The 72,089-nt window shown below is 41.6% G+C and overlaps 1 protein-coding gene across 9 annotated transcripts; it reads right to left on the bottom strand.

Moving 5' to 3' along the window:
• Positions 1-13,084: 13,084 nt before the first annotated feature.
• Positions 13,085-65,223, bottom strand: BOD1L1 (biorientation of chromosomes in cell division 1 like 1). Of its 9 annotated transcripts, XM_080933864.1 has the most exons (28): positions 64,890-65,223; positions 59,708-59,832; positions 55,501-55,691; positions 54,414-55,025; positions 53,648-53,803; positions 51,013-51,179; positions 49,302-49,413; positions 48,702-48,840; positions 46,272-46,344; positions 39,744-44,880; positions 38,955-39,263; positions 37,123-37,187; positions 36,303-36,387; positions 33,225-33,268; positions 31,874-31,934; positions 30,296-30,366; positions 29,711-29,780; positions 28,265-28,344; positions 24,717-24,795; positions 24,334-24,410; positions 23,439-23,514; positions 23,320-23,354; positions 22,046-22,091; positions 19,828-19,877; positions 19,640-19,721; positions 18,975-19,128; positions 16,554-16,694; positions 13,085-13,718 (listed from the first exon to the last, which is right to left on the bottom strand). In XM_080933864.1, the coding sequence occupies exons 1-28, from the start codon at positions 65,124-65,126 to the stop codon at positions 13,601-13,603; spliced, it is 8,592 nt and encodes a 2,863-aa protein (XP_080789990.1). In that variant the 5' UTR covers positions 65,127-65,223; the 3' UTR covers positions 13,085-13,600. The 9 variants fall into 9 exon arrangements, with proteins under 9 accessions (XP_080789990.1, XP_080789986.1, XP_080789991.1 ...); XM_080933860.1 differs by having other exon boundaries at positions 38,955-44,880; XM_080933865.1 differs by lacking the exon at positions 38,955-39,263 and having other exon boundaries at positions 37,123-37,196.
• Between the last annotated feature and the right edge of the window lie 6,866 nt (positions 65,224-72,089).

Below are 72,089 nucleotides of genomic sequence, written 5' to 3'. Positions count from 1 at the left end.
AAGGAAAGTCATGGCTTCAGAATGGTTCTCCCCTCTGTACAGCACAAACACTATGTTTTCAGTTAAATTGACCCATTCAGGAAAGGATTACCTTCATGGTAATAAGCAAACGTGCTTATATCAAAAGGGTGGTTTTTAAAGAGTAGTATACCCTTAATTTTAGTCTTTATATATCCCTTGTATCCTATTATCACAATTGATTTAATAACTTTATTTAAATGATTTATTCTTAACTTGAAAAGCTTTACTCCAAACCTTTGCATAAGTGATATAAAAGGAATATTAATAACTGTATAAATATTTAAGTCAAACATTATTTTGCCTTTTACACACATACACACTCACACGCTACAGATAAACTGATGTGACCTTTGGCTTACAACACACCGGGATAAGGGTGCCTCCTGTTCTGAGTACACCTTAACAAAGCTACAGAGTGGTTGCATCCTACCAGAACTAACCTAAGAGTTTCTGGCATAGTTTGAAACACTAAAAGGAACAGAAATGCCTATGAGCCCACCAAGACACGTGTCAGAATGTCTGCAGCCTTTTTTTGTTTTGTTTTTGTTGTTGCTTGGTTGGTTTAGTTTGGTAACGGTCAAAACTCTTAGAAACTAACTGTGATGGTTAATCTTAATTGTCAACTCGACTGGATTGAAAATCACATAAGGAAATAGTGAACAACCCCCAGAGAGGTTTAAGTTAGGAGGGACCACCTAACTTAAATATCGCTGTTATCATCCCACCAGCAAGGGTCCTTGGACTGCCTGAAAAAGAGAAAGATCATCCTTCCTTGTTTCAGCCTGTGGTTGCAATGTGATATCTCACACTCCTCATCCTTGTTACTATGTGATATCTCACACTCCTCATCCTGGTTACAATGTGATATCTCATACTCCTCAATCTGGTTACAATGTGATATCTCACACTCCTTAACCTGGTTATAATGTGATATCTCACACTCCTCAACCTGGTTACAATGTGATATCTCACACTTTTCAATCTGGTTACAATGTGATATCTCACACTCCTCAACCTGGTTACAATGTGATATCTCACACTCCTCATCCTGGTTTACAATGTGATATCTCACACTCCTCATCATGGTTACAATGTGGTATCTCACACTCCTCATCCTGGTTACAATGTGCTATCTCACACTCCTCATCCTGGATACAATGTGGTATCTCACACTCCTCATCCTGGTTACAGTGTGGTATCTCATACTCCTCAACCTGGCTTATTGACTGTGCCTTTAAACTGTGACACACACACACACACACACACACACACACACACACACCCTTCTTTCCTTCCTTCCTTCCTTCCTTTCTTCCTTGCTTCCTCCCTCCCTTCCTTCTTGTTACTTAGTAGCTAATGCACTACTCTAATGCTCAGTGGTGGAATGCATAAATTGAGTGTGATATGCAATGCACTCACAGATTAAGAGATGAAGTGTCTATAATTTCATGCAAACATACAGAAAGATCTCACACACTCAATGCTTTATATGAGTCACTCCCACATTCCCAGTGCTGAGTGGCCTGGCACATGGTAGGCTCTTAGCAAAGGTTTATTGCACGAATGGTCTCACTTTACCCTGATCCCTTTGAGGTCACTCAAGCAGGCATCAGGTTTCTTTTTACAGATGAAGAGCTTGAGACACAGAGAAGCCACACGATTTGTTTCAGGTCACCTGGAACATGGGTGCTCATCAGGATGCCTGTCACAGAGTCTGTCTAGCAAAATGTGTGCTCGCTCAACATCACTTCAAGTCCACCATCTCTTCCCTCAGCTCTTTCCGCACAAATAACATATTTCAGCTTCTTCTGTTGTTGTTAAATCATCTTCTGAGATCGAACTTGCAGATGTTTATTTCCGTGATGGGTCCTTTTGGACCGGGTTCTGAAAGGGAAACTGCGAGAGGGCTGCACCTTAAGGGAATGAGACTTAAGATACCGAGACAGCTCATCCAAGAGATTTATGGCAAGGAATTACAGAGAGCGCTGTCAGTTGGTCTGAGTAAGTGTGGCTAGAAACAGGAAGGGGAAAACAGGATCCCGTGGTGGAGCAAGGCTTAATGGAGTGTCAGAGGAACAGATGGGATGGAGCTGTCCTGGGAACTGTCAAAGGAACCAGTTGGAAGAGGCTTTGGAAGAATCTCGGTGACACGCAGGTGAACCAGGATAGTGACACACACTTCCTGTAAATGCAAAATGGGTTGTTAGGGAGCTATGCAAACGGCAAGTTTAAGCTTATTCCCTGAGCTGTCTCTGGAAAAAGTCTGCACCGGGTCAGAAAAGATAGGGGCCCAGGTACGGAGGGTGGGCAAATCTTCTTAGACGGGGCTTTCACTGAAGGGATATAGAGGTGCTTTTAAAAAGCACTCTGAAATCCTACGTTATATCCTTTTTAAACTCCAACAGTGCATGGTGGGGAAAGAAGTTTCTGAAAGGTCAGAGAACAGCTTTTGGGAATTGGTTCTCTTCTTCCATTGTGGGCTCTAAGAACTGAACCCAGGTCCTCAGGCTGCACACACAGTGAGTGCTTTTATCTGTAGAACCATCTCCATGTCCCTGAAGCCTGAATATCTAGGCAGTGCCACTACTGATTTGCTTTTGGGAATTGGTTCTCTCCTTCCATTGTGGGCTCTAAGAACTGAACCCAGGTCCTCAGGCTGCACACACAGTGAGTGCTTTTATCTGTAGAACCATCTCCATGTCCCTGAAGCCTGAATATCTAGGCAGTGCCACTACTGATTTGCTTTTGGGAATTGGTTCTCTCCTTCCATTGTGGGCTCTAAGAACTGAACCCAGGTCCTCAGGCTGCACACACAGTGAGTGCTTTTATCTGTAGAACCATCTCCATGTCCCTGAAGCCTGAATATCTAGGCAGTGCCACTACTGATTTGCATTCACTATCCTGACTCTATGGAACTGGACTGCTGGTGTATCATAAAGTGTTTAGGAGAGATGGAGCTGCCTCTGTTGACCTGTGAACTATCCTGGCAATTTTCTGACAACACAGATGGGAGTTGATCCAAAGGACCATTTCTAAACAGGACCACTTCTCCCGTATCCTTTTTTTTCCATTACCTTTGGTGGGTTCTGGGCTAGATGGGAAGTTAAAGCATTTAAGGACCATCATGAAAAGTGGGTTTTTTAAAAAAAATTAAGATTATGCCAAGCACCTGTTCTCTGTAAAGGGAGTCTGCCAAAGACCCCAGGTAGTATTCTTATCTACCAAGATGCTTCTAAAACTATAGAATCTACTGGATTATCATATTGAGTGTATAGTAGCCTGTACAGCCACAGGGAGCTATTTTGGGAGCCTTCTTTCTGTGCCCCACTCAGAACCAGCAGCTTAGATCACTCCAGGTGGGACAGATAAAAATGTCACCGCATTCCAAAATCCAAACAGGCCTGCCCAGCATTGTGTCTCTTTCTTGGTTTTCTTGTAAGATGCAACAGTTTATCCCCTACCTTACAAGAATTGTCTCCACCCACCTACATCACAGGATATCATTGAATGAGAAAACCCTCCTCATTCCCTAGCTTTTGACATAACAAAATCTTATCAAAAAATCCAGAACAGTCATCATGTCTCGTTGTTAGGCTCCAGTGCCATGGTGTAACTGATATAACAGGTCAGTGCACTAGTGTGTGGAAGGGAAAGGTGACCGAGTTTGATCAAGCCAAATAGTGCATAGGGATGGGAAATTGGAACATTATTCATTAGTGAGGCTCTGTATTCCTGGCTGCAACAGCTGGAAACAAGTTGCTGTGGGTAGGTCTTGTGGACAGGGATGACAAAAAGGTTACTGTTGAGGTCAAAGGCATAACAGTTGCCAGATGTGTTAGTGGACAGAGGCAGTGAAAGTATATCTGGTGATGTAGCAAATCCCCAGACCTTAGTAGACCCCTAGATGCCATGATTTCCATTCACCATTCTGACCTGAGAACCCAATACATAATCTCCAACACCTGTCAAGATGGGAACAAAGACCTAATCTATTAGACAGTCCATACTTCAAGGAGCCAGGAATATCCTTAAATACACTAAGCTTGCTTTTGGGCTTCTGTTGTTTTACTTCTTGCTAAGTGTTGTTGCTAACCACAGTGTATCAATCAGGATGTGGGGTTTGTGCATAAAGGACAAAGAATAGGGAGGCTTGGGGCTACATGATTTAAGCACGTTTGTACTGTAGCCACTGGCTGGCAGTACAGACTTTTCTATTCAGCTTTACGAGTGTCTGTGGGTGTTCTCTGATGGACTTACCTTGCCATAGTATAGCACCTGTGTAGAAGGAAGTTTGTTAACCACTTAGTGCTCCTGATGGGTCACATCTGCATACCCAACCAAGCACTAACTGGATTTGAGAATGAAACACACACACACACACACACACACACACACACACACACACACTGTTAATTTTGATATGCCTTGGCTATCTCAAAGGCTTGGCACTTCTAATACTTCCCTCAGCTAGCAAACACTCCTTTCCAGTATTCCAGAGTTAACATACTTTAAAATCTATATGTCATCTCTGCTACCCCAGACCCAGATGGGGAAGTGGCCACTAGAGCCACTTACTGGAATTCTTACATGGTTGATTTGTCCTACACCCCTTTTGGCTGGATTTTCTATCCTCTCTCCCAAACCCTGGGGATCATAAAAGTCCTGCCTCTGTTTGTTATGCCCAGCCATTGGCTGCTGGCATCTTTAATTACCGATGGGAGTCAATAGGGGCAGGGCGCCTCAGTGTCTTATGTGTAGACATCCATATAAGTAGTTTTGGGGACCAAAATTAAGATTATAAACAAGCAACATTAGGCTAACCCCACTACACACCTGTATTAAAGTGACCTCTTGATTAAGCTTAGGATAATCAATCCATTGTTGTTCTCCCGTTCCCATCTGCCATTTTTATATGGCAAGTAGGAGAGCAGAAGAAAGATGCTCTGTTCCCTGCTGCGTCAAGCTTTTGCCTCCATGCCTTCTGCCCAGCGATGGACAGGACCCTCAGCCTGTGAGCCAGAATCAACCCTTGTCTCCTTAATTGGATTTTGTTATTCTGTGCGACCATGAGAAAAGTAAATTATCCAGGTCAGGAAACCAGTGTTGGGTTCTGTTGTCTGCTAAATATGTATATTTTAATTATGCATTCTGAAACTAGGGAAACAGCTCCAAATTGAGTTGGGGCCCCTGTGACCACACTGTGAGACTTGAGCTGATACCTCAGTTATTACCTGGTTCCTGATTGGTGAAACACACTGGCCTGTAGGTCTTCTGCAACCAGTGCCAGCCCAGAGATTTGGCCCAGGAATCTCCTAAAGGTCTAACTATTCCTTTCTATGATGAACAATTATTCTGACAAAAGGCTGTAGGTCTCTTTTAGGGAAAAATTGGGAGAAATATTAATAGTGTATTTTTTTCATCGATGCTCTGGAGTTCTTGGTATAGACCCAAATTCCTCTTCAGTTAAGGGGTTATAGCTCTATAAAGTGTTCAAGCTTGGAAGCTCTAATGGTTTACATTTGGCCCTTCCCAGTAAATAGATCTCTCTGTAGCTCAGGGAAGCAATATAGAGGTATTGCTATCTTGTCTATCTGGACAAAGTTTGTCTATTTCTTTTCCACCCAAATGCCCTCATCACCAAGCCCAAGACTTTACTTCCCATTCAAAAGGGCAACAGAAAACAAGGTAATGGTATAAATCTACATGGGTCAGGCCATTTTGATTGCTGCTTTGCCTCTGCTATCCATCACAGTAATCACTTCCCTCTTGCCTTGGAGGGTTGAGTACTGCCACTTGTCATCTAGGCATCAAATTATACTCATTGCATTTAAATCTTCCAGCTGAATTCCCACTGAGTAGTTGACTATGGAGAGAAGAGAAACCACAGAGTCTTTAACAATGCTAGGGCTCCCCCAACAATCCACTCTCCAATGGACTGGTGAAAGGCACATGTTCTAGATCTTCCTGATATGGATAGGTAGGTATTTTGTGATGACAGTCCAGTCTTTCATGTAAATCTCCTGAGGCTTTTGCATTATGTCTGTGGTAAAGGAAAGGAGACTAGATATCTGCAGTTTGCTTGTGGTGGGTCACCCTTTGGTCCACGTTGCAGTCAGTTACACAGATGAATGAGTGAAGGAATGAACACAGCTGCTAGTACATTTCCTAGCTCTCCAAGTTAGAACAGTGAAGTCATAATCTGCCCTGAGTAGGCCCATGCCATTGTACTTTGCTATCAATAACCATATATTTCTCTGGATTTATGCCCATAGAAATTAGAAAACTCTAGGTATTTTTTGTAATATAATCATGTTATAGGACGGACACACACACACACACACACACACACACACACACACACACACACACACACGTTATAGGAAAGGATCTTGAGAATACCCAAAGTTGTCTATCTTGGCAACTGCATCAGTGAAAGACATTCTGATTCCTCCCAGCAGTGTCTTCATACAGGAGGGAAGGGTGGCAGGGGGAGGGAGGGATCAGGCCTGTGCCGTGATGGGAGAGGGTGTGTCTGTTTTAGAGGTTACTTCAGGCAAGGAAGACTAATTAAATTGTAGACATCCACAGCCTTTTCTGGTCTTCCCATGGGTTCCTGTCACAACTTTCAGGCTCTTTCTTTTCCACCCAAATGCCCTCATCACCAAGCCCAAGACTTTACTTGCCATTCAAAAGGGCAACAGAGAACAAGATGCAGAGGCAGGAACAACCATCTGCTAGTCCAGAAAAATTAAGATGATGGAACAGCATTTTAAATAGACCAATTTAACTCAACACAAAGTTAAAAAAAAGATTTATTTTTTTATGTACATTGAGTATTTCCGTGCATGTGCATAAGTAACTATGTGCAGAGCTGGTGCCTGCAGACATCAGACGGGAGTACTGAATGCCCTAGAATTGGAGTTATGGTTAGGAACCAGCATGTGGGTACTGTGAATGGAACCCAGGTCCTCTAAAGAACAGGTGCTTTTTAACTCCTGAGCAGTCTCTTCAGCCCCTCAGCATGAAGTTTAAGGTCCTTTATCTTTACACAAAGGTGAAGAGAGGGCATAAAGTTAGGGAAAGTTGGTAAGTGGAGACTTATCAAGTATCACTGGTAGTCTGGAACTGGTTGGTGTGAAATCTCATAGTTGGCATTCACATGTACCATGGTCACAATGGCTCTGAAAATATTTATTCCCATCTTTATGTCACCAATCCAGATTGGAAAAAAAAGTAGAAAACCTTTGAGTATAGCCATGTTATGACCTCAGTTCTGGACCAATATTTCATCTGTGCAGAATGGAGTGAAGACAATCTGACCTGAAGATTAAGGAGGCAGAGTCAGAGACAACACAAAGGCTGAGATGTCAAGATTTTTGGTCCTCTTTAGTATGTCAGATACCTGTGCACACTGCCTGTCACCCCAGTGCCGTGGTAAGCAAAGTCAGAAGTATCCCTGAGACCTCCTGCTCAGCAGCCTCATTACAAGCTCAGTGAAAGACCCTGTCTGAGAGGACTAAGACAGAGTGACAGAGCAGAACACCTGCTATCTTCCTCTGACCTCACATATATGTGCACACAATACATACACCTACACATAAAAAAAATCTCTAAAAAGTCTCAGGTCATTTATGTGGATGTAGGGTTAATATATAATATCCTAAAACCCTTTTTCTTGTTATTTAGCTAGTGACAGACAGTAGGGACAACCAGCCAGTATCACTGTTCCTGTTTCTCTAGAAGTGTTCAAAGGCATCATACAGAGTTACCAAACTGCTTGTTTCCTAAGTAGATTAGAAGAAACGTAAAGCCAAATGCTTCAGTTGTGTGCACCTGCCAAACAATGTGAGGGAAGCTGCAAGGTTATGAAGTAAAAGACCTTTATGTGTGAGTGTCTTATATTGGTCAAATAGAAATATAGACAAAGTTGTAGATGTGGGACAGGAGATTGGCTTCCACAATTATGGGTTCCCACTAAGCAAGTATGTAGGCTGAAGACCTTGGTCTGCTGGAAGCATGTCTGAGACCTTGGGACTAAAGAAGTTAATAGGACAACTCTTTTCTTGAGGCTCAAAGCTTGAGAACCTGGTCTGGGGGTGGCTGGCATAAGCTCTGGGGGCCTAGGGTTGATCTAGAAAGCCAGATCAACATCATCTGACATTTGCTGTTGTCCTCAGTGTGTCTACAGATAGTATTGTATCTCAGAGGGTGCATAAATAAACTGCTGACATGACTGCCCCATTGTTAGGGCGAAGGTTTTTACTGCGAGTAAGATAGAGAAAATATCCAAAGGCATCTTGAGGAGTCCAGAGCAGAAAGAAAAAGCAGAGTGGGCAGGGCTAGGGAAGCAGGCGAGCGGGAGAAAATAATGTAGACACTAAGACAGCAAGAGAATAGTGAGAAACACAGGGGAGAGGGGGAGGAAGGAGGGAAGGAAAGAAGAGAGAAGGGGGAGAAGAAAGAGAGGGGGAAGGAGGGAAATAAGACTATAGTAAGAGACTGAGAGGTGATAGGATGTGGGGGATAAATCGTGAGGATTATTAGGACAAGATGCTGGAGGGAGGGACACGTCTTGATGCTACCTTGGATAGGGTTTTCAATGCTGTAGAGTCACTGTGACCAAGGCATTATATAGGCAAACATTTAACTGGGGTGACCAACAGCTTCAGAGATTCAGTACATTACTGCCATAGTGGGAAGTATGGCAACGTGTAGGCAGAAAGGGTGCCTGAGAAGGAGCTAAGAATTCTACATCTCTATCCAAAGGCAGACAGGACTGTCTCTTCAGGCAGCGAGGAGGCTCCCTTTCAAACTGTGTGGAGCTTGAGCATAGGACCTCAAAGCCCACCCCAACACTGACATACTTCTTCCAACAAGACCACATCTCCTAATAACACCACTTCCCAGGAGCCAAGCATATATACAGCCACAATGCTAGTGTGGTGCTTAACATTTGTAGCAGGTGCCTGTGCTGAGGGATCCTAGAGGCCAGCATGGGCGCGGATATGCACATGTCATATATGCCTATGCCACTGGAGAGTCAAGGACCACTTCCCAAGTTCCAAAAACACACGGCCTTCTATCCCATCATTAAACATCCTTCTGCAGCTCAGCTTCAGTTCATTTCTGGATGTATGGACAACTCGAAACCTAACAATTATAAACAACTTGCATTAGGACACCAGTGAGTTTGGGAAGCTCTGCCCTGAATAAAGTTCACACACACACACACACACACACACACACACACACACACACACACACATACACTTTAAGGAACAATCTAAAGAATAATGTACTGGCCTAGTTTTATGTCAAATTTTCACAAGGTAGTATCATCAAAGAGGAAGGAGTCTTAATTGAGAAAATGTCCCCATTAGATGTGTAAAACACTTTCTGAATTAGTGATCAGTGGGAGAGGGACACTACTATGAGTGGTGCTGCCTTTGGATTGTTGGTCTGGGTTGTATGACAAAGACAGAAAGCAGCGCCCTCCATGGTCTCTGCAACAGCTCCTGATTCCAGGCTTTTGTGTGTTTGAGTTCCTGTCCTGACTTCCTTGGATGATGAACAATATGGAAATGTAAACCAAATAAACCCTTGGCTTGCCCACTTGATTTTTGATCATGGCGTCTCATTGCAATAGAAACCCTACAAGCACTGACGGGTGAACAACTCAAAATATATATTTTAATGAGATACCTGACCAGGGCTACATATAACTCATATAAATTGGTGATGCCGTATAATACATAATATGTCAAAGCTAGACTACTGTAGTGATGTATGAATGCATAGCAAAGTGAGGTTATAACAGCTGGCTCTATAGACTGTTGGGAGTGATCCTTCATTGCTTGAGGATCTTTATTTTACAATCCAGACATGATTTGATGGCATTATTAACTGCTGATATTTTTATAACATCTGCTTTAAAAGAAAAATCAAGCACATTGCAAGAGGCTGAGAGAAATCTGAGAGTCCACTGCGGGCACTTGTTGGGCGAGGTGGAAGAAGCACTAAACTCAACAGAGATGACGGCGCTGCCAGATCCACTGATGCTTCTCTTCATGTCCTTGGCTCACCAAGCATCCTAATTCTTCCAGCTGTAAACTATGGAACGAGAAAATCCGCTCCACAAAGGTTTTCAAGGTGATACACAATATTGATGCCAATGGATGATGTTAGGTTCCGTGCACGTTGGGGAAGAATGCCGAATTACCCAGATTCCTCTGAAGATCTTTAATTATGTGTATTTGTAGGTATGCATGTAAGTGCAGTGCCTATAGAGGTCAGCGGTATTGTAACTCCTTGGAGCTGGAGCTACACAAGGCTGTGAGCCGCCTGACAAAGGTGACAGGAACTCAGTTACAGCCCTCTGTAAAAGCCACAAGCGCTCTTGAGCTCAACCACCGAGCTCTCCAGTCCCGGTCATATTTTCCTGATTTTGAAATGTTCTCTTTATGTAGCACTGACTGTCCTGGAACTCCCTAGAATTCATAGATCTGCCTGCCTCTGAGTGCTAGGATTAAAGGTGTCACTATGCCCAGCTTCATGATGTCTTAATACTTGTTAATGTGCACATGGAATGTCTAGGTAGGACCAGACAAAAGCCTATCTCCTAGAACCAGTATTTTATCTTATTATTTTCTGTCTTCTCTAGAAAGTTTCTGAAAATTTGATGTGATAAAAACCAGCAGCACCTTTGTCTCATCTTCCCATCTCAAACCTCGAAGATGCTTTCTTTAGATCCAGCTTTGCTTGGAACATTTAAAACCTGAACTACCAAGCTGGCCAGGGGTTGGCGCTCTGTCCCTTGCTGTGCTCTGTAGACGTATGTCTGTGTCGTCGCTGCCGCTCCTGAAGCCTTGGGTTCATGATGCGTTCCTGGTGTACATTCCTGTTGCACCCATAGTCCTAGACAGATGTCTACTTTCCAGAACAGTGGTCTTGGTGGAAAGATGCCTGCTATAACGCTTCCTTATCCTGAGTCTGTAGTATAAGTTTAAAGCTGATGGAGCAGTTATTTTTAGAAAAAGGGATACATTGTTGCATCAAGGATGAACAATAAACAACAACAAAAACAAATTGTTTTTGGCCTTTCTTTCACTTAGTATTCTCTCCTTGGATCTCATATGAGGTGGGTTTCCATCTTTTGCAAAGATGCCTTGAGGAATGTTCTGCTCCAGCTGGTCCTGAGGGAAGGGTGCCTCTGCAGAAAGCTTAGCACCTCCTTACTACAAGCAAGGGAAACAACCCTTTGGATTAGGGCTTAGAGACATGTGTGGCTTCCAGTTTGCATCAAGTCTCTGTGAGAGATCTCATTAGGAGAGTGGTGCTACCTGCAGGCTATCCCTACTTATGGCCAATGTTACCAGGGTCTGGCATTTAGGAAATCTAGATGGTGGGAGCTAAGCTGGAGAATCTGAGGAAAGAGGCCAGAAACAGAGATGGAGAACAGCGGGAGGGTATGAATCAAGACCAAGCAGGTGTCCTCTGTGGGCCACAGCACCATGACATCATCAGGCATGGGGCACTCCACTACCTTTGATTGATCATGGCTCTGTGATGGAGCAGCTGATGGATAAGGCTTCTGATAGAGCACAGTGGCAGCAATTCGAGGCCCAGAAAAATGACAGCTGGAGACGATCTGTGTTTTATAGTGGGTTTGTAGAAGAAAGCCACAGGAATTCTGAGTTAGGTACTTTTTATGTTTATGTATATGAGTGTTTTGCTTACATGCATACATACATGCACGTACACCATGCTGGGGCTCAGAGGACATCAGATACTCTGGAATTGGAGGTATGGATAGTGGTGATGGGACTTGATCTCTGTAGCCTCTGAGCCAGGCAGTCCTTAGGATTCTGAGACCACCGTGTGAACTAGGGTGTTTCCCGATTTGAGCTCCTCCACTCTGCTAAATACTCTCAGCATCACATCACGACTGTAAACTGCTTCTTCACTCTTGCCATACCTCCCGTCCCACAGGTCATTTCTCTGCTCAAACTGGGCTTCAGAGGCACTGAAAGGTACTGAGAGGCAGCTCACAGACTTCCTCACCAGAACTCGGCTGACGCTTCTACTGCTCAGCCCCACATTTACTAAGAGGCAGCTTTTCCTCACAGATAAAGTTCACTCCTCTGGGGTCATGTCCATTGAAGACTAACTAGTGAACGCTAGCTTCACAATGAGACTGTGATCAGGTGTGCACCATTAATGAGCCAATCAACCTAACACTGCTACTCTAGAAACAGGATTGTTGGGATTCAGTTTCACTTCTAACCGCACTGGCTTTTAAAACATGGGAAAAAAATTCTTGTCACTCAAGTTATATGGAAACATTTTATAATTTATATATAAAACTTCAGTAAGAAACAATGCAAAATGACAAGAATATTCACCTTACAATTGCCAAAATAAAATAAAACCAAAATTTAAAAAAAAGACAAAAAATCATAACCCCAAACAATAAAAAAACCTACACATAATGAATGTAAATTTTAATTATAAAACAAGAGTATGAACAGAGCATTTAAAATCTCAATCATTTGGCAACTCATTGCAAGGAGCAGATCCAATCTTAAGAAAACGTTATTTTATGAAAAACTTAAGTCAGTTTGTTCATTATGGGTGTTAAATCATGTTTAAAAAAGAATCTGGCTATAAACCAGTTTCTGTCGTGAGACAACTATAAAACAGCACACCCTAAAGCCGAGCTCGGAGCAGTCAGCTCCTCAAGCTCTTCACCGAACACAGTGTGGAGACCATAGCAGAGGCGCGGGGTGAACACAAAGGATGAACGCACACAGGGTGCCGCCTGCGGTGAGGGATGTGACTTTCCCTGAACTGGGTAAGTTACCAGGTCACTGGGACTGGCAGGCAGAGCACAGGGAAGGGTAATCAAAAGACAAAACAGTCCCGGCCGTGGACGGAAGCAGCGGAGTCCGTTCTGCAGCTAACCTACTTTACTTGGATGCATGCGTGAATTTCTGTTTCCTGCCAGGTCATACGCAGACAGTTACCGGACACTCGGAGTCCCAGAGCTCTTCTACTAATGACTGCATAGCATTTAAAACCCTCTTTTTATTAAAAAAAAATTAATAAAATAAAATAAACAGATATATAGTAAAGTTCACAGATAAGATTTCTCTGTAAAATAAATAAAGTGTTCATTGATTAGCATCATACATTGAGTAAAATACAGCCTGTTTTTACATGTTTATATACTATACACAGATCCCCAAGGGACAGCCTGGTGTCTGATGGGCTGAAAGGATTGCATTCTTGACATGTCACATTGGAAACCCCAATTTCTGCTGTTAAAATATACAACAATTTTGCTGAGTTCAGATACAAAGTAAACTTATCTGTCTTTATCTGAAGCGGATGTACAGAATACCGTCCATGAACAATGGTTCATAAAGCTGTTTAAAACATAAAGTGAACAAGCTCGCACCTAGGAACTTACAGCACATGCAGATCCTTTCCTTGTTTAAAAAAAAAAAAAAAAAAAGCCCCTGGGGGAAGGCTTGTCCATCTTCTCTCCACTGGGTTGCTATTCAGAAAGCCAGAGCCAGCATTACCGCTTCGCCTTTTTCAGAGGGTTTTCATCCACTTTCTGCTGGCCTCTTGTTCGAGCTCCAGGAGGGCTGACTTCTCTCTTGCGCTTGACAGAAGGGGAGAGCTGTGATTTTGATCTGTATTGAGCAAAAGCCAAGGCAATGAGGAGAGTTAAAATCAGTTGCTCCAATTTAACTTGGGAGTCTTCACCAGTAACCTTAAACAGAGCACAGACAGTGCTGTGGAGGAGACACATGGAGGCCTGCACTCTGTGCCAGACCTGCCACCCCGACATACTGACCTCTGCTTGTTAACATCCTTTCCTATACCCTGTTCTATGGCTACACACAGCCCCACCGGAAACAACTGGCACAAATACTAGCATCTGACACAGTGAAACCCTGTGCAGAGCAGTATTAGAGCAGCAGGCTGGCACAGGAGGACAAGGTCCAAGGAGCATAGTAACTGTCAGGCATGTCACCATCCTCAGACACTCACAGCTCTTCTTAGCTCGCTTATGTTTCTAGGTCAGTGGTTCTCAACCTTCCCAATGCTGAGACCCTTTAATAAAGTTCCTCAGGTTGTGGTGACTCCCAACTATAAAAATTTGCTACTTCATAACTGTAATTTTGTTTTTGTTATGAATCAAAATGTAAACACCTAATATGCAGCATATCTGATACATGACCTTCTAAGAAGCTGCAATTGACATGTTGAGAACCATTGTTCTAGGACAAATCAATCAAACACAGCGCATGGTTTTACATAACCAGCTCTCGACCTTTAGCACTCTGGACTGCAGTGCTGCCTAAGCACTGTGTTCAAACACATGTCACCCTAGTCCAGGTTTTCACAAGTGACTCTCTTCTTTTTATTCCCTTTGGAGATGAAGTGTCATGTAGTTAGCCTCGGTAAACCTTGAACTCCCTATGCAGCACATGGAGTGTGAACTGCTGATGCATGTGCTATCATGTCCAGCTTATGTAGTGCCAGGGATTCAGCCCAGGACTTTGTGCCTTCTGTAAGCACTCTACCAACTGAGCCACATGCCCAATTCTCTCCCCCCTCTCCCTCCCTCCCTCCCTCTCTCTCTCTCTCTCTCTCCTCTTTCTCTCCCCCTCTCTCTCTCTGTCTCTCTCTCTCTTATTCTCTCTCCCCTTAATGATCCATTTGACCAATTTTTTTTCAACTTCAGTTCAAAAACCCTCTTGTGAGAAGCCTTCCAGAAGAGCAAGCAGTTGCGTTCCTAGGAACTAAAAGAGCTTTACCATAGCACTAGGCACTAGAGCTTAGCTGCTGTGCCTTTTTAGATTCAGACTGCAGCCAGTACTTCAAAGCAACATGGTAACAGATGATAGAAAATGTCAAGTCACCATACCTATAAAGTTTTGCTAGTGTTGTCTGTTACAGTAGTTTGACGGTGAACACTAGTTGTATTGTGAAACATATAACTGTGGGTTGCTACCAAAAGTTTGAAAGTCTTATACACATTCGCTTCTGTCATTATAGAAGACATTTCTCTGGACAGTTGCAAGGATTAAACATGTTCTCTAGCTATACTTCTAACATCTGCTCACCATACAGTAAACACGCAGACAATGCTTTATTAGTGAATTAAAGAACTGGAGAACTGAAGCTCCAGGATAGAGATATGCGACTTTATTGCTGCAAAGGCGTGCTTATTGCTCTTCTAACAGCAAAATCAGATGCACTGAGTTGGATGCTGGTTCAGACGATATGGTTCTTATAGGTTACCTATGAATGAGCTGAGAATGGCTAAGAGATGCTTGTCAATAATTCATCCCAAGTTGTGTCATGGGAAGTCACTGGCCACACAGAACACTAATTTACTGTAGAGTTGCTGGGTAACAGGAGCCAGTGTTGTGCGGTGAGCTGTTAGCAGGAAGCAGAATATTGAGTCAGGCTCCTTCTTTCCTCTTGTGGGAGCTTGGCAGACTGACCAAGCCAAGTCCTTTCCTACCCAGAAGCCTGCTGGAAGTGCAGTCACATGCTCAACTTTTAACAGTCACAACTGGCATCTCTACTATGTAATTCCTCTGCACGTTCAATTCTGAGAAACATGTGTCCAGACGGTCCTGATACTCTGACACTTACATAGAAAATAAGGATGACTGTGTCATCTCATCCAGTGAGGATGAAATGAGAGAATCTCCTTTCTTTCTAAGACTCATACATATTACAGGTGTGTAATTAGGATCAAACACTGTAAGACTCTGAACAAACAAACTTTATATCTGTGGAATCATCTTTTGTTTATGAATGTTACCATATTCAAAGAGGAAGGCAAGTTCCCAACCTCAAGGAAGAAACTTAACAGTTCAAGGGGAGAAGCAAAATTCGGCTATACCTACATCCACGCCACCTGCCACTCCTCACTGTTTAGTGCTGATTACAGATGCAATAGGAAAGGGATGAGAATAGGCTGAAGCAGATAGGAGGCCCTGCGGGAGAGGGTTTTAAAGAAAGGAAGGGCCTGACTCACCGAGGCAGGCAGCGAGCACCCACTGCCTTAGCACAGAAGAGGCAAAGAAGGAGGACCGTGGGAAGCAGAGGTGAACCGGCTGTGGTGGAAGGTGCAAGCTGCAGGTGGCTGCTCGAAAGTTCTTTTGTTTTGTCACCTCTACAATAGTTTAAAGCAGAAGTGACTATCAGCTGTGACACCACATTGTACAGACTGAACTAAGTACTCAGACATGCAACTGCTTAGGAAGAAACACACCTGAATTCAGTCTTTGTACATCAGAGTAGGCTATTAAGGCTCACAAGAGTCAAGGACAAGCCTGCGTGGCTGGGCCACATGGCAAAGCCAGCGAAGACACTTTTATTTAGCCTTCCTATTTCTGGAAACCCACGATCCCCTAAGACAGCTATTTGGTCAAACAGATATCCTTAGAACACAGGAAAAGCATTGCTTGGGAGTTAAACAACTTGAAGGACAGGCAGGGACTTACCTTCCTAATGGGGGAGATTTACTAACTTTTTCGCTTGTAGATAACTTCTCTTTTGCTAACTTTTGGCGATTTCTAGGAGAAACTGTTTCTGGGATGCCAAGTTTGGATGTTGCACGTGTAGATGGCTTGCTATGGTTCTTTCTGAAACACATTATAGAGACACTGGGCAATGGTAGCACTGGATTCTCTAGTCCGGGGAGGGGAGGGCGCTACTAGAAAGGAAGAGATTTTGGACAAGCAAGAAAGCTATGGAGAGTCACAGGATCGAAGGGGCTGGGTCTCTTGATCATTGCTAGTAAAGACCTTGGTGTCAGCCAGGACTAAACTACCTCCAGGAAACTGTCTTTGCTTTTCCTGTGCATATTTTCCCACAATCAAGAGAGTGACTCAGAAAAATAGCAACTATATTGGCTGGCAAAGATGCCAAAGAGCTCATCAAAATGGAATAAGAGGCTAAGATCACTGAAGGCATGACATATAACATTAATGCTCCAAGTAGTCAATTATACAGGAAAGAAATCAGATTACAGGAAAAGCTGACTGACTTTACAGCGAAAAGGAAGAAGAAGGATTCACTCAGTATATGGTACATATGTAATTCAATCTGAAGCAATTCTAGTTTGGATGCATACTAAATATCAGTATCTATAAGATCAGTGGAACAACCCTTTTTGATTATTTGATCTACACTTGGTGTGGAACATTTGCTTCTTAGAGAGGATATGGATTAGAGAGCAAACACTAATGAGACGTCAAGAAAGTTCAGGACAAGAAGGCGGCCTGGAAACTGCCTTCAAATACTTAAGGGGAATTAATGAGGCCCCAAGAGTAGAACTTCAAAAGAGCAGAAGTCATAGTGAGGCTAGCCAGCATCTATAGTGCACAGGAAGAGAAAGTCAGGGAAGAAGAGGTTCACCTGCCTTTGTGGTATGCACAAGGGCATGAACAATACAGAGGAGATGCTGTGGCTCAGGTACCCAAGGTTACAAGAGGATCACAGAGTTCTCATCTGACCCTGAGGGCCTGGAAAACCATGAAGATACTAGAGCCCTGGGACCAAGCAATCAATGCTGAGAAATTTAAGCCAAACAGAAGAGTCTGTGGATAAATCACATGTTCCTAAAGAATCTGACAACACTGGTAACTCAAATTACCATTAACCTATAAATTAAATGAGTTATTCTTTTAAAAATAATTTTTCCTCATCATAAATGGCGCCATGCATGTATATAATACACTTTGGCTATTACTTTGAAAGGTAAGTCTGCTAGTGACTTTTAGATGTTATGTAAGATAGGAGTCTAATGACCTCTCTGTAGTTGAGTCCCACTGCATTGACGGAGTCGCAGAGGTACACAGGTCCCAGTGGAGCCCCATGGGACGTGCTCACTTCTCTCAATAGGGTTCATGGCTCAGTCACTTTAGTGCTCTCATCCTTTCCCCCTCTCCAACCCCTTTCCTCTAAAAACCCAAGCACCACACCATTTTAACTTTTGTCATGAAAGCTCCTTGATTTTGTCTTTTGTATTTAAACTCTAACTCATGAGAAATCAAACCATTTCACCAGAGGCTAATAACCTCTATGTTTAGAGGATTTAGAAGTGAGTTGATTTGAAATATTTTTATAAACATGATACTGTATTACTATTATATTATGGTGACATGTGTTAATGGTAATACTTTCAAGGTAAACATTTCAGTCCTTTTTGACTAATTTTGGAGAGTGAAATTATAGAAGATTAAGGCAAGATCAAGTGTATGAACGACAGTGAAAATGGGAAATACTGGTAAATCCTAGAAAGACCTGTGCAGCATCACATTCAGTGTTCAGTGGAGAAGTGGAACTGCTTGTGTTAACAAGTGCACCAGCATGGGAGAGGCTGAGGAGGACTCTGGTGGCAAAATGCTACAACCTTCCTTTACAACTTTGCCAAACCTAAAAGACTTCATTTGATTTCACATACATTAACCTAGAAGAAGCAGAGAGTTCTTGACTTCTTCAAACATTTGACCACATGTCCAGTTTTCCTCCCAGAGGATTGTACCTCTGTCAGGGTTTGAGAGCAGATACTTTAGGGGAAACATGTAAATTCAGGCAGTTCATTAGGTTCAGCACAGGAGATGTCTGTGTGTGGCCCTCTGGGTTCCTTCATGGTCCTCAGCACACACTATCTGAGACAGTAGATGCTTAAAAATTGTCTGGAGAGAACTGATTGATTTCATCTAACATGTACTTAAGTCAGTCAAAGACTCTGAAGTAACCCCAGCAACTGAGACAGAAAAACATTCTCTCTGAGGTAAGACAGTCAAGAAGAGAACATGGAAAGAAACCGGTTTTGAGAGAGTCCCATGACAGCAAAAGCTGCTTCTGGACAGAGCAGCTGCTGAAGGCCTCTGGAGGCTCTTGGCTGTGCACGTTACCTCTGTGCCTCTGATCTGGTGGCTGATCTTGTGGTGGCTCCCAGGGGCTCATCCTCCTCCTCTTCTTCCTCTTCCTCATCCGACTCCTGATCTTTTTTGTCCTCAGATGTTTCAGAAACTGATTTCTGGCGCTTTCTTTCTGGCTCTGAGGATTCTGTTCAGACAGAAGGGTAACACCTGGACTATACAATTCCCAAAGACACTTCCAAAGGCCAGCCATGGAGGAGAACTTGGGATATTAGCAACTTGGAAGCAGAAGAAGTGGGTTTCCACTTCCTTTGGTTTTCAGTACTCGCAGTCCACAACTGTTTACCTTAATCGCAAACACATTTGGGATAGTTTACTTATGTAGTTCACAGCCAGTATTTGCAAAAAATTCACATGTGCTCAGAGAAGCATCTGGGATGTGCCATTTCTGGCAGGGATTTGAGCCATTTCACACACATTTATGCAACATTATTTCTAGCTGCACCCAGCTGGATTTTTCTTCATCCAAAAAAGATTTGTTAAAAAGTGTGATTTTGAAATAAGATTGTAATTAACAATGTACAAATGTATGTGTTTCTTGGTTTGTTTTTTTTCTTGTTTTGTATTCTTTTTGTTTTGTTTAAAATTGGCCTGCTGTTTTCTAATGGGGGGTGGGGAAGAATGTGCTAGACTCATACCAGCATCATCTGATGACGTCAGTGAGCGTTTGGGCTTTCTTCTTCTCCGACGCATACTCGCTAGTTTTTCTTCACTATCATCCTAGAAACAACAGCATTAAAAGTTGAAAGGGTGGTTAGCTAAGCATTATTAAGTTTATTTACAGAAGATACAGTTTGATTAAAAAAACAAACAAACTAGGACTTACATTGCTTGTGTTTTTTTCTTGTAGGTTGGCTGTTTCTTTATTGGATTCATCTTAAAAAAAACAAACAAAGAGAAATTAAATTCCAACAGAAGGTCCAGCTGTTATCTGTCATCATTCTAATATTAACACACTATTATGTAATTCATTATTTAGGATTTTCTTCCAGACTTAGGAATATGAGAAAACGTCATAATGAAAGGTCTTAGGCAGGTGACATCATGTAGACACAGAACTCGGAATCTGGGGCGGTAGCTAGCTCAGTCAGTAAAGTGCCTGACTTGCAAGCAGGAGGACCCAATTTCAGAACCTAGAGCACTCTGGTGAGGTAGGGAGAATGCCATAGCCAGCGAGTCTAGCCCAGTGGGTGACTACAAGCTGATAAGACACCCTGTCTTGAAGGAGGAGGATGGCATACCTGAGCATTTCTACTGGTCTCCACATGTAGGTACAGACATGCATGCATCCTGCCCTACTCTTACATATACATATTAAGAAAGCAGACGTAAAATGCACTTGTATTTCGTACATACCGCATTTACACGACCAGAAGGTAATACTATACAGCATTTTTAGTGCATCCGTATCCAGAGTGCAGCAGCACAGGACAGCTATACAACTTTCTACTTTATCATGTCAATACTGGAAAGGTTCTGGATTCTGGTATTTCAGGGTTTTGATTAGAGATGTTCCTTCTAAATCTCAGTATTTCTCTATAAATATTTCAACTAGAGTTTGAAAAAATTCGAGCTTGAGTAACTTGGTTTCTGTGCTTTGTTCAGTCACTCCAAATACACACATATCATGGAAACAACAACAAAAAATACATTATAAACCTATTGGTAAGACTATGATTTATTCTTTAAACACTTGTCTGATATAGACGTTACTATTTTATAAGAACGTGTTATTGCAAGGAAAACAAAAGATTAAGTGTTATATTATTTTAATATAAAATTATGGGCAAGTACTCAACTCAAAAGTACTTCTTTTGGGGAGAGGTTCAAAGGCACTCCTTGTCAGAGATGAAGACAGTAGTGCTGTCTTTTTTTCTGAAGTTTCACTACACTGAGTGTGAAAAGGTTAATTTAATACAATCAAAGTTTGTCCTAAGCCGGTCATCATTACCCAGGCTCAGAAAATAAGAAAAAGGCAAAGCCACAACATGATCACATAGATCAGAATCCTTAAAAAAAGTTAACTGTATAAAGATTTCTTATTGTATGGATTTAAAATACTATAATAAAATCAGGTTAAAAACCATAGTGAAGCAGAATCCTTCATCCTCCCTTAACAAAAATAAAAGTCCACCCCCAAAAGCAAACAAAAGCCCAAACCAAACCAACCTTAATTTACCAAGAGACAAGAAAAAAGTGAAGCGAAATCTAAAGCTTATCTACTTAGGAGTGTAAACACTGCACACAGGTTTATGTACTGGCTGTATCTGGATGACCACACTGTATGACTTCCCAAGCTGACTGTGACCAGTTTACACTGACAGTTGTCATATTTGTCTTCTTCCCATATTGTCAATCCTTTAAACACACTGACGGTGCTTTCTTTCATCTAAAAACCCTTAAGCTATGAGACTAAGGTGTACAAACTGTTAAAATCTGGAAAAGACAGACTACATAATAAGTAACACTTCTGTTAGCCTCGTATCCAGGGGCAACCATTATTAACATTTTGGATTTTTTTTTCCTCTCTTTGGAATAAGGACAAAATACTTGAAATAATTCTATCTTTTAAAGATCCCAGTCTGTGAGGTGTACAGGTTTCTCTTACGAATTATCACTCCTCTGAGCATAGCGGGTTGTTGCGATGAGCCTTTGCCTTCATGCTAACAGTGCTCCAAACAGCTACTGGTTCTGATTCATCTCAACACAAATGCAGCAAACCACAGCTCGGACACTGAGCTACATTTACCTCCGCCTTCACTATTTCCCTTTCTACCGCCTTGTCCTGCAATGACAGTGTCCCAGACTAAAATGCAGACTAAAGAAAAAACAGTAAATACATATAACCTTCTTTTTAAACCAAAAGTCAACTCATTTCATTGAGAAACAACAACATTGTAAAATCTCTCCTGACAGCCAGGCTAGGTTCCCCACTTAAGTAGGAAAAATAGCTTATTTAGAAAACCACTCTTAAAAGTTCTTGCACATGAACTGAAACAACAGCCCCTCCTTAGACCACAGGCAGAGGGGTGCTTGGAACATACCTGCTTGGTTGTCTTTCAGTTTGCCACTAGGTGGAGATTCCTCTACCTAAGTTTAAATGAGCAAAAAATAACTGTCATTATTATATAGTAAGACAACCAGTAAATCTTAAAGCCTTTATTACATAATCAGAATAACGGGGATTTATTTCTTGTGGCTAGTCAAACAAGAGTTAGCAAGTGTGGATACCCTCCCTGCTTTTGACCAATCTCTCACACTTGAGTCTTCCCCACCACCTTGGTGCAACTCTGGAGACCAACTGCCACAGTGGTGAATTACGATCGGGTTGTCAGCTTTCCCTGAGGCCAGCCAGCCATGCCCCATGTTGTTCTCTGCTTTGGCAGCCTTACAGTACTATGAGAGAAGCACATTGGCACTACAATACTGTACTATTTCATAGCCAAGGAAGCAGTCTCAGAGGGTTACATGACTGGCCACAAGTCACAGGTCTGGGAGTACACGGCAAAGCTAATGTTTAAATCCAACCTGATGTTTTCTAAGCCACTGCTCATTTCCAGTGAGGTACATGGAATAAAATCCTCATATAATGATTTCACTGGGCATGTACTCCAGAGTGCAGCAGTACTGGGAAATGGCTGAGTTAATAACATGCCTGCTGGGTGCAGAGATGCACAACTGTAACCCAGAGTTGATGGAGAGATGGGTAGATGCCACTGGTCAGCCAACCTATTTACATCATGAGTTATAGGTTAACTGAGAGACCCTGCCTCAAAAACTAAGGTGGGGAGAGTTATAAGGAAGACTCCTGATGTTGGCCTCTGGCCTTCACATGTGCATGTACATGTACACACATGCATTCACATGTGTGCTCCCACATGAGTATGTGTGCATACTATACCCACACCCACACAAATAGCAATGATTGTTTCCCCTGCACTAAAATCAGTGCATATTGCGTACAAACACAATTCAAGAGAAAGTCATAAGGCAGCAAAGGCCACCAGAATCTTCCCTTTAAAAGTTTCCACTCAAAATCGCATTAAACAGTTAATTTCTTTCTGTATTTTAACCAAGGCTCTCTAATTTTAGACAACTGCACTCCTAGGTGTGGATGAAATCAGCTTATGAACAGCTATCAGAACTCTGTCCATACAAAAATATCACTAATTGAGGCATTATCTGAACGGCTAGTCCAGATTTTTAAAAAAGTTGTTTTAAGTATTTAAATAATACAAGGTAGTCTACAACACAAGCTGTTCATAGGCCAGGAGCAAATATTTGAATGGTTCTTTTCCCATCTTTTACAATTACTTACAGTGGTAATGTCAGTCTCTGATTTGGAGTCTTCTTCTAAAAAAATAAAATAAAAATTTACTTAGGAAGTCAATTTATAAAGTTCTTCACGTATGACTTAAAGATGTGCCTAACACCTACTTGATTTAAAGGCTGTTTCTGCAGGGTATTTTCGAGGTCTTCCTCTTTTCCTTTTAGTAATTATTGGGTGATCATCCTAAGAGGGAAATGAGAAAAAAAAAGTCCCTATCAATAAAAGAATAATTTACGTCCCCTTCAGTCAATTTAACATTCCCCTAATAATAGGAATGAACCCGTGCTTAGGTGTAATGTTATAGAGTTGTATTTCTCCTTACTGTATTCCCCTTGCTTAGTGAATACTGACAATCCTGTGAATCCAGAGTCCCACATGAGTAACAAATGCTTAGTGAGTGTTGTCCCAGACAAGAACTATATCTGGCATTTGGTTTAAGCTACTTGTTGTTAAATGTTATGTCCTACAAAAAAAAAAAAAAAAGAAAAGAAAAAAAAAAAAAAAGAAAAAAAGAGTCTACTGAATTTCTCACAAGAAACCATTAAAAAGTTGGTAAACTAGCAACGGCTCCTTTGGAATTCAAGTCTGTCTCAAGCCACTATCATTCTCTGATGCAGAAGCTCACAGTCAACTTGAATGAAAGCAACCTCCTGGGCAGCCAGGACTGAGCCTCACAAAGCTCGGTCTCCTTGGGCTCTCCTGAAGCTGTTCCCATTTCCTCTGGCAGTGCTAAGCTGCAAAGCCAGGCACCTGACACTGCCCCTGGCAAAATGTTGGACTGACCCTATCTAGTGTTGACATAAATAGGTTTTATAAAAATACTTTGATGAATAGGACAAAGCAAACAAAATTAATCAGAATGACATTAATACACCATACTGTTCAAAACAGTGTCCTGCTGCATTAAAAATGGCCCAAAAAGTACTTATGAAAAGCTCACAAAGAGGCACATGACACATTTGGAAGTTATTTTGAGAGAATACATATGAAAGTAGTTTTTACCTCCTGTGACTTGATGCTGCCATCATCTTCATTTGGATCGATCTTTTCACCTGTACCTTCACTGCTGCTAAATTCATCTGAGGGAAAGACAGAGCTCAATGCCACGCTGGTGACCAGGTAAGCTTTCACTGTGCTTCAGAAGTTCAGCACAATTCCACACACACACATATACACATGCACACTTCATTTGCATATTTTCATAATTAAACCAATAAACCCAATTATAATTAACTAAGAACACACTTTAAGAGGAGGATAAAACTTAAAATTAACCCCCAAGTTTACAGATGTAAGCATAAGGTTCTGTGCTATATGGAGGGAGCAAAAGGATGCTCCAGCAAGTGAAGCTTGGTGCACGGTGTGCATGGAGGGCTTCCACTCACCTCTGTCTTCCAGGGCAGTGCTGCTGTGTGTCTTCAAAATAATTGTAGAGAATTCCTCCAGATCTCCAGAGTTCTCTTCCTGAAGAGAAGTTTAACAAGACCAGAGGCTTCATTTTCAAATTTAACTCTGCATCCATTCACACTTCCCTGAGTTTCTCTCAATAATAATTTCATACTGGACACTTAGAATAGTTTGATAAGTGTTTTAAAAAATATAACCATTATTACAGTTACTGGAGCTGTTAAAAGAAGATAAACAAAAACTGAAGGCAGAAAAGTAGATTTGGACACAAAATACCAAGGTTAGGGTAGTTTTATTTTCTCCCTACAAAATGTACTTTGTCATTTTAAGAGAAACTCCAAAGGAAGAAATAACTATAAATTGCATTTCTTTATAGAGTGGTAGTGGAGAGAGGTAAATGGAAGGAGTAAGAGGGAAAAGAACATTTGGGGATCTAGTTGAACCAATTTAGAGTAGTAATCTCTAGCAATTAAATTATTTACCAGTAGTTGAAAAGAGTTTAGAGCACAAAGTATCAACTGAACCCCAAGCTACAGTAACAACGAGGCTAGCAAGACATGCCCACAGGTGTAACCACTTTCTGATTAAAGTCTCACTTTACAAAATGAAACCCATACTTAAAATTATTTGCTGGACCAAGAACTCGTGACTAGAACAAACCTAGTTTTTCCAGATTTCTTACTATTTCTGCTAAATGGACGCAGTATTAAACTAACTCCTAATGACTTGTTGTCATACTCACAAATGCTTCTCTTAACCCTCATTAGAGTAGCTTCTATTTATAGTAGATACAAATTAACACAAAGGCCCAGAACTGGCCAAGGTACAGAAACTAAAACACTGTTGACTGCTCAGCTCTAAATGGCCATCTATACTACATCCCCCTTCTTCACGGCTCAGGGGTAGAAATATGGTGAGAGGTCGAAGCAGAGGATGAATATAATAAAACTGTCCTTTGGACAGAGCAGGGAAACTGCACATAGAAACTCACAGTGATCGTGACAGTACCCACACACCCTATGTTGTAAGCTGAGGCCAGATCAAATCCCAGCATGGAGAGGGAAGGTGGGTATGAAGTCCCAACCCTAGCTGGGGAGCTATTGGCAACGGATAGCTGCCAGGAGGGAGAGTCTATTTTCTTTACATTGTTGCCTCTGGTAGGTCTATTATGCTTCACACATCCAAGAATACATGGGCAGTACAAATTGAACTTGATGGGAGAAATTGAGATGGGAATATATATCAATATATATTTATAAACATATATAAGCATGTAAGTAGTAGGAAATCCAGTTCTGGTGCTCTACCACATATTAGCATGACTACAGATAGTAGCAAAATATTGTATTAAAAACTGGAAGATACAATATTGATAGTGTGTGTTCTACCATAAAGAAACAATAATATTTAGGGAAATAAGTAAGCTTATTTTATTTATTTGTATGTATGTATGTATGTATGTATGTATGTATGTATGTATGTATCTATCTATCTATCTATCACTTCTTGCTGGTCTATTTTTCAGGAACTTAAATAAGTATCAAACAAAGCAAACAAATCTATATAATATCACATCTCAGTCTTTCCAAATATTTGTGGTTTTTGGCCTACTTTGAGGCAGATCTTCCTACCTAGTAAAGAGGATGACAAGAAGCTTGTGTTATCTCCTAGCAACAGTAGTGTGAGCTCAGACAGTTTTCTTTTGTTTGTAATTACACAATGTATGTTCTCTTTGTAGGAATCCTAAGGTATCCAGTGTGGAAGGTGTGTACACTAGGCTAATAGAATGTGCAAGTTCACTTAACTGATTATCTGTAAAAACTAATCACGATGTGGAGACCCAGTGTGGAGACCCAGCGGGCACTCCAAAATTCTCTCACCTATGGAACACCAGCTTTTCCTGGGGACCTTGAAAGCACTATATGACCAGTACCAAGACATGGAATTACAGCCCGTGACTAACAATGCTGCTCTCTATGATTACAGACACCGGGACTAGTTTCTCTATTAAATATTCAGAGAATTTTAGAATAATTTTAAATGAAAATTGAATTAAAACATAGTTGTCACTTTTTAAATATTCTAGTGGCTTTTTATGCTTTTGGTCTTATAGGGTAAGGGTTTAGAGAACTGAAGGTCTGTCCACCTGAGAGAGCCTAACTGCTGTCTGTGGAGCAAGCTATATACTTTGTCCTCATTAATACTCAGGCTCATGTATAGAGTGACTTCCAACCTAGACTCTTCATGTCCTGGATGGTGGGAGGACAGGTGTGCCTCTGTTAGCTGGTGTTTGCTTAGGCTCCTGGCTCTCTGAGGACACTGCCCAGCCTTCATGTCTGGGACAGAATGTATTTCCAGTTAGGGGATGATGTCAGAGTAAGCACTAGGCCTTCGAGAGTTCAGGCAGCTCCTCAGGACAAGAGCAAACTCATTTTCATTCTCGTCTCCTACCTTTCCAGTGCCCGGGGTTTTTCCAAATCCAATTTCTTATCTTTTTTTAGTTTTGCCATACCAATTTGACAATGACTTTATTGCTTCTAAAAGTGATACATCCTTACTTCATGAGCTGTCTTAGGTAAAGATCACTCTCAACCTAGTTTACAGATCATCACTATTACTGTAAAATGGGATACAAAAAATATCATCTATGGATGCTTTTTTATGTTAAAAGACTGAAGATGGAGCTCAGGGTTCTATGTACTCTAACCAAATGCTCTGTCTCTGAGCTTTTAGATTTAAGTAAATTAATTACTTAAAAACTTACATGAAATTGAGGGGAAATAGTTTCTTCAAATTGCGTCTTTCTTCACCTAAGAGTGTTTGTTATCTTATGATCCTAGTTACGACCAGGGCAATGAAGAACGAGTTAAAAGCCTATTTCTTTCCTAGGCACAACTCAACTGAAACTCATGGTACTATGCTACTTTTCCTTCTGTGGCTGTTGAAAGGCTCTTCTTTTTATCTAGTTCACCAATTCCTGTGGACACAGAACTGCTTTAGCCAGCTTTTATGTTTACATAGAACTAGGAGGAGAAAAATAAGATGGATAAGAGAGACAGAGAAAATAAGAGTAGTAGTCTCAAAAAAATGGCTCAGAGAACGCTCAAGTACACAGCAGAAAGTGTGCACATCTGGGACAGCAGGAAGGGAGCAGAGGGAAGACAAGCAACCACAGGCTGCGTCTCTGAAGCAATGGGGAAGTGCCAATCTGGGGCTGCCAGACTTGGGGCAGAAAGTAATCAGAGGCAGCACATCAGCAGGTGTAATTAGTATGCATTACTACTGGTGCATGTACTTACATGATAAACTGCAAGCAAAAAAAATAAATAAATAAAAATCTGAAAACCTTGAGAAATAAGACCATTGAGCAAAGTTATAAACAAGCACCATATCTAACTTTTATATTACATCTTTTATAACAAGCTGATTATTCTCAGAAGCATAATGTAGCAAACAAAAACTATAAGTATTTACAATGATGCAACTAGGCTACCTCCAAATGTAAAAGCCATAGGTAGAAAAGTACCTGTGTGTCATGTGGCTCAGTCCCAGAATGCTGTCTCTGTGCTGTTTCTATTCTGGAATCCAGGACATCTGGGCTGTCATCTGTAAATCAGTGTGGGCAGAAGCACAAAAGAACACAAAGTAACTGAAACTGAAAAACAGTTCTATTTTAGGACATGATACACTAAGGCCAAAAGTTATTCTAAATATTTTTAAAATGTTATGAGGCCTGTTGGCTTGCTGAAGAAAGGGAGCATGAAACAAAACAAAAAACCAAAACCTCCAAATGTTAACTCTGAGAACCTAGGGTAGTTTACCCTGAACTCAGGAATGAATGCAACAGTACTGAGAGTTCAGGGACAGTCTCAGCTACATCTCTAGACCTTGCCTTAAAAACAAAAAACAAAACAACCATGGAGAAGCTCACAGGGTACCAGAGTCTAGGGAAGAGCTGGGTGCTTGGAGTCCCAGAGACAATACAACTGCTTTCTTGAATGAGCTCCATCCAAGAGGCACAGTCTTGAGCCTGAGACCTGGGCTGTGGGAGCAGGTTTACTTGGGGAAATGAAGTAAACCTCTCAGAGCTTTACCTCTATTCACAGGTACTATGAAGATAAACTGGGGCTATAAATAAAGTACCATGTATTGTATCCAAATATAAAATATTAACACAATTTACTACCATAAAAATAACCACATGCATCTAATTAAAAAAGAGAAAATATGTATTCTTTCTATATATTCATTCACTTGTATTTAATAAATTCCTACTTTGTGTCAGGCAATGTCTGACATGGCAGCCACTAGCAACATGTGTTTCAGTATTGCGTAGTAGCCCAGCTAGGCCTAGACCTTATGTCCTGCTGCTCAGCCTCTTGAAAAGCTGAGATTCCCAGGTCCATGGTATTGGGCTCAGCATTAAGACAGAAAACATCATGGTGCTGTGTCATTATGTATTTAAATTTACTACTATAGCCCATACTATCTAATATGCTGAAATATATTAATTAAAACAGTTCAGCCTTTCATCCACACTGACCATATCCAAATGCCCAACAGCCTCTAGTAGCTAGTAACCAGTAACAATGATATATTTCCACTCTTACAGAGAGTTCCATCATATGGCTCTTATAGGCCATGATATCAATGGGACGAGGTAGAGACATTATCACATGTGCCTTGGCTAAAGTGCTACATTATCTCTGCCCATAACAGAATCACAGCATACACTGCCATCTGGTATGGTCATAGGTCCCCATTACAGAGACTTGTCAGAGGTCCACAGGTTGGGTTTTCGACAGGAAATAGTTTCATTTCTGGAAATAGTCTGAAAAGATTCTATTGGTGTCTCCAATTAGCCTCAAATATTATGAATAAACAGTTACTATCTTCATGAATTATTTTCTTGTCCCACATTAGGTATGAATGTAACTTTTCTGACATATACAACAGAAGCGCATATGAATACCTAGTTCTTCTTCTTCAGAGGAGGAGTAATCCTGCTTTCTGTTTCTTTTAGATATATGCCTTTCTTCAACCTGGAATTAACAATGACCATGTTATGGGCAGCAGGATCTGGATCCAACCAGTTAAAGTAGGGGCGCAGAGCAATAGTTTCCATCATTTACAGTAAGTAGGTACATTAATAATCATAAAAAAGACAACTGTATTTGAAACTGTGGTACCTCTGCTTAGACTGAGCTAATCACAGCTGATGAAAGGCAATGCAGAAGGGTGCATGCTGAGCACACAGCAGGGGCACGGTACCCAAGCCTTAAGACAGTAAGCAGGCACAAATCACACATGACTCTAACATCCACCTCATTTCTATAAAGGAAGAGTGTTTGAGCAGCACAGACTGGTCTTGAAGAGCTGGGAAGAGAAGTTCAGGAGGATGGAGAACTGGGAGAGGGCAAACGTGACAGAACCACACATGAAACTTCCAGATAACCAATCAAAATCCAGAAAAGAAAACCTTTCTACCACCTTTCTTCATGTTAGGTGAAAACCCCACATACAACACATGAGCGCTGACGTAAACTAGGAAACACACCTCGTCAGGATCTGCTTCCACACTGCGACCACTTCGAGCTTCCGTGCTGTCTTTTCTACCACAGCACAGTTCTGAAATAGTAAATACAACAACAAAAACATATTTAAGAAATCATATTAACTCACCAAGATAAAACATCTGGATGTTTGTACATGTAGTTAGGGGAAACTGTATAGTCATCCCTTTGAGTAGCAGCTATGTACCAGGCACTGTGAACAACAGTTCGGATGATTTTTGATGGATTCTCAGAACAGTGCAGATAGGGAAGCTCCACTGTCTGTCGCTGCTATAAAACTCAATTTTACACAGCAGGGTTCAAGGCCTTCTTCCTTCAGCTTTGTAGCCAAACAGTGTTAGATGTCCAAAGAGTCCCCACGATCTACTGCAGCGCAGCCATCAGATCAGCAAGCATCACAGCCTAATGAGGTCAGGCACAATGCAAGTGTGAAGTGACAACTGTGCCACCTGAAGATAAGCTAGCATTCAGTATACTGACGATGTGCTTGTAACCAAGCAAATCTTGAGACACAGGACACTGCTCATGTTTTCGAGGAAAAGGGACATGCAAAATACTACTCTATAATTGGAAAAAGCTGCAAAAAGGTTGCAATATTCACATATAACAGAAGCAAAAAAAAAAAAAAAAAAAAAAAAAACTAAAACAAAACTGTGCCATATTGTACAATGTAATACTAACTGGTGTTACAATGAAGTAACTGGGCTTATAAAATAAAGAGGCCAGAACCTCAGAACATATTGTAAAATAGGCAAATACTGTGAAAACAGTTTGTAAAATGTGGTTTCCATTCACCTAAACAAGGCAACATATGCTACGTATCTTTATAAAGCTGAAACCATACCTAGGCAATGCAGAATAGTGGTTCCCTTTGGATGGGATGAAAGAGAAAGAGACTGTGACCAGGTAGTCCTATTATGGGGGTCACTACATTTGTAACATTTTAACAAATGAGTGAGGTAAACATGCTAGATTTCAATATGACAAATGAGATGATGGGCACACATGTGTCTATCAATTAATGCCAGTTTGGCTATTGTCTAAAATATGATCCCATCTATTAGAACTAAGTATATGATGTATAGATCTTTTTCTAATCTTGGATTACATTATCAACAAAATTAGCAGAAACCAACAAAACTCCACACTCTCGAGTTGAGAACAAAATTATCTTTTGGAGCTAGTGACCTTCAGAGGTGATGTGTATCAAGGGCTGACTCATATGAATGTGACATCCTGAGCCTGTGAGAAGTTAACATACCCCTAATCACACAAGACTTCAGTTTGTGCCAACATTGGACTGAACCCACTGTGAGGCTGCTGGCCAAGTTTGTGTAGTTAGTTAAGGTCAAATACCACTTAACTGTAGAGCCGAATTACTCGGTGTCGCTCGGCTATTTCCATAACTACAAATGCAATGCTTAATGTTCCCTTGACTGGATTACATAAACTACATAAGAACATCTGTGAAGTACGACGAGCAGAGCAGAGGACACAGAAGACTCAAGAAACAGTAAATACAGTGAGCACTAAAGTTACAACAGTGCAATTCATTCACATACCGTCTTCGTTCTGAGACTCATAGTGAATTTCTTCATTGATTCTTGACTCTGAATTTTCAACCTAAATATACAATAAAAGGGTTGTTTCTGGATAGTCTCACATAAAGTTAAGGGCAGGTAAAAAGGCATGTGTGTACCTAGCTGTTTACAACAATGCTGTCAGGACTAGGGGGCATGTTCTCTTCAGGTTACCCAGAAGCTCAAGGATACAGTGGGCCTACTTTGTGAAAAAATTCTGCCTACTAAGTTCTCATGCTTCAGTGTTTACTCTCCTTGACTTTACAATGATTTTGGAAAAAGAAAAACATGAAAAAAAGTTCATGTTTGAGAACTCTCTTTCACTCAAAGAACTCATACAAGTTCTCCTCTTTAGTTATACAAATTCTTGAGCTTGGTGACGCACACACACCAGCAATCCTAGCACTGGGGAGGCTGAGGCAGAGGACTGCTGTAAGGCTGAGGCCAGCTGGTCTACAAATGAAGCAACAGGTTATATAGCAAGACCCTGTTTCAAAAAGTTAGAAAATCCCAAACAACCAAACTCTTAAGCATTCTCTTTGGTCATAGAATTAACCTATTTGGAAATCACACTTCAAAGTTTCCAAGCCTTCTGTCCTACATTTACATCCCTAGCTACAGAACCTCATGAGTACCGAGGCTGCACTGGACTGAGGACTTGGTGTGACGGGGACACACATGGTCTGGTGCTGTAGGTTTCAACTAAGAGAGCAAATGAGCCCCACTCCAGGGGCTTCTCTTTCTTTTCAACATAGTCTGGGAATGTCTAGGAACAGAAATGGGTGGTTCAATAAATTGAGCTAAGGACTCTGACCCCACAGTGCCTGGCTACAGGAAAGCTCTCCTATTGCTTCCAGGACACAGGAAAGCACGGCTAGTGGAGATTTGTGAGGATTTTCTAAAAATGTTCAGTCACTCTTGGTGTTTGGATTCCCTATAGATACATGGAGGCAACACACACAAAGCGTCCAAGGACTGAAACCACTGCGAGTCGAAGCTGGGAAGAGTCTACTGCACTCACAGCGCAGTCCACTCCAACAGCCTTCCAATGCCAAGTCTAACTCCAGATGACTTTGTCTACAGCGACAAGAGAATCTAAGATCTTACAATTGAATTTGCAATTCTATTAAAATGAAAACCAGAAAGCTCAGAGTTCTTCATTGGGGGTGTGGGTGGCTGTGGAAAAGGTCATGTGAAAGCTGCCGAGCCTGAGTGGAGAACATGCTTCCACATGGCCTCCTCTACACACAACTCCCATACACTAGTCATCTCTAGTCATCCTTAAACAATAATAAAAACCACCATCAAAAGGCAAGCTATTCCAGCTACTTACATTCCGTGATTCACTCATCAATAAAGCTTCCATCTGTAGTTCAGCTGTTCAAAAACATGAGACAGAAGGAAACAACACTGTTTGAAATTTAGAGCAACACATTTAAAGCTTTCCAGAGCAGAGGAGTTGAACAAGACAATCTCAAGTGACCTCTATTTTTGTGAATCGTAAAACTCTGACCAATCATTTTTTACAACCTGTGTTCTGCGTATTACCAGAAAAACAGCTTGAATTTTTACAATATCATCTGTAGACCATTAAGTCACTGTGGTGATTTAACCATTTCAATGATCTGTAGTTAAGGAAAAGGTGGAAGATCTTAAATGTTATCTGCTAAGCTGCAGTTAACACTGGCTCATTTAGAAATAATGCCAACAGATGAAAGGTTAGATCCTTTCCCTCAAACAGCAATGGTCTGTTTATATTCTTTGGAGCTTGAAGTACAAAGCCTACTGTTTCTCTTCAACAATGACAGAATATACATTTTTCTTTTAAACAGCCCCCTTCTATGTAAATAGATCTCTTATTGAATTGTACCTAAACACAGTAAAACAGTCTAAAAGTAGATATGGGAACCAAAGACTGAGAATGCACAAACATCTCCTTCTTGACAGTGAACATTATACAGTATTTAAAGACCCATACCCATTTAACCAATAGATTCATATTTTGGATTATTTAACTTTGGCATGAATGATTCGGCCACATTGGTGTGGCCTTGAGGACTGTAAATTTCTGTGTAGAGATGGCTTCTAAGGCCATTTTAGATGTTTCTGTCCAAAAAGGTCCTCAGTTATGCCCCATCCCCCAACTTCCCAGATAGCAGTCATGATGTGGACTTATATGTAGTATTCCTTGAATCTGAATGATGTGCTTTTCCCACACCTTACTCATGGCATGTAAGTTAGCTCTCTCAGCACCCAGCATACTGTTTTGTTGGCGATGTTGGAGAAACAATTTAAAGAACTAACTAGAGTAGATATTATTGTTGGCATCCTAGCATCTTCTGCAAGAACCTAGACTCTGCTATGCAACAGTATTCAAGACCAGAAATAGAGCACTTCGTTTAATATATTCCTTAGGATTCTGCTGAACAAGTTACAAACGTACAAAGGCATTTCCCTCAAGGCTATGCTTGAGAAAGCGGATCTCTAGGAGGACGTGTGGAAGAGCTCAGATTCAGGTTTTACTGGCTGTGCCTGCATCAGTTGCTCCATGATCATGCCTTGCCTCAACTCAGTTCTGGCAGCTACACATTTCCTTTAAGGTAGTATTTGGGGGGTTTTATGTTGCTTGCCATCCAAATGACCCTGGCTGTGCCACTTGACTTGTATGATATTTAACACTGGAGGAAGTGGCAGGGGCAAGAACAGGAAGAATGGGAGAAAGAGGAGAGAGTTAAAGCCTCAAAAGTGAGAAGTTTCTAGTGTGGTACTGAAGACTGAACTTCTATATGATATGGCACAATCGGCCACTGAGCTACACCCTGACAGAGCAGTTTTCTTCTTAATGTATAGCTGAGAAGAAAATAATTTCCTATTGTTACTATTTTTCTCATTCTTATTTCCTTACCCTAATGGTTGTTAGATTGGTTGAGGGAGTTCCTACTTTCTGCTTCCACCTACTCAGATGCTTTTTTCATTCTTTTCTTCATTTCTTTTTAAAAATCATAGTATAAGAATAAAGTATACCATAGATTTATAGTGAAGTTTGTCTGGAGATTTTTTTTTTTTGGTTGTTGTTGGTGGTGGTGGTGGTAGTAGTGATTAAAACTTTCCACATGCTAGGCAAGTGTCACACTTACTGCTGAGTTGAATTACATTTTGAGCCACTTGTGGAGTTTGGTGCCCCTTTTAGTTAACTGCAAGCATAGAGATGCAGGGCCAAATGAAAACTCCCTAACACAATCATGAACTCATAAAGCACATAACATCTCAGTAGTCTTAATGTGGGTTGTAGTTATTTCTTCATTTTTGTGATGAGGCAAGCTGACAGAAGGAAGAAAGTTTACTCTGGCTTACGATTCTAGAGGTGCACAGTCCACTGTTGCATGGAAGGCATGTTGGCAGAACACAAAATGGCTGGTCACATTGCTTCCACACTCAGGAAGCAGAGTAAGAATGAACAACAGCTGGGCTACCTAAACCTTTTCCTCTGGTGAGGCTCCGACGCCTAAAGCTCTATAACCTTTCCAAACAGCACTGCCATCTAGAGAGCAAATGTTCAAGTTTATGAGCCCATGGAGACAGTTTACATTCAAACTGACAGGATTTTGGCCCTAGAGTCCTTCATAACTGTCTAGAGTATACAGTGGTCTTGAGACTAAAACATTTGAAAGCTGTTTCCCTAATCCTTTCTAGTTCTGAGATTTTCTCTTTAAAGTTTTATGGCTGACAACAGAGAATGTTGCAGACTGAAAGAGGTGACGCAAGCTAAGAGTGGATTTGTACTGTCACTAGGGCAAAAGCCAGCATGCTATGGCACAGGGCACGGGACTGGTTGTTGCAAACAGGCTGCAGGAGCCCTGCGAGGGCAGCAAGGGCACAGAGGAGAAATACCCAGCAAATGAACCACCTAGACAGCTTTCCTTTTGCCATGGTTATTTGGAGATGTCAGATTTAAACAATAACCCTTTATAAAACAGAATGCAAAAGGTGGTATGTTAAAAATGAAAGAAATACAGGGTTCAAGGGAGAATTCAGCAGTTATGAGGGTGTACTGCTCTTGCAAAAAAAAAAAAAATCAAAGTTCAGCTCCCAGTGCATATAAAATGACTTACAACTGCCTCTAACTCCAGATGCAGGAGGTCAACAGCTCCGGCTTCCCAGGTCACCTGCAAACACTCGTGCACACCCACTCATCCAAATAAACAAAAATTTAAACACACCTTTAATAACAACAACAAAAATCAGAAAAATGAATTTTCTCTGAACTATTTTAAAAAGTAAGAGGCAGATGCATAGTCTGTCAGTGTTTTCTCTAAACCATCAACCAACTTTAAGCTGCAATGGAAGATAAAAATCAATGCAGAGACATGTGAACAACGAACAGTGCAAATGACTGCTGGAGGCAGCCTACCTGCCCCGCTCGGCCTTCCAGCACGCTGGTTCTCAGGTGATGCTACAACTCCATGCTTTGCATCTTCCTCTGAACTCACAGATACCTATGAAAATCCAAAGCACCACAAAATAAGAGCGGTGAGTTAGACGCTTCCTCCCTCAGCATCCAGCAGGAATTAAAAAATCTGTTTCCCATGAACTGAAAAATGAGCATGTCAACATTTAAAAACACAACAGGGAAAATCAGTCCAATCTCGTATTTCACCCATCAATGCTCCTCTTACTGCAAAAGGTTAAAACTCTAGCTCAGCACAGTCCACATGGCCCTCCCTGATTAAGCAAGCCTACACCGATCTTTTGGGGTAAGCTCCCCCTGCATTGTTGATAACCTCCATTCACTGCCAGCTCCACGCACTGTTGGCGGTACCGAGGAATCAGTCTAGAAACAGGAGTCTAAACTGTGTATGGTACAGATCCATCAAAATGAACAACCATCTTATTCAAACCATGAAACCATGGAAAAGTTAAGCTATGGCAAGACCCAATTTCCATTTTTAAAGACACTGGACATGGCGACATAAGCCATAGGAAGGGTGGTAGCAGAAGTCCAGGTCTAATGGGAAGCTACTACAGTCATTGAGGCGTGGGTGGTAGCTATGGGAACAGAAAGTCATGGAGTCATGCATAGTTGACAGCAAATGAAACATGGGTGACAGAGGCACTGAAGGTGGCTCCATGTCAGCCTTAAGGAGATGGAATTGACAACAGTACTTTTTACTAATATTACTGAAGTTCTTAACTTTTCACCCCATACGGCGACACCAAGTGTCTGGTCTTACCTCAGTTGTTAGGTTGGCTGACAGTTCCAATCCTCCTACACCCTTTGGTGGTGACTCTTCATTGCCTAATGAAACTCAAAGAATTTACGTAATTTAAAAAACTGAATGCAAGAAGACATGTCACAAAGAAAAGAAATGGCATGTTATGTGGTCGTCAGAGCACCTATGCTTACTGACTTATTTCACTGTGAGCAAGGAAGCAGCAAAAAGAAGTAGATGAGGAAAAGGGGCTGGGACAAGGCAGTGGCCATTTGCTCATCTGTGGGGAATGGAATTCCTTGTGTTTGCATAAAAAGGAGAGCTTCCCAGAAAGGGAGATAAAATAGATTATTGATGCCTTTATTTTACTTCCTAGTATTGTTCTATAGTCAGCTCCATTAAATTTGTCTCTGAACAGATCTATAAACACCCGACCAAGAAGGTGATGTATGGTAGATGTACTTTGCTTCCTGACACAGTGAAACTGAACACAGGATTAAAACCCGCCAGGCAGATGCAGAAACAATGAAATCTTCTCAGGTAGCAATTTTATCACATCCTTTGTAGTTGTGGCTTAGTTCCCTCACCTGTCTTACACAAAAGCTGACAAAGAAAAGCAACAGCCTTCATTTCCCCAAGAGCTGCAAGTTTTGTTTTGTTTTTTTTTTTTTTTTTTTTTTTTTTGTTAAAAGGTCTCTATTTGCTCTTCCAGGAGACAGAGTAATAAAATATAGTATAACCGACCAATTCTCACAAACCACTGGAGTATTCAGTTCATTCTAAGTTAAGTGTAATGGAAAAGGTGAGTTACTTATTTCAACCCTTGGAATACTTTTCTTCCTAATTCGTTGACTTAAAAATATTTATTTATATTTATGTACATTGTTCTGCCTGCATATACATCTCTGTAAGGGTGTCAGATCCCCTGGAACTGGTGTTAGTTGTGACTTGCCTGTGGGTACTGGGAACTGAACCTGGTCCTCTAAAAGCAGTCAGTGCTCTTAAGCTGAGCCATCTCTCCAGCTTCTTTTATTTGTGCATGTGCACACAGAAACACACATTTCTAAACATATGACCTGCTCAGCACGTATTATGTTTATTTTTTGGGCTATTTAGTGTTGGACAACCAATTGGTGCTCTTCCTTAGAGAAGACTCCTTAGGGCATTTGTTAATGTTGCTTAACAGAGCTAAATCTACTAGCCGCAGCTTTCTGAAGCTAGGCTAAGTATAAGTAAAGTTGGTTCCTCTTTCAATGTTAAGGATTCCATAGTTTATAAAGCTAAAATGGAGATGAATCAAAGTCTACTGACTCCTTCAATTTTGACTTAGAAACTGAGTTTGCAGAATATGCTGTTCTTCACCCTAAACACTTGTACTTGAACCACTGCGGCAGGACTCACAGCTGTCTGTCCCCCACTGGTACCTGTGTGCCTGGAGTGTGGCATAGGAACTGCCATGCCTGTGGAAGAGATGACTGGTTTCCACAGAACAGGATGTGTGAAGGAGCATGTGTCTCCCCCGCCCCTTCCAAATATTTTAAACTGGAAATTAATGTATCCTACTTAAACTGCCAACTTAATTAATAAAAACAGGAGCTGGAAATGTAGGTAGCTCAGCTTTAGAGTATGTGAGAGGTCTGAGGTTCAGTCCCCAACCAACCAACTAAAGTACGGACAAATAAATCTGAAGGTGGACAAAACTCAGAAACGTGCCAGTCATAAAAATCACAACGTTTAGGTGTCTCCCCTTAGCTTCTTCTATACTGCCCCATGAGCAATGAGTCTAGTTTCAGTCACATGATTTGTTCTAAAGTCACCTCTGAGAGAATGGACAATTATAAATGGACTCTCACCTAGACCACACCCATTATCCTCAGGAGAAACAGTGACATCAAGGTTTCCTTCCCTGTAAAATGACTGCCTTGAACCAGCAACATGTCCCATTTTCTCAGCAGACCCTTCACTGGTGCATGTGCCACTGTGGTCACCTTTTGTAGGCAAGCCCCCCTCCCGCTTTGGAGCAGATGGAGCTACATGGCAGACAGTTGGAAGGCCTGCGGTGTGGGAAGAAGGCAGTTTTGTCTCTTGGCCTGTAATACATTTGGTGGTGGTTTTCAGGTTGTTCTCAGGCTCCTGCTGGTCAGGATACTCCGATGCAGCATCTGGAACCGGCAGCATGGTATTAGTTATAGCACCAGGATCTCCTGCTGCCAGACAGTGAACACTGCCAGAGTCCTCAGCAGCCTCGTGCTCTGGTCCTGTCAGACAGTCTGTCTCAGACAGTGAGTTTACACTCCTCTCCGTGTCTTTTCTCACTATCCCACTGGCTGTGCTACTGTCCCCTGCTGCCTCTGCCTCCACACTTTTGCTCTCCCTCTGAACAGAGCTCAGCAATGTATTCTTTTCTTTTGCATTGAGGTCTTGACCAGGGCAGTCCATGCCATGACTTTCTTCCTCTCCTAGGCACAAAGCAGTGCCTGGCTGGCCTTGTCCTGCTGAGGGCTCACAGACTGGCAGCCTGTCGTGTTCCCCCCTGGTGCTTACTGCCATTAAATGACCTACTCCTTTGCCTGTCGTGAATGGCCCAGGGCACTTACAATTACTCTCAGCCACGAGGCTGGGCATGGGTAGTTCACACTTACTTTGCTTTGTAACTAAACATCCACCATTTGCTTCTGGGTCGTGTGTGCTTGGGCTAGTGCACGTCAGCACACACTCTGCTGTGCTGGTGGAGATGATGGCGGCATCGCTCAGATCTTCCCCTCTCACAGTGGTGGTCTGGTCTTCGTCTGTCGGGACAGTACCAACCATGACTGCTTCACGTCCTTCAGAGGTGCTTGTGGAAATCATGGCAGTGTCACCCGTCTCCTCTACGGGTACGACTGAGGGACAAACGGACTCCTGAGGAACAGCACTGGACACAGAGCCTTCACAGTCCTCCACGGAACTTGTTGAGATGACTGCATTCCCATCTGTACCAGATGGTGCATTTCTACTTACACCCGAGACTGAGGCTTCACACTCTTCTGCTATGCTGGTCGAAATAAGAGCACACTCATCCTTCTCTTCTTTGCTGGTTGAGGCGAGTGGACTTTCTACTTCAGTGGGGGCACTAGACATGGGTACCTCAAAGTCCTCAGTGCTTACCAAGGCTGGACCTGTAGTGCTTTCTTCAACTGCTGCAACTGGCTGCTTCCTTTCAGCACATGTGACCGTAACAGCGCTAGAAATAGGAACTTCAAATTCTTCCCCTATGCTTGTGGAAATCATGGCACATTCATCCTTTTCTTCACTTCTGCTAGCAGTGAGCTGGCTTTTCTCACCTGAAATTGCACTGGGCATAGGAGCCTCGAATCCTTCTATGTGTACTCTGGCATCGTCCCTATTTTCTTCAGGGCTCAGAGAACACGAATGCCCTTCTCTCACATCTAAGACCGCAGTTATCTGAGGGGTGCAATCATTTGTACTGGTAGAAATCATCAAGCCACTGCCCTGATTTTTACTCCCAGGTAAGGTGTCCTTGTTGGAAACATCACAACTGGCTGCAGAAGCCATAAGGCCAACACACTCTTCTTTTTCCCTGTGTGACATGTAGCCAACTTCACATTCTGGAACTGCACCAGATACAAGAACATCATCACTGCCCCTCACCAAGCCAGTGGAAATAGTTGTATCTTCTACAGTTTCTTTCCTGGTAAGCTGACTATCACTGTGGTGAGAAGTTGCACTAGCCACAGGCCCCTCACTACCACCCAGAACTGGTGGCCTGTCACCGTGTCCTGCAAGGGCACTGGTTACACTGCTTTCCACAATCCCTTTGGCACTGGAGCAGATGTCAGTGTCTTTGAGTTCCTTCTCTGCACCACTCATACTATCAACATTACTGTCATTTGTATTCACAGTTGCTGCCCCAGCCTCAGCATCCACGTGGTCCATCGTAGGGCCAATCGGACCACCCCCCTCTCCACTCTCACAAACCAACATTCCTTCACTTGCTTCTATCCCTGTACAAGCTGAAGCATGTCCAGTCTCATTTCCTCTTCCAGTACTAGTCACAACGCCTTCGTCCTCCTCATCTTCTTCTTTTGCACCTGTGCTGGTCACAATGCCTTCATCATCACAAGGCCCAGCAGCCACCAAAGGTACATTAGTAACGTCTTTGGCTTCTGTGCTGTCCATGGCACTCTCTGCATTTTCTTCTGTTTCAGAACTTATGGCACAGCCTTCCGTGTTGTCTTCTGAGCCTGTGCAATTGGCTGATGCTTCCCCATCTTCTTCGGTAATGCCTGTGCTGGTGACTGCACTCTCACCTTCTGTACCGTCAGTTCCAGAACCATCTTCTTTTTGGTTGGCACTTGCCTCTAGGGGTTTATCATCATTTACTTGGACCACATCTGCACCCGTAACTACACGTTGCTCTTGGGTTCCTACTCCAGTTACCAAGCAGAAAATAAAGTTATCATTTCTTCCTTTGGCTTCAGTACATGTTACAGTGCCTTCTGTTTCTTTTTTAGGACCAACTTGCATCCTGTTTTCTTGGGACCCTTCAACATCTTCACTGCTCACAGATCCTGCTCTTATTTCTGTTCCAGCACTGGTAACGGCTCCATCACTTTCAACTTCACCAACAGAGGTAGCCGTCCCCTCAACTGCACAGGAAGAACCACCGCACTTTTCCTCAGAGCCTGCACTGGTTACTGCATCATCCTTTTCCTCTGTTGTAATACTGTTCACATTGGCTTCAGCTTGAACTGTATGAGAAGCCAAGGGACCTGCGACTCTGTCTTCTGACTCAGCCACTGCACATTCTCCACTTTCTCCTTCCTTGGAGCTTGTAAGCAAAATCTCACTTTCAGCAAATCCTTCTGTGACAACACCCTTACCTTCTTCAGCTGCAGCAAAAACAGTGCATTCACTGGCTTCTGGCACAACCTGGAGGGGATGATTTCTCGGGCATGCATCCATCGTGAAGCCTTCGTCTGCCTCAATACTGGTGCAAGGTAAGGCCATCCCTTTCTCTCCTGTTTCTGATGAAGTGGTAGTGGCATCTCCAGCCTTGATTGTGTTTAACATGATGCTTTTGTCCGTCCCTTCAGTACTAGTAGCAATAAAAGCTTTGTCTCGTCTAGCAGATCCAGCTGCCCCTCTCTCCATTTTCCCATGCCTTTGCTGTGGCACAGGGACAGAATCACGCCTAGCACTGGTGTCTACTTCACTGTTTTCAGTCTTCATTTCAACAGCAGTTGGTATTTTTTTACTTTCATCTGGATCTTTACTATGCTTTCGTCTGATTGTTTCAGCCTCCTTTCTTGTACTCATGTCTCCGACATGCTCGCCCGCTGCACTGTCTTGCTTTGCATCAGGATCTACACTCAGATCACTCTCTTTCTTGGCTATGCCTAGCAGGTTCCTTTGTTTGCTAATGCTCTTATTTTCCCCAGTCACGCCTGTTGACTTGCCAGCAAGAGGTATGCTTATTTTGCCTTCTTTACTGTGCTGCAGTGTGGCCTGGCTATCTTCAGAAAGATGCCTCTGGCTACCACCGTTTGCTTTTACTAGCATATCCACTGTGAAGCCATCATTACCTTCTTTGCTGCCATTCGTCTTATGGACTTCTGACTTCTTAACAGTTGAATTTTGGTTAGGGACATCAGAATGATTTACAAGGGAGGTATTGGATCCACCTTCTGAAATGGCTTCTCTGTCAACTATGGGAATTGTATTTGAATCATGAGATTCTTTCTGAGGAACAACAGTCACAGAGCCCAAGGATGACAAGAGGTCTGAGTCTGTAGAGTGTTCAAGAGAAGCATTTCTGTGAGTGCCACATTCTTCAGTAGTTTTGGACGTGCCTTTCAAATTCTTCTGTCCCCTCTCGTTTTCTGGTAGGGTCCTAGAGAGCACTTTCCGACTCACTTCAGAGTCTACACTTACTTCTTGGGCTCCACGCTGAACTGGCTCTCTCTCCCTAGGAGATGCTTTTGATGTAGTACTTTGGCTATGCACTTTCTTGGTTAAGGTGCTTTTATGGTCAGCATGCTTTTCAGAATTGCTTGTTATTGCTAGTCCTCGCCCTGATTTACAGGTCACAGCTGCTGCTGGTTTTGAATCTACCACAGAAGTTCTTAACTCATCCTTTAACACTCCAGCAGTGGCTTTATGTTTTGTAACATTTTCAAAGTCAGTGTCCTGCTGAGAACTATTACTACTGATGTCCTCGGTTTTAGAAAGTTCAGACACATTTTCAACAGCTGCCTCAGAATCAATTTCCATTGGTTCTTGCTCAGGGATCGATGTGGTTTCTGTGCTTTTTTTTGGTCTCTGCAGAAAGGAGCTACTGGCAGTGCCTGACACGCTCGCTGCTAACTTATCCTCCCTGGCTACTTCCTGTGCTGTGCCTCCTCTTCGGTTTTCACACAGCCTTCTACTTAGCTTTCTTTCTGTGACTGGGCCGTTCCCTCTGCCCTTTTCATGGCTGCTGTCAACTTCTTTACCATTCTTGTCATCTGGCTTATTTTCTTCTTTCCTCTTCACGTCTTTATTACTGTGCTTTAAGCTTCTGCTTCTATGAGCATCTGAGACCCTCCTCTCAAGTTTGGAGGAGGCCAAGTCTTTCTCGGTCTTATGCTTCTCTTTAACTGATGCTGACTTAGCTCTGTGCCCAGAGTCCTTCTGCGCACTATGTGCTGAAGGTACAGCATTCTCTAATGCAGGTTCAATGACAGTTTCTTCAGAAGTTCTGTCTTCAAGTTTGGACTTGCGCTGCCTTTCTGTGTCATTGTCTTCTGTGTTCTTCTCCTTATCAGGCTTTGGAGGTGTCACCTGTTTTGTGACACCTTCCTGTGAGTCTGTTTCAGCAACTTTTATCTGTTTGCCTTGACCTTTTGATTTAGACTTTGACACAAGCTTCTCCTCCAACAAGCTCTTCGTCCGTCGCCTCTCCTTATGAAGAAGCTCTTCTGACTTGGAGCTGCTGTCGGCATTCGTGGAGTCGGTCTCATATTTCTCTTCAGAACAGCTCTCGCTTCTTTTCTGCTTGGAGCTTAGAACATCTTTCTGAAGTTTAGAGTCACTTGACCTTCTTGATTTGTGCTCGGCCTTGTTTTTTTCTGATGACAGGTGCTTCTCCTTTTTGTTATCTTTACGTGCATGCTCATCTGTTTTTATAGTGTACTCAGAAACTGGCTTCCCATCTCTACCTAATACTGACAATCTCCTTTCATTCCTGTGTTTACTTCTACGTTCAGTTTTATCATCTGAAGAAAGTTTTGTCTGTTGACTTTGCTTCCGAACACTTTCCTCTGCTTCACTCTTCTCAGAAGAGTGAGGTTCCATCTCGTCACCCATTTTGTGCACACTGTCACCTTTGTGTCTGTGTTTTGATGACGATTTTTCTTCTAATTGAGCTTTCTCTTTTTCAGCTCTCTCCTTGGCAGACTTTGCCTCTTTTTTAGCTAGGCCTTTCCCGTGTGTTTCGGGATCATCTTTCTTTTGATACTTTTCGTTTTTAAGGGTGCTCTTCTGCTTTTGGGTTTCTTCCACATTAATCTCTGAGCGTTCTGGCTGCTTTTTATCTCTGGTATCTGTTTCTTCCTGAGTTCCTTCCAATACAACAGGGGTGGATGTCCGTCGCTTATATTCTCTTTCTACTTTTGATTCGGTCTTGTTTTCTTCGGCTGAATGCAGAGACTCTGGAAGCCTCCTGGCAGGTCTACTCGGGTCACCTTTACCATGAGTGTGCTTCAGGTCCTTGGAGGAGGCCTTTTCTTTTTCACAGTGCTGTTGGAAAATAAAGGTAAAGTACTTAGGAATTACAGTTTAGATACAAACCTAACATTTGGGTATAGTTACTATGTGAGCTCTGGAACATCTGAGGCATTCTGCTCCATGGATGAGGTAGCCCATGGTTGGTATCAGGCACCAAGAAGCTGAAATTCAGTGCAGTGTAAGTGTCTAGGTGATCAGACACTTGCGTCTCACATTCTTCCCAGTTTTACAGAGCAGATATTTCATCTAACTGTGCATGCCTTTAGGAAGTCTTCAATGCTATAAATGATTATAGCTCACTAATACCCAACAGTCCTTAATAAATGTAAGCTAACTAGGGCCCAGCCTAGTGTTCTTTTCAGTATAAAAATGTACATGCTGGAGGATAAAGGCTTATTTTATTTTCAAGTTTAGAAACCCAAATCACTTACAGAAGTCATATGGATTTAACTATTTGTGCAATATTCTATTTATTAAATTCCAAATGTATATAGTAACTGAGTAACAGTATAAGCATATACATGTGACATACGCATACATATATGTATGTTTGTATGTTCTAGGGAGATACCGGGGGAGTATGCACAGTTACTTTCCTCTCCACCCCAGTTTTGGTACATTAACATAAATTAGTACATTAACATGTGTGAGACTTCATAAAGATAATCTGCACACACACATAAAAACTATCACAAATGAAAGTTAAATATTTAAATATATACAGTAACATATCAGGACTGTGTCTAAATATGACTAGTTTCTGAATAAGGAAGTTTACTGGCTATTAACAATGACTAAGCATCTAGTGTCTCTACCTCAGAAACATAACTGTGAGTATGCTATAGGATTATGAATATATTCATGCAAATAAAGACTTAAATTCAGTTAAAGTTAAATCTTCGCCAACTCAGGGAGAAATGCATTCCCTGAATGTATTTTCACAATTTAAAGCGTGCACATTCTGGACACAACCTTAGTGTCAAATACAAGCTAGTGCTTAAGTAATTGAGAATGTATCCATTAGTAGACTAATCAACTGTTAAATAGTTATGCACATTATGTGGTAATAAAAAATAAGCAAAGTCTCAAAAAAAATTTTTTTTTTGTTAGAATATTTTCCTTCCAAAAATCTCTATACACGTGGAAACCAAAGAGATAAACCAGAGGACCTACTCTGGGTGATTTTAGTTTTCTCTTTTTTCTTCTTACTGACAATTTTGTTATTGATGTATATAAGAAACAGGGTGAAGAGGGTAAGGGAAGAGAACTTACTCTCCACACAAACAAAACCATATGCATCAACTCATTACAACAGGGAATTCAGGCCTGTTTTGCTGCAAAGGAATACTGAACAACACACACCTAACAAAGGGCTCTGACCATGGCTTAGCTAAGAGACATACCTCACTTGTTTTGAGGGCTTCTTTGGATTCTTCCTCAGCTTGAGGTTTCTTTTTGGAATTTTCATCAACATTCCTGAGAGGGGAGTGAATGAAATATGAACTTCCAATCAGAATCTAAGAATCTCACTTCATTTGTGGAGGCTGGTTACACTTTGATGTAACCTGCTATAAGGACAGTCCCAATGTGCTGCCTTTCCAACACTGTGCCCACTATGCAGATGTCTGATGCCTCACCATGTCTTGAAAAAGGCCTTTTTGACTCAGAGCTACATGAGTCAGGTTCAATAAACCCGAGAACTGACTCCTCTCTCCGAGTTCTGTAGATTCACTTATCTTCAAGTTTGTGACTAATTTACATAATTGTAATGATGGGCTGGAGAGAGGGCTCAACCACTAAAAGCATCTGCTGTTCTTCCAGAAGACTTGAGTTCAGGTCCCAGCACCCACATGACAGCTCACAACCGTTTCTAATTCCAGTTCAAGAGTATCCAACACTATCTGCTGGCCTCCACAGGCTCCTGCAGATATGTGGTACATATAAATGCATGTAGACAAATACACATAAAATAAAGAATAAGTTTAAGAAAAGAATTGTAATTTAGTGAAACAGCAAAATTGTAGACTATGTTTCACATTACATCATAACTACTTTCAAGAGTCTCTCTGCCTTTTAAATTTGTCAATAACTAATTGAACAATAAAAATACGGTGCTTTAAAAAAAAAAAACCCAACTTTATGTGAAGAGGAAATCATGGGGTGATATTAAAAATAGGTGCTGGAAAGACTGATGACCAGATGCAATGTCTGTTAGTAAGTGGTTACCATGGACCCAGACAAGATACTTCTACAGTTACTTCCAGAAGCCCATAAACTCAACTATTAACAGGGAAAAATTGTTTATGTGTGTATACTTTCTGGGATACAATCTAAAGCTTCCATCAGACTTTCACAAAATTATTAAAAATGTAGTTTAAAATGCTATAGCTATTAGCACAATGAAAAGGATAAGAACAACAAACTCCAAGGTAAGGCCTACATAAACACTACATGTCACATCTACAGTCAACCTGAGACCTTTTCCTTCTATGACTACTTTCTTTTCGTTTTTTTTCCCAGATTGATCTTTTTTTTTTTTTATCTTCTGTTGTACTACAAATCATTCTCATGGGTGTTTCAGTTCCTGCTTTTCTATTAAGAATGTGGCATATCATTTGAAACATAAACAAACAGAATGATTAATAAAAATAAAAATTAAAGTAAAATTAAAAAAGAACGTCAAGGTCAGTGAGATGGCCCATTAAGTAAAGCTGCTTCTTGCCAAGATGGGTGACCTGAGTTCTAGCCCTGAACATGTGGAATATAATGTCTCCCCTAAAAGCCCTATGTTGACAAATAAAGACTCAATGCTATGTGTGAGATGCTTCTCCTAAAGGTGTTGGTTGGAAAGGGGCCTCAGAGATTTCCAAAACAATACTAGCTATTACCACTGATCTTGGTTGCAACCATAACTTGATAGTAAGATCCTGTTGCTGAAGACACCACAGACTTTGTCACAGGACATGGAGAAATCAAGCTGGTACTATTCTGAAAGCTTCTTCCTGGCTAGGTAAATTTCAAAGTGCCAGAAGGTATTAAGCAGGCTCCTGGGGATGAAGGGAGTCATCAACAGTCCTACAGAGCTGTGGACCCTGTGAGCTCCAATAACCACCAGCATAGTAAGACATGCTCGTAGGTGTAATAGTGGCATGAATGTTATTGGTGCAACTAATCATGTTCTGGTTGGATTTAAGGCCTGACCCACAAGAAACACATGTCTGGCACTGTAAATTTGACTAATTTACAAATTAGTCATACTAGTATTAAATACTAACAACATTTAAAATGCATGATTAGAGAGCTCATGGGACCAAGCAGTGAACATACTACCTTTATTTTGCTGAACAGATCTAAAATCAAACTGCTCTATACATTTCTCTCTTTAAAAAAGGCAGGGGTGATGGCACACACCTTTAATTCCAGCGCTGGAGAAGCTGAAGGAGAAGGATCAGAGTTCCAGGGCTATTTCTACACCTATAGATTAGTAGTTTTAGACCTCAACAGAGATGCCTCTTGGTGCCAAAGATGATGGGCAACACAGAAACTCACAACCCATCAACGTGCAGAGATAAAATGGAAAGGATCTTTTTTTCCCCTTTTAAATGGGGAGATAGGGCCTGTGTTTATAGCTCTGTCTGTCCTTACTCTGTGTAGATCAGGATGGCCTCAAATTCACAGGGATCCCACGGTCTCTGCCTCTCCAACATTGAGATTATATGTATACCTCACCATGCCCAGCTACTTTTTAAGATGTTCTATGGCCACTGTCAAAGCTGTTCTTCTGAAAACACACCACTAATGTGACAATCAGAACATAGCAGGTAAAAATGCACCTTGAATCTTTTCTTCTTCTTTTGCTTAAAGCTACTTTCTTCTCTAGAACTTTCCGTTCTTTAAGGACTTCTTTAATTCTTGGGGCTTTGGGCTCCAATGTCTTGGTTGATGAGTCTTCCAGGTCCACACTACTTTTGCCTAGAAAGTAAATAAAGAAGCTTTATTTCAGAAGACAGTTCTGTAACAGTGCTATATTTACTTTTCAGTACAGCTTTATAATCAGTATAAAACACAAACTATCTTCAAGTAAATCTCAGTTTCTGCTAGGAAAAACACGTCATTTTGTTGTATTTACTGCGCCAGATAAATGTCAGTAAAAGGGCTGTAGTAGATAGTCTGGGGCAGAGACTGTGCGGAGCAAGTCTGTGGTCTTGATTTCAATCCCCAGCATCAGAGATAATAACAAAGTAAAGGGAAAAAGCAAAGAAATGCTCAGCTACTTCTATCTGAAATCCATTCCGCTATTACTGTAGAATAAATACTTCCACACTTAGGAACATATCACTTTTTTATGTGCATGTGCCACAAGCAATATGACACTAACTAGAAAACGATGGTGTGTATCAGACCCTCCCAAATAACAGTAATATCTGCCATACCTTGGCTCTTCACTTTGGAAGACTTTGTCTTTTCTGCTTTCTGTTTTCGTTTTTCTTCAAGTTTCTCTCTATTGATTCGTCTTCTTAAAAGTCTTTCTTCTTTTTCTTTAGCCTAAAATCATAAAATTGCCTGAATATTATCAAGTTAAAGCAAAGACACTCTAGAAAGAACGTATGTGAGAAAATAGCTGAGAGTACATCTCCGACCTGGCTCGGCAAATGAGTGAGGCCTTGGGCTGTAAACCCCTAGTACTCAAAGTTGCCTCTACCAACAAAGTTTTAGTTTGTTCTTCTGATGTTTTTACACATCAGTGCAATATGCAAAAGCGCACATATATCAGATTACAAAGATGGCTCAGTGGTTAAGGGCACATGTTGTTCTCACATGACCCAGGCTGTTCCCAGCAACTGTATTATACCAAACAACCATCACTAACTCCACTGCCAGGGAATCTAACACCTTCTAACCTCTGCAGGCATACACATAGACACAGGCAAAATTATACACAATCTTAAAACAAACAAAAGAGGAAGCAGATATTAACTGTGTGTGCCTATGTACTGGTATAAATACTCTGTTTTGGAAGCTACCAGATGACAGAAGGCACAGATAGGAAAACTTTTACTATTTTAGAATGATACTGATCTGAAGAAGAAAAGGCATGAGCTGAGAAAAGGTGATATTACAACTAAAAAAGGGAGAAAAAAGTTATAGAAACGTAAATATCAAGCATAAATGGGTAAATCTTCAGAACTTCAAGTGACAGATAAATTCTACAGCTAATCTGACTTGGTGGCTATACTCATGGGCCTAAACTGTGGCTTTGGAACTTTCTGCTGGCAGAATCTCAACTACAAAGAATTCACAATTGTTTTGTTATTCTAACCGTCTGTTTTTGGTGCAGAACTCAAAGCCAAACTTTCAGAAATCTAATTAAAAAAACCCAAGCAGGTGCAGAGCTCCTATCCAATATCCTCTCTAAGAAATAAGCCTGGAAGGACAGCTAACTAGCAATCACATTTCATAGTGTTTTCTTCAATAGCTATTCCTATAAATTCCCTAATCGTGACATAAGAAACATTTTATATTTTTATGTCCCTTAAACTGTAAGCCACTTAAAAACTAATGAAAATTTTGTTTAAAAAGCATTCAGTAATTGAATGGTACTTGAAAGCATTTACAAACCTAGAAAACTGGTAGACTGCATTACCCTCAGTATTATACTAGTTACACACTGTATCTCTGTATGAAATGACTCACATGGATACAAGCACTTACACAATATGAAGCACACTGTTACATTTTTTCCCTTCCCTTAGTAATACTGATACCCCTGTGTCTATGTAGTCCCATGGCCAGCTCCCTGGGGGAAGGACCATGTCTGCTGTGTGCATGCTACCACCTTGCACAGACTACCATTCGAATGTTGTCAATCTGTTGTAGCAGGCTAAATCAGTTCTCAACCTGTGGGTCATAACCTCTTTGAGGGTTGACCAATAATCTCACAGAGGTTGCTTATTAGAAATCCTGCATATCAGATATTATAATTCATAATAGTATCAAAATTATTATTAGTTATAATTATAATTAGTTATGAGACAGCAAGAAAAATAATTTTATGGTGTGGGGGGCCACTACAACATTTGGAGTATCTAAAGGGTTGCAGCATTAAGAAGGTTAGAACCACTGCAAGGGACCAACTGGACTTACAATGGACTGCCGCCGTTGTTCCACTGTGAGCTCGTCATCAGAATCACTGTAGTACTTTGAGTAAAGATAAGGTTTGTGAACATATGCATGCCGTACACTTCTGGCTTTCCCATCAGTAGAATCACTAGTTTGAGCTTTTGTTTTATTCTGCTTGCTTTTTTCTTCATCTGGAAAGAAGCCAATATAAAAAGAGCTCTGTCAACAATCAACAACATGTCATATATGCAGCAAAAGATACTAACATACTTCAAGTGTATTTCAAGGTCCAAAGGGGTTGTCTGTATGAGAAAATTCAGAAGCTGACATTTTATAAAACTACAGTTCACCTCACACATCGAGGCAGACCAAGTTAGACACTTGTGCTATACAAAAATAACAGAAGTATAGAGGAGTGTGGCGCAGAGAGAGCAGAAGCAGGACAGGCTCCGGACTGAAGAGGCAGAGTGCTGTGCTTTTGTAGGCCCAACATGGATGCCAAGTACGCACTGACCGTACCACTGCTAGGCCTTTACCTGATAGCGATCTGTTAGGAAGCATCCAATCAGAGGTTGGAACATGGTTTCTGTCTACGCTAAGTCTCCTTTTATCATTTACCATTTGATTTAATTCAGGAGTTCAATTAGTTGAAGCTGCTGGAAACATCCTGGCTTACTGTTCCTCCCATCAGTTATTTTAAACAATGTATTTTGACAAACAGTTAATTCTTTGACTTGATATGAATGCTTTTATCACTGTTAAGTTGAAGAAATTCACTTGAAATCTTATTATTATTATTATTATTATTTTAGTTTTTGAGAGAGTCCCACTATTTTGTGGCTGTCCTGGAACTCACTATGTGGACCAGACTGGTCTCCAATTTACAGATATCCACTTGACTCTACCTCCCACATGTTAGAATTAAAGGTGTACAACACTACATCCAGCTCACACCTGCGATCTTAATGTCTACTTATGTATTCAGGGAAAGAACAGGAGTCAATCACACACACCTTACACTATCACCTCTACATTAGGAAGGCAATCTTTCCATTTCACTCAGCAGAAAGGTAGAAAAAAGGAATCCTTTCATTTCTTATTATTTATTGCTCTCAGTGAACTTCTTATATTTAGAGCAGGTATACATAAAAATCTAGCCCCAACTAAGAAAGCACCCCAGCATACACCAGAGCATCAGAAGAGTAGAAAAAGCACAGGAATCGCAGCATGGGGACTAGCCTTCCCACATGTGCTGGACAGGAAGAACCACCACCATAGCTAGCGCACACTGCTGCTCCTGTTCTGAACTTTGCATCTCTTGGACAGACACACAAAATTTGAAGACATGAAAGGCTAAGAAAAGTTAGTTATCTGTGGAGTTAAAAGGCTCTATTTCCTCCTCTGAGTGTCTTCCTAGACATCCTATGCAAAGGTAGCACAAGTGTACAGGATGCTGCCTACTGGTGTGAGAATGTCAGGGCAAACAGCAGCATCATGTCCTGGCTACATGCAGACTCAGCTTTGAATTCTGCCCTGGTGCTCAGTGGCTATGTGACTTTGGATTGGACATACTTCAAGACCTTGTTACTTCTGTTGTGTCTCCTTTCAAAGGCTGCAGGAGTTAAGACACAGAAAGACATTGTTTAGCACAGTCTCTGGAACCTAGTAAGCACTTAGGAATGGTTGGCTGACAAGCAACTCTATAAGGATTTCAACTTTGCTCAGAGAGGTCTGACATTTGCCCTAGGCTTCTGAGAAGTCATCTCTAGACGCTCATGATGTGTTTCTGCTTTCCTGGTTCTCTTAAGGTCAAATCAAAGTCTACTGTTGTTGAGATGGACAGATGGACCCTGTAGCAAGACCTCTTAGGGATAGAGGCATAAGGGCAGGCAGCTCATTGTGACTATATCCTCAAGCCCACATAAGAATTTCAGACCAAAGTGAACTTCTCTGGTTTATCATCGTCTATCCGATTATAAAAATGGATGTCAAGTTATCCATAATTCCAGAGAGGACACACAGAGGGCTCCTGTTTGTAATGTGTCTAAACTTGACCCTGTGCATACCATCCCTGTTCTAATGTGACTTGCTCCTTAGCTGGATCAACTATATCATGCAGACCAGGATCTGTTGTTATCTGAGGAGGGTACTACACTAGCAGTATCACCTAGAACTCCCTGTATAGACCCAGTTGGCAGTTATTCTCTTGTCTTAGTCTTCCAAGCGCTGGGATTCTAAGCACAAGCGAACATACATGAGTATGATATACCTGCTTTTGGTGAACTGTTAGGCCTCTTAGAAAGTCAGTTTTTCCAAGAGTGTCATTTAGAGCCCTCACATTTCTAACTGGTGGCAGAAGTGAGGGCAGCCTTCTGGCTTGTATTCCATCAAGTATCATTCACACGTAAACAAAAGCAGCTCTATATACACTGTCTCCTCCCAATTTTGCAACAGCATCAAATGATGGAATTGGTCATGCAACAGTAGGCTTATCGAGGGCTGGTAACATGTACAAGGATAACTAAGATAGACAATCCTGAAGCTCAGTCACAAGCCAGCAGGCCCTAGCTATGCCACACAGTCAGGAAGTAGCCATTAGAACAGAACACAAATAACGCTTAACAAAAATGTCACAGAGACATGGAGAAAAATACATTACCCTCACCCTCTGATGTAATCTCTCCTTCTTCCATGCTCTCAGACAAGACAACTTCCTCCTCTGTGTCTTCTTCAAAAGATGAAAGGTCACTGGTGTGGACAGAGCTAACTGTGATATCAGTGAGACCATCCACATCAGAATCTACCAAAGAACAATCTTTAAGAAAAAAAATAAAGCAAAATAAACAACTGATCGCAAGAGTGTATTCAAAGCCTAAGCCCTCAGTATTACAAATTTCCTGCTCTAAACAGGAAATTTAGCTATCAGAAAGAAAAGCAGCTATCCCAATAAAATACGTAGGTAAAATAGTTATTCACAACAATAACTACTAATCTGTAATGTAAGGCTATATACAAATGTAGATTTTAAGTAACTGATTATTGTTACTACTACCTAGTATTTTAAAGATTAGCATATACCATTTAAGTTGCTTGGAACAGCGTGAAAAGAGTGATAATACAAATTACAAAGTTTATAGCTTTTCTGTTAATTTTCTTTGTGAACAGACAGCATCAGTATAGTGAAGAAATTATAGATATTTATTTCCTGCCTTCCAGCGAGCCCAAGTGGGGAGAATGATTTAGCTCAGGCTAGCCTGGACCATGCAACAGACATGCTCAGTGCATGGCTTGTTACGTTCATTGTTTTGCAAGTTGTGACATGAAATCACCAAAACAAATCATTACAATCAAAAGCCAAAAGTGACACTGTCCCTCTTCCTGTAAGGAACAATCTGCTCTTGAAACCATGCAGCCTGTGCATGTACCTTCTTTTGTTCCCTCAGCAGCCCTGGCTCTGCTGTTGATCTTCTCGGAAGGAAGCTTTGTGCTTTCCACTTCTTTGTCCTTTGCTTGTCTCTCATCTTTCGCTTTCGGTGTATCTTCACTCCTTTTAGAGTGATCAATCTTTTTTTCAGTCTTTTCCTTCTTTTCTTTCTTTCTTTCTCCCTTCTCATTACCATCTGGTTTCTTTTCTTTGTCTGTTGATTTAATTTTTGTGTCACTGCTTTCCTGCTGAGCATCCTTACTTAGTAACAGCAAGCTATTACTCTCTTTCGTATGATTTTTAGTTTCTTCCACTGGACAAGGGAGATCACTGGGTTCTTCTGACTTGGGAGCAGTTTCTAGCCCCTGTCCTCCAGAATCAGGGGCAGTCTTTTCTCTGTCAGCCCCATCCTCTGAGCCTCTGTCCTTGTCTGTGCTAACATCAGTGCTTGGCTGAGATGAGAGTCTCCTGGATACTCTCTCACTCGCCTTGGCATTTGACATTTCTGTTGAAGCTCGGGCAGCATTAGCTTCTTGGTTAAGAGAAGTTATGGTTTCCAAGATTGACATGGCATCACTGGCTACATTAGCACTGGGCCCAAGAGCAGGAGCACCTTCAAGGAGAAGATAAGACTTGGATAAATGTATGAAAAAGTACAACCCTCTACTTCATTGACACTACACACAACTGTTATAAGCTGAGCAGAAATGCATGTTCCTGTAGGCTTTTTAGGTACAATGCTGGTACACATACTCAAAAATTAATATCTCCTAAGTACACAGACTCTTGTAGGAAAGATGCCAACACATCTGAGAACATTGCAATTATAAGAAGAATGTCTTTACTATTTCAGTTACAGTCCCTCTTATAGCGAGTGTGCACACACACACTCATCATTACTGCAATGCTTTCTGAAATTAGTTTCAAAACAGAAATGTCATGCTAGCTGGAGAACTGGGGCAACATTGAAAGTACATATAATTTCACTAAAGTAGCCAAATGAAGCAATATACTAAATCCCAAACATCTCTATCCAGGCAGTCAGAACAAGAAGAACCTGGGAACTGACAAGAGCAAAAGCAAAGCACCTTGGGTAATGACAGAAGACTCTGGCTTCTCATCATCAGGAGCTGTGCTGCCAGCTGCTTCCTCTTTGTGATTCAATGTGGCCAGAAATTCATGCACAGCTTTTTCTACCTGAGGCCTGAATGTGTGGTTGATCTTTGGATCCACAACCTGAGAAATAATTCGGTCAATACCAGACTCCAGCATTCCTGATCTGAAACACAAGCAATTCATAGAAAGGTAAAGAAACAATTTTGTATTATTTGCACAAATTATTTTAAAGAAAACACTATCTATTATATATGTGTTCAGCCTTCATTACTCTATTTGGGCAAGTTAATACAGTAGTGGTTTTGGCATGCTATACTACAAAGACATTTGTGAACTGTCCACCAATGCATCCCTGATAGAGGAACTAAAACACAGGCGTCTGGAGTAGCCCCAGTACTGAAGAGCATGAGGAGGCGGTGCCTCTCTCAACCTCCATCCCTGGAACAGTCGAGGACCTCACACCTGATGAGTTCCTTCCCGCCTTAGTAAATCTCCTGATTCTAAAATGTTTTCTTCTTACAAATAGAAAATATAAACTTTTTTTTTCAAGTCTTACAGTTTCTGGTTAAGGTAAAGAACATACACAAAGTATAATTTCATCAAATTGATAAACAAGAAACAAGGAAAAAAATAAAACTCAAGAAGTCTGGCTTTCTTTTTATTACCTTCCTGCTATAAAATAGGAAGGTTTAGTCTTTTACAGAGGTAGATTATGAATGTCTTCAAACTAAAATGCACCATGCTGGCCACCATGCAACTACAAACCAGACCTGGGCCCTGTGCTGGTTAAAGATACAAACACGACATACAAGAGCCTAGACATGAACACACACAATGCACTGTGGGGAAAGAGAAGAGTACGGAATTATTGGCTATATCCACAATAAGGTCTTCTCCACAAAGAGAAGACATTGAGCTGAGTCCTGATGTGTGTAGGAGAAAAGGAAGAAAGAAACTGTAAGTCTAAGAACACCAGAGAGCAGACAGAGGAGCGACAAGAACGTGCAAGTAGTACTTGTGTAAAATAACATCTGAGCAAAACAGATTTAAGAGCACGTTTCTTCCTAGAATGCACAAGGAGGAATCGAAGTGCCCAGGACAGTATTGGGAGACTAGACACTAGACACCTTCTGCTTTTTGGCCCCCATCTTTCTGGATAGAATGGGTGAGGAAATATTGATCTTTACTCTGTCAAGTGCTGTTTCTGAGTGTACCTGTCTGAAGTGAAGTGAGGGTGGACTGAATTTTCAATTCCCAAGGCACTTTGAAGCCATGTGATACCATAATTCTATTTATGTGGGACAGAAAGAAAAATGAGCTGACATGCAACCAACTAGGTTACCTGCTTTTTCAAGTTACAAAACTAAAGAACAGAATGCAGATCCTGAAAACACTGCTGTATCTTAAAGGCTTTTTTGTCCCCTTTAAAGATGAATTGCAAATGTAGCACAAAGAATCATTAAAAAGTTTTGCTATAAGGCATAAGTACAAAGGCATAAAATTAAAGACTATAACCCACTCACCCCAAAATACTGCTTCAGTTGCCTTCTATTTGCCTATATTTTGGCTTCTTCTTCTATAAACAAAAATACTATTAAATTTAGCCTTCCTTCCCATGGAGGAAGATCTTATTTAAAAACAGGGTCCACAGCTACTGGTTACTGCTTTGTAGACTCACGGCCTTAGGGTGTTCCCTAGCTGCCACCTCAGAGAGAAAAGTCTCCATAGGGAAAATCAAATGCTGACAACAGAAGCATTTCTGGTTAGTTACCTACAGGTCTGGTTAGTGCATGTCTGTAATACCAACCACTTAGGAGGCTGAGGCAGGTTAATCACATGTTTCTGACCAGCTTGAGCAATAGGAAAATTTTAGGGTAAGAGTTCAAGGCCATCCTGGGTAAATCTGGACACTTTTTCTCAAAATAAAAACAAATAAAAAAGGGCCAAAGCTAGGAAAGGTGGTAGATGCCTATAATTCGCCTTTTTTTTTTTTTTTTTTTTTTTTTTAGTTTTGCATGTATGATGACCTGGATTCCACTCCTAGTACTGGGGGAAAAATATATGTATATAAGTAAAACTAAACCACTTCTTTCTCTTTTAAAATTCTGTCCAAATCATTACTGAAAGCTATCCAGCATTTTCAGATTTTGCAGCATGAACACATAAACAGAATAAAATTTCCTTCCTCCTGAATCAAACCATAAATAAGCTACTGAGTTCATCCACTTTAAGTTGCTGATAGTAGGCCATTTGTTCTATAAAATGGCGACTGCAAAGGCTTCAGTCGGCTGAGTACTTTAGGTGCATGTGCACACCTGCTTGAGATCACAGTTATTTATAGGGGTATTCCATCCATACAGCTTGCATACAACTAAAAATCCTTCACTAAGCCGGGCACAGTAGTGCACACCTACTCGGAAGGCAAAGGCAGGCTACGATTTCTAACATAAAGCTCTGCAAATGGAACAAACAAGATTTCTCAGCGGTCACAGTTCTTGCAGCACAAGCGCAGTGACCTGCGTTGGATCCCTGGATTCCACGGTAGGAGATTTTCTTTGACCTCCATGCCCACAGAGTAACAAGGGGACAATGTACAGAAGTCTCAGGAGCAGTGGCTGTGAATTACCAAAATGCAGCTGTTCTCCCTCCCAGTCTTCAGCCTCACACCGTTCCTTCACTCACTGCTGCCGGGCTTTGGCTTCCTTACCTTTTACCAGGCATGAAACTATGCTCAAGGCATCTTTTATTGTACTAGGGTTGTAAATGATTGATTTTTTCACATTTCCCTCACCTAAAATAAAATGATAGTTTCCTTATCTTAAGAGATTTACATACTAAAGTATAAATAAAACTCCAAAAACCTGTTCTTTTTGAGACTCAACACTGGATAATAAAATAGTGCAAGATTCGTTGGACCCTGTGGACTGGACCAGCACTGTAAAAAGAAAGATACCCTTCTCCTAAGAAAGATGCCTTCTAAATGGGATGGCAATGAAGCAATGTAAAATGCTGGCCTTTTACAAATGCCAGCAGCCAGGAGGTGTTGGAAGAGAGCCCTGGATTATCTGCAGCACTGCACAGAAATATGAGTTGGGCACCATAGCTGCACCCCAGCTCCCGTTAGAGAGCTACTCTGTTCTACTGAAGGACTTTGTGAAAACAAGGAGCCTTCTAGGCCTGTCACTCAATGGACTCCTTCTAGTATCTTCTTTTCAGGAAACAGCTTTGCCTCTTTACCAGGAGGTATTACTGTTTGTTACCCAGCCTCACAATGGCATCTTTCTCTCTCACCCAGACTCTTTCACAGGCTCTCAAGCAGCTTTTAAAACACAGACATGAGACCTAGTGCTATTTCCTTGTCTTATGTACAGGGAGACAGTCTAAGCTCCTTGGTTCTGGGTTTCTAGCATTACTTAGGGCTAAATGAAATTTTAGTGCATTTTTATTTCTGGGACTTCCTGTAGCTTGGAACTATCACACTACAGAGGCTTGAGTTAGATTGCTCACCTGTTTAAAACTACACTTTATAAATGTTCTTGAGTATAAATATTTGTCAAAGCAGGAAGAATAGGCACTCTTTAAACAACTAGGATAGAAAGACTTCTTGTCTTAGCAAATATTTACATTCAAAAACAAGCAGAAGACTGTAAATCAAGTTTGTCCTTTTTAAAAAGTAAATATTCCAGACTTTCTAGATATTTCAGCCTTTATTCTTTGTGTCTTTTGCTGATTGAAAAATGACTGAACAGAAAATACTCTCATTTAGCTACATGCTATATATATTAGAAAACACCTACAACCAAGGGATTTCTTGACACTTCAGACCTGTGTCATGTTCTACTTGTTAAAAAAAAACCAGTCATTAATGTAACTGTCTAGGACATCATGCGCTTATATCTATTAATGTTTTACACAGAGATTTTTCTTGGATGGTTTTTCCTTAAGTCATGCTATTTCTTTTCTCAAGTACTTAAATTCAACTGTGAGTCTACAGGAAAAGAAGAGTTAAACTTTATAAAAGAAGTATGAAATGAGGAGGTCCTACTTCAAAACTATACTGGACTAAGTCACATTAAACTTCCAAAACTGCTGACAAAAGGAAAAAGTATTTCTGTTTGCTTTCAGACAAGGTAAACAACAGCATTTTAACCCCAGCCTGTGCCCCTAACTCAGACTTACTTCAGAACTTGCTGCCGGATATTGTTTCTCAGTTGGTTCTTGTTGAGGTGCGGACTCCATGTATGAGTTGCCAAGTGGTTTGCAACGAAGTTGTCAACTCTCTGCCTCAGATTCTGATAGGCAGGCTAGAAAGCAAAACAAAACAAAACCCCATAAATGCTAGAAACTTTTAATTCATACAATACTGAAAATCAGTTCAATAATTTTACATATTTAATAGTCCTAAGGTTTCTTAGAGTTGATCAAAAGTTCCACAGTTCTAACTTACAAATACCTCCTGTTTTAAGACAAGTTTGTAAATAGAGTTAAGATAAAAAAAGACAACCCTTTTTGTAGACAAAAAACTAGAAACAAAACACAAACATTAATGTTAGAGGCCTGGAAACAAAGAGAGGGAGGAAAGAAATCCTGAAAAAGGATGTGGCATACGACCTACAGGAAAAATGAGTTTCAAAGTTGCATGATGCAACTAGGAATGAGAATGACCTTTGTGGACACAGCCAACAGCAAAAGGAAAGAATCATTGGCCTAGAAAAGCATAATGTCAGAAGTACTAGGGAAACAATATATTGGTAGTCTAATGTAGTTGGAGAAGAAGAGTCCAAGGGCATCAGAAATAAAAGCTGGAAGCAGACTGGGACTTGGTGCTTGCACGAGGAGGTTTGAGAATGGCAATTCATTACACATATGAACACAGTGGTTCAACAGCTGTGTGTAAGTGACACAAAGCTCATCTGCAAAAGTATGCAATAACTAAAGTAATGAAGGCCTGGGGTGGTAAGATATGAATGAGGTAGAAGTTACAGACTTGAGAAACTACTCAGGGGCAGAGCACTGAATGATACACTAGATATGGGGTAAAAGTAGTTCTCAAGCAAGAAGGACTTTAACCTCTCTCCCATCCAGGGGGAATCTGGCAATGTCTAAAGCACTTCAGATTCTTACTGAGGAGAGAGGGCAGGAATGCTACTGAATACTCCACACAGCTCAAGGCAGACCCTACAAGTAACCAGCCTAAAAGGTCTGCACTGTCTAAGGCTTAGAAACTCTAACTGCCCAGTTCTCATCCTCCCATGCCCCCACCCACAAGGTGGGAAAATGAAAGAGGTCTGGTCTTCTCTGTTTAAGAAATGGTGGTGAGGGTGGGACGGCACACATTTAATCCCAGCATGTGGGAGGAAGGTGGATCTGAGTTCTTTTGCTTCTTTCTAACATTCATAACATATATTTCTTCTTTTAACAAGCATTTATTAGACTTAAGTTCATTTAGCTTTTGAGTCTCCTCAAAGTAAATTCAAATTCCAGTTCCCCCAAAGAACAATTCTTTCACTAGCAGGGCATGGTGGTCTATGTCTGTAATCAGCATTTGCCAGGCTGGGGCAGAAGAACAGCAATTTCAAAGTCTACTCAGGCTACATTTTGCGTTCAAGGCCAGCTTGTGCTATATGGCAAGATACTGACTTAAATTTAAAGTCAACAAGTCCTAGCAGGCACATCAGAGGACATTTAGAACCCATTTCCTACTATCTTTTTCAGCAGTGCTCCACGGCTTCTTATATCCTGACATTCCTGCCTGCCATGCCTAACTCACATCCCTCTTCCAAGAGATTAGTTAAATCTTCTAAAATTAGGGTTGCAAAACATCTGTAATCCAAAGTAGATCAAGAACTATCACTCTCTTGCTCCTCTCTTGTTCTTGCCTTCCTACCCCAACTCCCTCCCATTTCCTTCCTCTGCTCTCTCCAGGTGCTCATGCAGGCCTCTACTATTCTCCTCCTCCTCCTACCCTGCTCTCTGCTTTTCTCTGTCATCTGGGACAACTATCCTCTGAACTTCCCTCCTCATACCCCGAATAAACTATTCTATACCAAAAAAAAAAAAAAAAAAAAAAAAAAAAAAAAAAAAGAATTATCAACTCATCATACCGTTAACTTTTCCTGAAAACTCACAAACTTTTCTGACTACTAAAAAAAACCTTAAACGATTCAATTAGGCTGAGATCCACAATACACTAGATTGTCTGTCTGTCTGTCTGTCTGTCTGTCTGTCTGTCTCTCTCTCTCTCTCTCTCTCTGTGTGTGTGTGTGTGTGTGTGTGTGTGTGTGTGTGTGTGTATGCTACTTTCTTCTCCCAGCAGTTCTGCCTCAGGTCTTTGGCACTCCCTCTGCTCTCCAGTAGGAAGGCATCCCTTTTGGTTTGTTTGTTTGTTTGTTTTCAATTCCTTCAAGGATAGCTCAAATATTATCATAACTAAGACCTTACCCAGAACAAAACAGTAAGCCTTCCCAGGCTTTTCTTGCTTTATTCTTTTGTGCAGAGCTGATTATACACTACTTACTTGCCCCCGTGCTAGGATAAACTGTAAAGCAGCAGGATTCTGGTTTTCTGTTGTACTTCCAGCTTCTAAAATATGTCTGTACACAAGGTATGATCAGTGAATACTTATTTGATCCATGAACTAATTGACCAGAAGCCATTCATAATTGAGGAACTATCCAAAACTACCTTTACCAATCATCAAAAGATAAGTCGAATTTTCTTGGTCCATCAAGTTCTTGTCTGGACAGAATGCTGGGCCTCTTGATCATCCCTCTTCATTCTCCAGTTGGTAATCAGTAAAAAAGGGGTAGAATGGCTTTCAAGCCACACAGCTTGAGTCAGACACTGGATGACTAGTTGTCTAGAAGGAGCAGCTTTTGTGGTGTAGTTAGATTTTGGAGCTGTCCAAGGCTACAAATCCTTCAAAAATGATAGTCAATTTGTCTGCCATAGAAATAATCTTGCTTAAGGACCACTGATGACTGCAGGTCTCCTAGGAGAGTTATATTTTATAGCTCTAGGAATGGGAGTAGACACTGGCACATCTTGCCTCCTTGTGGATACAGTGGATGAACTGAGACTGTTACACATGTATGTGACAGATAAAATCCACTGACTGTTCAGCCTATATACCACAGGAAAGACTTTAGAAAGAAGTCTTTCATGTTCAATTGCGAAGAATATCAGATTTCTATCATTGGCAGATGAGACTCAAGAGTTGCAATAAAGTGACAGTCCTTTATGTGAATAGAGAATATTGCCTCTCTTTCGGCCTACTCATTGTATTGTTATAATAATCATTCAGTCTCTCTTTTCCTCCCTATCATTGTTTCTATCCCCCCAATCTTCCTCTTTCTTAGGTAAGTTTTGTTGGTTTTACTCTAAAATATTTATAATTAAGTCATATTTCTATTTTTCTAATACGTAAAATGCAAAAGAATACTACTTAGAAATGTGTAACAATTTATCTTATCTAGAGAAGAACATTCTGTGGTCCCTTAACTCTCTCTACAAAGCACAAGTTTGAACCACATGAAAAGGCCTATAGTCAACCAGTGTCAGCTGCTGAAAACAGCACTTTGGTGTGCATATTTGAAGAGAAAGGCCTAGGTTTCCTTACACTAAATACCAACTTTTCTTTCCCTCAAGAAGCATTTTTAATAATCTACTTTTGGAAGTTTGGGCACAGACAACAGTAATATTTAATGGAGACGGGATAAATAAAAGGTTGGATTGTAAAGACTGCACCTCCATCAAAATATTAAAAGAGTATATTTAAATAAAAAACATTAAATTTATTATACACAATATACAGTGACAACACAGATGTACAGATTTCTAAGAACCTCAAAGTGTAATATCCACTTGTTGCTTGCAAATAGCTAGTGTTATTATATGGGGGAAATGTTTACCTGACCATGCCTAATATTTTCCTATTAAAATATTGTTCAAAAGGCAACAGCAATGACTTTATAATATAGCTGTGAGAATCTCTAAGCAAGGTAAGATTGTTCTTCCTATAAACACCCAATTGATTGAAGTCCCTGTGAATAAAACCTACAGCACTTGGAAAGGTGAAGGGGATGGGCCCAGGACCTGAGTCCTTGTAGAAGATATTCTCAAGTTCTTTGGAGGAATTATTATGGAGGAGATGGTAGAACTGTGTACAGGTGACCTCAAAGCTCAGGATTATGAAGATGCTGCAACCCCTCCCCCCCTTTAAAGAAACTAGGGCTCTTCAGACCTGCCAGTCTGAAGAGAACCTTCCATCATCACAACTCCAATCCAATGGACCAACCCACACTGCAGCAAAAATAAACCGGGAACAAAACCAAATGAAAGCAACAAAAACCCCACAAGAGGAACCAACACTTCTCCGTTCGCCCGCTTCCGGACATACTCTCCTAGCTTACTCACCAACTGCTTGGTCCTGCATCCTTGGCTGTCTGCCAAGATGACAGCTTACCTGCAAGCACCCTTATGTGTCAGCGCCTGGTGCCTCCCAGACAACTCTTTTTGGCTAGGTAAGCTTTCTGCTGACCCTCGCCTCCCCGGCCTCAATCCCCTAACGCACGCTCCTCCCCATCCTTCTTTCACTTCACCAAGTTGCTGTCATTTCTTCTCCATGCGTTTCCAACCGAACGGCTGGCTCCATACGCTGTATCTCCATCTCTCTGCCTCTTCTCATCTTAGCAAACTTGACTTGACCTAACTACTAAACCAGGCAACCGTTGCAAAACTTCAAACGACAGTTCCGTCTCCCAACCCACTTTTTTTTCCTCTGCCCAGGTTTGCCTCCCTGCTTTTTGCAAGTTTACCCGCCCCTCAACATCCAGCAAAACACACTGTAACCCATTCCTTTACCATCTTACGATATCTGCAAACGCTAAATTTGTGGCGTTTACAAGCCGAAGAAACTTTTGATGGGCAAAAACCCACTTAGGTGAAAAAAACTAAATAGACCATGGGGACTAAGAATGAACACTAAACCGAGTCCAGTTTGCCTTAGTGCTTCCAAACCAGTCTCCCTCAGAACTACGACTTGGTCTTGCTTACTATAGCGGTATAATTGCTGAGGCCAAGTAATGTCTGGCACATAGTAGGCATTTAAGAAACACTAGCCTGAGAAAGGAACACAGGGGCTAGGGAATGAATGAACATTCCAAACCTTGCAGAGTGCGTGGCACACCGCTGCCAGTCAAACACACACACACACACACACACACACACACACACACACAAACAAAAGCGGCTGCAAAAGGAGCCCTGTGCAAGACAGTCCCAAGGGTCCGACCCGGGGAAGTCGCCCCTCGGAGCACGCGGGACCCCACTCCCCGCGCCGCCCGCCGCTCCAGCCCCGCACCTTGGTGTCCACGTCCGCCAAGCAGTCCCTGCGAAACTGGTCGAAGAGCCCCTGGCTCTTGAGGTGGTTTACGATCATGGCAACGAGCTGCGGGTCTCCGGAGCCGGCACCCGCGCCTCCCGGCCCGCTCGCTCCCGGGCCAGCCCCAGGGCCCGGCGGCGGTGGAGGAGGCTGTGGCTGCGGTGGCGGCGGAGGAGGCGCCGGCGGCGGGGGCTGCGGCTGCGGGTTGGTGGCCATGGCGGCCCGGGCCGGGGAGCGCGCGAGCCCAGGCGGGCAGGCGCTCTGAGGGAGGCGGCTACACAGGTCCCGCCGCCTGAGGGAAGCCAACGGGATGTTGTTATGGAACCAGCGGATCTAAAACAACCCCGGAAGTGAAAAGGAACTGAGGGAAAGGAGGAAAAGGCGGTGACAGTGGCAACAGAAGTCTGGCTACGGGGGCCGCCGTGGTCCAATTCCAGCCGCCTCGAGGCATGAGCGCCCTCGCGAGGCGTAGGCGCGCGGGAACAAGCTGTGGTGGCGACTGCTGTGGGGAAGCGGGACAATTAAGATCTGGCAAGGAGCCTGCGTCCGCTAGCTCTTCACCTGTGGCCTCAGCTCAGAGTAGGCAGGAATGAGGCGTGGGTCTAGTTTTATTGTTGCGGCTGCCAAGCCCGCCGCGGTGCGAACCCGCAGTGGGGCTGCTGGCGAACTCTCCCAAGGCTAGGATTTAATCTGGTTTCTTTCCAGAATGGTACTTCAGGGTTTTCGCTTTTTCTGTTCCACCCATCCCATCCCATTTTTCCTTTAGACTCTTCTGGTGTGTCTGTCTCTCTTGCTTCATCCTACCAGCCTCCCTTTACCGTCTCTTAAGGCGGGTTTTAGCTGCGAGGGGGTTTGCTGCTCATTATGGTAATGTTGAGTGGAACCTGTCTCAGGCAGGGACCGTACACGGTTAGTCCATGGATGACACCTAAGGCTGAGTCCCTGTATGTTCTGGCGAGTTTTATGTAAACTTGACACAAGCCAGAGCCATGAAGAGGACCTCTTACTTAAGAATGCCTCCCTGAGATCTGACTTGAGACAAGCCTGTGAGACATTTTCTTAATTAATGTTGGATTAATTAATTAATTGATGTAGGAGGGCCCCACAGTTCATGGGAAGGGTCCTACCCCTAAGCTGGTGGTTTTGGATTCTGTAAAAAAGTAGGCTGAGTAAGCCAGAGGGAGCAAACTACTCCTCCATGGCCTTTGCCTTAGCTTTTGCCTCCAGGTCCCGACCCTGTTTGAGTTCCTGTCCTGACTTCCTCTGATAGTAAACTGTGGTAATGGAAGTGTAAACCAAAATACCGGCATCCTGGACCCCACTACCCAGTTGCTTTTGGCCATGGTGTTTCATCATAGCAATGGTAACACTAGGGCATACTAATTCCAATGTGCAGATCAGGAAATCACGTAAATCATAGAGTTGCACAGTGGGGAAATCGCGTGACCTGGGACTGAGTTGTCTTTAAAATCCGCTCTTAAAGGTGGTTCCTTTAATCCAGAGGCAGAGGCAGGCGAGTCTCTCAAGTTCAAGGCCACTCTAGTCTACAGAGTTCCAGGACAGTCAGAGGTACTCAGAGAAATTCTGTCTCAAAAACAAAACAAAAAATTAAAAAGGAGACAAGCAAAAAAGAAAACATAAAAAAATCAGTCAAGTTTAAAGTGGTGTAAAGTATAATTTAATTGCTTGCCTGCCTGCTTCCTTTCTTCTTCCTTTTTTTTTTTTTTTTTTTTTTTTTTTTTTGAGATAAGGTCTAGCCTTGTAGACGTCACTGGCTTCGAATTCACTATTTGGATTCACCTGGCTCTGTCTCCAGAGTGCTGGGATTAAAGGTGTGTACCTACCTAGTATAATTATTTTTGTAAATAGTTTTCAAAATAAGTTTTCACAACAAGACGAGATTATAACTTGTTTTTCCTTAGTGTACTCGCGGTGAAATGCAATATGTTGGGTGCGCATTGTCAAGTGTATATATAATATAAAAAGACTTTGGTGTTTATTTGGTATATAAATATATATCTAATTAATTCAACTTGTCTAAGATTTCTAAGAATAATTCATAAAACTGAAAACCTTCACAAATTTAATTAGGCACAACAACTAAACTTTAAGAATTAATAAAATGTTGTTGCTGCTAAAAGAATTTATTTAAGGGTCTAGACAGGTGACTCCAGGATAAGAGAACTGGCTACTCTTCCAGGGATCCTAAGTTTAATTCCCAGAAACTACATGGTGGTTCACAACCCTCTGTAATGGGATCCCAGGCCCTTTTTTTGGTATGTATGAAAATAGCATACTTATATACATAAAATAAATATACACACATATATATGTTAAATAAACAATTTAAAAAATAATATTTACATATAATATATAAAAGGTCCTAAATCATTACTAAAATGTATGAAGGTATAAACTGATTAGATAATTAGATAATTCCCAACTGATACTCTAAACTGTGATGGTTGGCGTATTGAAATCTTAGAAGTAGCATGCTGGTATATAGGAGCTCAGTTACACTGAGCTCACACACTAGATACAATGTATCTTGAGCAATGCTATAGCCTTGAAAAACATCCTGGACACACAGAAAAGAATCCAGGTCATGGATCTGTATTGTTGGCCTATTTCAAAGACACTTTTCTTTCTGTTGGAGGACAGATCCTCCAACAATTACCTGAAGAAAACGGAAAGGGGGGGCACATTACAATTTTTATTTTTAGAAAGCTGTTTAAAGCAGTTTTTCTTGCCAGTGACCCTGTTTGCTTTGTGTGCTCTGGATTGTTTCTTTAGAAATGATAATATATACCTTTTAATTTAGCTTAAATTTTTTTTTTACTTGATTTACATCGGTTCACTGCCCCTCTCTGAGTCACCCTATCCCACAGTCCTTTCCCCTCTATCCTCCCCTTCTGCTATGAGCAAGTGGGGACTCCCTAGGTATCCCCCCCTACCCTGGCACTTAAAGCCTCTCTGAGGCTGGGCCCTTCTTCAGCTTAAGCTAAACAAGGCAGCCCAGCGAGTAGAACATATCTCGTGCAGGTAACACCTTTTGGGATAGCCCCCATTCCAGTTGTTCAGGACCCACAGGAAGGTCAAGCTGTACTTCTGCTACATGGGAGGGGGGCGGAGGCCTAGGCCCGGCCTTTATGCTCTTTGGCTGGTAGTACGGACTCTAAGATCCCCAAGGGTCCAAGTTAGTTGGTTGTTGGTCTTCCTGTGGATTTCCCATTGGGGCCCGCAGTCCTTTCCCCTATTCTTCCATAAGAGTCCCCAAGCTCTATGTACTGTTTAGCTGTGGGTGTCTCTTATTTGTCTAAGTCAGCTGCTGAGTGGAGCTTCTCAGAGGACAACATACTCCTGTCTGCTAGCATATCAGAGAATCATTAATAGTGTCAGGGATTGGTGCTTGACCATCAGATGGGTCTCAGGTTGGGCTGGTTATTGGTTAACCATTCCCTCATGTTTTGTCCCCACTCACGTGCCTACATTACTTGCAGACAGAGCAGATTTTGGGTTAAAAATTTTGTGGGTGGGTTGGTGTCTCTATCACTTGGGTTCCTGTCTAGATACAGGAGGTGGCCTCTTTAGGTACCATATACCCAGTGTAGTGAGTCACAGCTAATGTCACCTCCTTTGATTCTTGGGTGCTACCCTTATCCCAGGCCATATCTCTTCCTGGAGATGCCCCCACACCTCCTCACTCCTGTCAGTTGCAGATCTTCATTCATTTTCATGGCCATCTCTTCTGTTCTTCCCCATACCTGATCCTGAACCCCACATTCCCCCCTCCACCCAGTTCCTTCTCTCCATCTGCCTCTTGTAACTATGTTATTCCGTCTTCTAAGAGAGACTCAAGCATCCTTGCTGAGGCCTTCCTTCTTGTTTAGCTTCTTTGGGTCTCTGGAATTTAACATGGTACCTGTATTTTATGGCTAATATCTACCTATAAGTGAGTACAAGCCATGCATGTTCTTTTGGAACTGGGTTACGTCATTCAGGATGATATTCCTAAGTTACATCCTGTTGAGAAGTTGGGTGTGATTCTGATAGGGCTGCCTTTATATCTTACCTGGTCTTTTTCTCTTAGTAACTTTAAAAAAATTGGATATTTTGTGTATTTACATTTCAAATGTTTTACCCTTTTTCCCCTCTCCCATTTCTTCTCCTCTCTCCCCCTGCTACTGTGAAGATGCTTCCACTCCCACAACCACCTCAACACCCTGTCATTCCCCTACACTGGGGAAATGAGCCTTCACAGGACCAAAGGCTTCTCTTATTGATGCCAGACAATGCCACTCTCTACTACATATTCACCTGGAGCCATGGGTCCCTTCGTGTGTACACTTTGATTGGTGGTTAGTCCCTGGGAGCTTTAGAGGGTCTGGTTGATTGATGTTGTTCGTTCTGTGGGGTTGCAAACCCCTTCAGCGCCTTCAGTCCTTTCTCTAACTCCTCCAATAGGGTCCCCATGCTCAGTCTGATGGTGAGTGGCAAGCATCCTCATCTGTATTAGTAAGGCTCTCTGGCAGAGCCTCTCAGTAGACAACCATATTAGGCTCCTGTCAGCAAGCACTTCTTGGCAACAGCAAGACGCCACATTGAGTGACTGCATATGGGATGAATCCCCAGGTGGGGCAATCTCTGGATGGCCTTTTCCTTCAGTCCCTGCTCTACTCTTTGTTCCTTTATTTCCTCCCATGAGTATTTTGTTCCCCCTTCTAAGAAGCATCAAAATTTTGGTCTTTCTTCTTCTTGAGCTTTATATGGTCTGTGAATTGTTTTTTGGGTATTCCGAGATTTAGGCTGTTCCTAATATCCACTTATCAGTGAGTGCATACCATGTGTATCCCTTTGTGACTGGGTTGCTTCACTCAGGATGATATTTTCTCGTTCCATTCATTTGCCTAATAATTTCATGAAGTCATTGTTTTTAATAACAGAGTAGTAGTCTATTGTATAAATGTACCACATTTTCTGTATCCATTTCTCTGTTGAAGGACATCTGGGTTCTTTCCAGCTTCTGGCTATTATAAATAAGTCTGCGATGAACATAGTGGAGCATGTGTCCTTGTTATATGTTGGAGCATCTCTGGGGTATATGCCCAGAAGTGGAATAACTGGGTCCTCAGGTAGGACTGTGTCCAATTTTCTGAGGAACTGCCAGACTGATTTTCAGAGTGGTTGTATCAATTTACAACCCCACCAACAGTGGAAGAGTGTTCCTCTTTCTCCACATCCTCACCAGCATCTGCTGTCATCTGAGTTTTTGATCTTAACCATTCTGACTGATGTGAGGTAGAATCTCAGGATTGTTTTGATTTGCATTTCCCTGATGACTAGGGATGTTGAACATTTCTTTAGGTGCTTCTCAGCTATTCAATATTCTTCAGTTGAATTCTTTGTTTAGCTGTGTACCCCATTTTTAATAGGATTATTTGATTCTCTGAAGTCTAACTTCTTGAGTTCTTTGTATATATTGGTTATTAGTCATATATCTGATGTAGGATTGGTAAATATCTTTTCCCAATCTGTTGGTTGGCATTTTGTCCTAATGACAGTATCCTTTGCCTTTCAGAAACTTTGCAGCTTTATGAGGTTCCCATTTGTCAATTCTTGATCTTACAGCATAAGCCATCTGTGTTCTGTTTAGTTGAGGTTCTATAAGCTCCTTGTATGTTTATAGGCATCTCCTTCTATAGATTGGGAAATCTTTCTTCTCTGTTTGTTTGTTTGTTTCTGGGTTTTGCAGCTGGAACTCTTCACTTTCTTCTATTCCTAGTATAATTAGATTAGGTTTTTTTTTTCATAGTATTCCACAGATTTTCTGGATGTTTGTGTCAAGAACTTTTTTAGCTTTGACATTTTCGACTGGTGCATCAATTTCTCCCTTGTACCTCCCATGTCTGAAACCTGGATTGTGTTGGTGATGTTTATATCTTTTTTTCCTGTTTTCTTCCCTAGGATTTCCATCTGCGGAATTCCATAAGCTTGTGTTTTCTTTATTGTGTCCTTTTCCACTTTCAGGTCTTGCACCGTCTTATTTATTCCATATACCAGCTTAATTGTATTTTTCTATATGTTTTTAAGACATTTATTTGTTTCTTCCATAAAGACCTCTATCTGTTTGATTGTATTTTTAAGGGATTTATTCATATACTCTTTAAAGGCCTCTGTCATTTTTATAGTACTGGATTTCAGGTAATTTTCTTATGTTTCCATTGTGTTAGGGTATTCGGGGCTTGCTGTAGTGGGGTAGCTGTGTTTTGGAGGTGTTAGGTTGTCCTGGCTCTCGTTGATTTTCTTCTTTCGAAGACCTTTAGCCATATGGATGGTTTTGGTCCCTAGATGTTCTTGTTGTAGCCAGTGTTGGGAGGTGAACCTCCATGGTCCTGGTGTGGCAGGCCTCTGATGGATATCCTTGGGCTATATAGTTCCTGACCTGTAGTTCTGAATGGTTCAGGAGACTCAGGTCCAATGAATGTAGGCAGAGACAAAAACTTTGTTTTCTCTCATAATGCAACTTCCAGTCTCTCTATCTTCCTGTTTTATGTGCTCATTTTGGAGTACTCTAGGATCCCAGGTAAGTTGAAAAAGGACAATATATGTGGGGTGCTTAAAAGTGGGGCAGACAGTGTTACATAAATTAAATAAGGATAGAAATAAGGTGTTGAGTATTGTATGGGTCAGACAGGGAGAAGAGTGTTAGAGGTTGAGAAGACAAGAGATTCGTAAAAGGTGTCAAACCAAAAGGAAGACAACTGGGTAACCTAATATGGTAACCCAGCTTAAAAAAAAAAACATAGAAATGCTAGGTGTGGTGGTACAGCCATTTAACTCCAGCACTGGGAGGCAGGTGGGTCTCCCTGAGTTTAAGACAAGCCTCATTTACCTTCTACACAGTGCTTCTCAGACTAACCAGGGTATGTAGTAAGATACTGTCTCAGAATGAAATAAAAGGAAACAAGACATTAGGCAGATACCTCACTCATATGATATTGGTAGTATTTACATTTTATTTTTCAAGTCTCAGATAACTGTATTAGGGAATAGCTTAAAGACTCATTTAAATTGGGGGACATGGGGCTTTAGGGTACAGTCTCTTAGGCAACACATTCCCTAGCTCTTGAAATACCATTTTTTTCTCTATATGCATTAACTTCAGTCATGACTTCTGTG

The sequence above is a fragment of the Micromys minutus genome, assembly GCF_963924665.1.
Source record: "Micromys minutus genome assembly, chromosome: 1".
In the NCBI taxonomy this organism is placed as follows: Eukaryota; Metazoa; Chordata; class Mammalia; order Rodentia; family Muridae; genus Micromys; species Micromys minutus.
This window is presented reverse-complemented; position numbering and strand designations above follow the sequence as displayed.

Bases quoted from the DNA above. Each gene is read 5' to 3' on its own strand.
- BOD1L1 (XM_080933860.1), bottom strand. From the start codon at position 65,126: ATGGCCACCAACCCGCAGCCGCAGCCCCCGCCGCCGGCGCCTCCTCCG. The intron at 55,692-59,707 runs GTAAGTCTGAGT...CTTGTGTTTCAG, and splicing joins ATCCGGCAGCAAGTTCTGAA to ATCAGGAATGCTGGAGTCTG. The intron at 36,388-37,122 runs GTAAGACCAGAC...GGATTTTCATAG, and splicing joins CAGCCAACCTAACAACTGAG to GTATCTGTGAGTTCAGAGGA.